Source organism: Mastigoproctus giganteus, chromosome 4 (genome assembly GCF_048544385.1).
Source record: "Mastigoproctus giganteus isolate SK-2022 chromosome 4, ASM4854438v1, whole genome shotgun sequence".
In the NCBI taxonomy this organism is placed as follows: Eukaryota; Metazoa; Arthropoda; class Arachnida; order Uropygi; family Thelyphonidae; genus Mastigoproctus; species Mastigoproctus giganteus.
The window spans coordinates 98,458,912-98,531,000 of NC_143578.1; the positions used below are offsets into that span (position 1 = coordinate 98,458,912).

Here is a 72,089-nt window from a genome sequence, read left to right on the forward strand (position 1 = left end):
TTTTCAATCCACTGCAGGATGAAGGCCCCTCCAGCAACTTTCCAGTTCCTTCTGTTTTGTGTAATGGCCATCCATTTTCTACCCACAAACTCATGAATTTCATCTGTCCATCTCCGTTGCTGTCTTCCAGGTTTTCTTCTAGCTCCTCTTGGGTACCATTCTGTTATTTTCTTAGTGTATAGATAGTCCAAATTCTGACTGCGTCTCCTGTGCATCAGGTCTTTAATGAGCGGTCTTTCGTGTATTTATATACATATGAATGCCAGATTACGAAATCTTCTTAGTATATACACAAACACAACAATAAGAAGAAAATCTTTATTGTACAGTAAAGATACAGATACAATAATGTGCCCGCCACAGCCAGGAGGCCAGGGGCTTGACAATGATATGGGGTAATATAAAAATATGTACAGTATAAAAGATAACATAACAATTAAAAACGTAGCATTAGCCATTCAATAGCTATGAGTATGTACATAGTTGTGAGGCATACAGTACACCAAGGTATGTTCACGTTCATATGTAAAAAGCACATGCCGGTATTTCAGGATATTCACACAAGTCAGAATATTTCACAGTGCCAAATTGATGTTCGGTATTGCATTTTCTTGTGAGACAGTTCGTCGATTTGCCTGCGACGTGCCGTTCTGCGCCTCATGGCAGATAACAGGTGGAGATATCGGTATGAGTCGACATCAGGGGCCAAACAAAAGGGGAACAAGTTCGGCCAACGAGCGCCTGTAATTAAGATCAGAAGCGAATTTCTGCAGGTCAACTCCGATCATTAGCAGGGCTTGTACTGTACCAAGTACTTGGCCAGGTAGGAATCTGTCACTGATCTTCAGCCTGTTCCGTTGTAGCTGAAGAAGAGGGATGGCTCGTAAGGAAGGAAGAGGAACATGCCACTGGCATATATCCCAGAAGTCAGGAGAGTTGATTTTGCCAGCCAGCATTTTGACTGTGGTTGCAGTTCTCCTCATGCGGATTATTTGAGGCAGCCGCGGGATTTGGAGTTGGTCGGCCATGCTGGTGGTCCTCTGCTGAGGGGGGAGTCGATGTTTGTGGGTTGCCCCCTTCAATATCCAGTATTCACTGGCGAAGATGGGCTTCATGAGAGAAGGTACTGCGGATGTCCATATTTCAGAGGCATACAGAAAGGTAGGATACACAACGGTTTCCAGGTATCTGATTGTGGTTCTTGCGTCTGTGTTATGAAGAAGATGTTGACGGGCAATCCAGCGCATTCGGCTGATCTTGCGTAGAACACATTCGATGTGACAGTTGAACCTAAGGTTTGGGTCGAAGGTTACACCGAGATCTTTGTGTTTAGTTACACTTGGAATAGCTGCACCCTGCAGTGAGAGTTGTATGGATGTGGGACACTTCTTCAGAGAAAAAACCATAATAACAGATTTTTGGGGGTTCAGTTTAAGACCGAAATGGTTGAGATGGCTAGAGAAAGCTGTGATCTTATTACAGATTTCCGATGTGATCACTCCCCTGTCGGCTGATGGTGGTATTTCCGTTAGGAACTTTATATCGTCGGCGTAGGTAATAACATCATCTCTGTTACAAACAAACGGAATAAGGAGGGCGGTAAAAAGTAACCCCGATAAAACGCCACCTTGCGGCACACCAGCATTGATGGATCGGGTATAGCAGAGGTTGCGATGAGTGAGATACACTGTTCTATTCCAGAAGAGAGAGTGCAGGAAAGCGAAAACGTCACCTTTGATCCGAAAGAAGTTAGTTAGGAGATTCAGAAGGGCTGAGATGTTGAGGCTATCAAAAGCAGCTTCGATATCGGCATAAACAACCGCCATTTCTGATCTGGCTTCAAATGCATTTAAAATTTCCGTTTGGACTGCCAGAAGGTTGGAGACAGTTGATCTATTAGGGAGAACATAATGGAGTTGTTTTGATGATTGTGGAAGAAGATAGCGTGTTATATGCGGAAGAAGGACTTTTTCCAGTAGCTTTAGGAGCGTGGATGCAGCGGATATCGGTCTATAGTGCTTCGGCTGGCTTGGTAGTTGAACTTTAGGTAGTGGGGCGAGAGCGTATTTGCTCCAGGATGCAGGAAACACTCTATGAGAGAGGATGGAGTTGAACAAGTAGAGCAGAGGATCAAGGATATATGGACTGAGGCACTTTACGATGAAATGCGGGACTTTATCGACGCCTGCGGTGCATGACGGACGCAGCGAGTTGATGGCTTGACGGAGCTGCTGTCGATCGATTTGAATGGAAAACAGCTCATCATCTGGACTAGAAATGGGGTCTGGTTGGTAATCATATGGTTGTGTGATGTTGTCTTGGAATCTGGCTACATAGTTGATCCATTCAACTGGATTGAAATTGGAATCTGGTTCAGAGTTACGGGTATATGGCACTTTGCCTTTGGATAAGGTCTTGTCAGTATATTCTTTAATGGCTTGCGATTTCAGTCTGTTAAACTGTGCTCTAGCTTTGGAGTACTGAGTTCGGTCATATGCTGTACCAGACTGTTTCCATTGTTTATGGAGGGTGGAGGGACTGTTTGCACTTGAAACTGTAATTTAGCTCCGAAGACCACCAAGCATTAGTTCTAGCGGAGATACTGACCTGTTTAGCTGCTGAGAACATGGTAACAGTGTGCAACCATCTAGTTAGTATGTCTAGAGCCAGTTCTGGATCTCCTGATTCGAGAACTTCCCAGGGAATTAATCTTGTTGCATAAAGGCATCTGTTCGGTTGTAGGAAGGTGGGAGAGATGATGATCTTCCTTTTGACGTAGTGGGAGACATTAAAGTTGGGCGTTGGGAGCTGCAATAGGACTACGATGGGTTCATGATCGGATTCAAAGTGAGTTTCGGGTTTAATGTCGACGCTACAGGAACCAGACGATAATATGAGATCCAGGCGATGAAGACCTCTAGTTGGGCCTTCATTTATGATCCTGAGGCCACTAGATGTAATCTTAGCCATAAGTGACTCATGAAGGTGTTGGAGATTAGGTGGTAAGTTAAAATCTCCACAGATGAGGTGGATAGCGGATGTGTGGAGCGTATTTATTAGCCAGGATGCAATATCATTGATTGTCTGAGCATCGGGGGTTGGGGGTATATATATTGCACCGAGATCTAATAAGCAGGAGTTGATCTTGACCGTTACTATCAATGCTTCGAATAGATTGGATTTGCTGGAGACTACATGTACGAACTCAAGTCTACTGGCATTTATGATAACAATAAAACTGAAAATATAGTAAGAAAAATGAGCAGGAGATCCTACAATTGTTCTTTGGTCGATACAAGACATCAGTTAAATTCTGGTGACGGTCATTAATTTTCTTTAGACCGCGTGAAGAAAATTTGTCTGTGATTATTTTACTTAACCACTCACCCGTCCACTCTCACCTTGTTCATATCCTAGAATTTACCGCTGCATTCAGGACCAACCCTCCTGGAATTCAGCGGTTGTTCAGTAATTTCCTGAAAATTACTGGTCAAGATTTAGAGATGAAAAGATTACAGATTAAAAGATTACTATAAATCTCTCGATAATTTTTAATCTTTTATTTAAAAAAAATTATTTTAAATTATTTAAAATCAGTGGACACCAGCTGAATTCCAGGAAGGTTAGTACGCAACCTAGTGATTAATTTTAGGTTATTGCCAATGTACCCGAGAATTTAAGGGATTACCCTTCGGCAGTTTAGTGATGACCATTTCTTTGCGTATATTTATCTTGCAGATTTTTCTCTCCTTATTCAGCCAATCCTGGAGTAAAAATAGAAAATGTATTTATTTATATTTTTTCTTGGAGGGAGGGGATTCCCAGATCTCTTTGTTTTTTTTTTTACACAGACCCTTACTATGGATGATTTTCGTCATCCAGCATAACCCGTCATACCTACTCCTAGAGCAAATAATATCGTGCTATTGTAAGATCTAAAGTAATCTCTGAAATTTCTATATTTGACATTGTCAGCTGTTAGGACCTTCACGCAACAAAGTTCTGGCTAATCGCTTTTTTATTTTCTTTGGGAGGAGGGGGAATATAGTAGCCAACGCTTACCCAAATGATGATTTGCCGCACAATCAGACGTATGGGGTTTCAAAACAGATCACGCAAGAGACCCCCCCTCCTCACCATTGATCCTCCTCGACGGCGAACGCTGTGATGTCAACGGCACGCTGGTTGTACACTGGAGGACCGGAAACGAGTGTGCTGATCTGATGAGTCCAAATACCTAGTGCAACAAGCCGACGGACATCTTCATGTGCGGCTCAAGCAACACGAGTCCATGGCTCCATCATGCGTGGTGCCCACTAGCAGGCAGGTAGCGGCGGTTTCTTAATGTGGGGTATGTTTTGCTGCCCAGAACTAAGACCCCTGATGCGTATGGACCAACGTTTCACTGTTGTGGTCCGCCAGCAGCTCTTAGAAGATCACGTCCGTCCTGTTATGTTGCATTTTCCCGGATAGAAACGGGATCTTCTAAGATGATAATACACCGTGTTATCGGGCCAGCACTGTGCACTAGTTGTTCGAGCAGCACAGTGAAGATACAACCTATCTTGATTCGCTTCCAAAATCGCCTGCCCTCAATCCAAACTGTGAGATGTTTAGGAACGGGAAGCGAGGCATATGGACACGCAACCGTCATCTCTTACGACACTGGAAAGTCTTGTAGGCAGCATGGCTGCAGGTCCCTACGGATGTCTTCAGACATCTTGCGAAGTCAATGCCTAGGTGAATAGCGGCTGTTATCCGTGCGAATTGTGGCCCAACACTGTATTAGGCAGGTGGTCATAATTCAGTGATCACTCAGTGTATTGAAACCGGTGTAACTGAATAAGGTTTAAATTTTAAAAAGTTTATCTGAATAAAAAAAAAGGTTATATTCAGATTATGGGTACACCTCCGGAGGAAGTGGCTTCTTTTGCTTCTTGAATATGTCCCGAAATACTGGCGGGAACTAATCTAAACTTTTTTCACTATTAAAAAATGAAAGTCTATTAAAAAGCCCACACTTCTTTTGCTTGAATCCGTCCCGAATTTAGCCATGCCCATAACGCCCTGACAATTTGTACTCATAATCTGGAGTTTAGCCAAAAAAAAAAAAAATGTATTCTGAAATGAAAAACCCTGTTAGATTTCATTGACACCTGTTTCTTAGAAATCACGCAGTTGTCTGATAAAATTTCTAATAAATGGCATTTAATTTCTTCATTTCCTTATATGAGTAACGAGAAAATCTCAGACTCATTTCCACCTGTTTGGTAACTATGGAAACTATTGGACGTCGGGCAATGACCTGTTGCTGAAAATTACAGGTTTCATTTCCCAGACAACTTTGACTTCTCAGTTTCCAATAACTTTAAAAGGTAAATGACTTATGCACGTTGCATGTAGTGGTACTTAAAGCAATTTCTCACGGCTTCAAAAAATTCGCTTGCAGAAATCGATATTTATAATTATTTTACTGAAGCGAAGAGTCAAATGAAATATAGCTATCTATTTCGTTACATATATTAGTAATAACCAAAAGTAATCCCCATATTACTCGGCCCGATGTAACTAAGTAGTTGAAGGTCTCCTTGAACCTAGGGTTGTAAAAATTAAATGGGGCCGAGAATATTACATCGACAGATCGACAAATGCAGCTTGTACTGTATGTAACGGCAGCTGTCGAGAAGTGTAATATTCTGTAATATAAACTGAACAGTGTTTTTTTAATGGCATTCATTTTAGTTTTAGATAAACGAAATAGCGTAAGAAACGCGACGTATGTCACGCGCATTTGGCCACTTGTTGGTGTGCAATTACACCCATGACACTCACAATTTAAATTTCGATAATATTTGACTCGCGCTCATATTTATACAGAGAAGATATCAATCATGTTTATACTCCTGCACAACCACATAGGTCAGAGATTTACAACTACTGTAATTAAAACATTAAAAAACTTTAATAAGGGAGATTTGATTGAACACTTTGCTATTACGGCTTGTTTATATGAAACACATTTATTATTTAAGAATTTTCATTTTCCAACGCGGACCTTTCAAACTTGGAATATTTAAAAATATATCATATAATCTACCTTTAGAAATCCGTGAGATAAAGTTGATTGTTTGAGAGTTTTCGGCGCATTAGCAACTCAGGCCATATTGCGCCTTATATATGTCTGTTAAATTGCTTGTGTTCTGCGGTCGATTTTCTGGTTGAAAAACCCGAGTTTCCTGGAGAGAAAACCATACTACCCTCGTCTGACACCAAGTAACTTAGCCGTTGTGGAAAAGGCCCATAAAAATTCCTTGCGTCATTGATGGGATTCGAACTCAGGTCTTTTCCACCCGGTGTGGCAGGGGTCTGGGAGATAACTTCATGAATTGGATTACGTGCCAGTAAACCGACAATAATACATGCAATTTACAGATACAATACTTGCCGATTCCTCATGCATGGCCTTAGTTGCATTGGAACAAAAACAACACATCAAACCCTTGTTCAAAGAGCACCAGAATTCTAAGTAGGTTTTTTGGCTTTTTGAGTAAGTGTATGCCTTCATAGGTAAAGTTATGAGATAAGTATGAGGGGTGATCAAGTTTCCCTACCCCTAATATTGAAATAATCCGTGTCACGTTCTTTTGAGATATGTTTTATGTACCACATTTTTCTGATGCACATATACGAAATTATGAATTACTCATAATAATTTTTTTTTCTTTGGTGGTGAGCAACTGACTGAAGGAATACTACTTCTGTGAGAAATGGAGAAAACTGATGTTAGAGCTGTTATTAAATATATTAAATATTTTGTGATAAGAACTGGCCTCCGACATAATCGCTGATTTCCTCCAGATTTTTCACCCAGTGACTTTCATCTACACCCATATCTAAAGAAACACCTTCGTGGTAAGAAAGAAAGAAATATGCAGATGATTCTGTTGCGATGGATGTTGTGGACGCTTTGTTGGATGAGGGATTGCCAACCATAAGATTTTTTTTTTTTTTTTTTACCATGAATTAAAACCTTCTAACATCGCTGGTAAAAGTATATTAGTGTTGCTGGAGAATATTTTGAGAAATAAAAGTATGCTTTCGTTGTTATCCTATTATTTCTGCTTGAGGAAGTGGAGTAACCGGGCTTCCGAGAGAAAAACATGCTACCCTCGCCTAAGTCCGACTAACTTAGCCACGTTGTGGGAAAAGCACATAAAAATTCCTCGCGCCGTTGATGGGATTTGAACTCATGAGCTTTCCACTCGGTGTAGGAAGGCAGCAATTGTAGCCACTAGAGTGTGTGTAATCAGAGACAGATGTGAGCTACTTTTGTATTTCACATCTCTGTATGCAGAAGGCTGCTCTTGCGAGTGACTGTAAGTGAGTCACATAAAAGAAACAGATAATTCCCTCAATTTTAAGACCTTGAAACTAGCCTGTGAACAGCAATAGAATTACGACAAGTAAGGATATTTGGATAAACGAACCCACTAGTATTGTTTAAATAACTCATTGGTAATGAATCGAAGTCGGTATTGGAGTAATGGACATTCAAAACTTTGAACTGGCACACAAATTCGACAGGACGAATCCGCATGTAGATCACGTTGAGCCTATACGTTTATAACACTGCTAAAATTATGAATGGAATCAAATAAGAAAATTTGGACAATTACTATGCAGTTAAGTTGGGCTAATCCATCTATGTCTCAGCAATTATGTGTAACATAAATTGCTTAAAAGTCAGTTGTTTTCATTTGTTTAACATTTTCAAAGAGACAATAAGAAACTAGCAGTAAAACTTTCATAATTCAAAACTAAGAAAAAAGTTCGGTTTCTTAGCAGATACTGCGAAAATTGGTGGACAGCGAACGATATTACAAGAGAATGAGACTGACTGGAAACGGGTACACTGGCCTACTGATATATAAATTACGTTTATAAAGTACAGCACTCGGCCTGCACAGATGACGTAGTATACTCTGTACTTTCTAACTCAGGGGCTAACTCTGATGATTGTTTATATCTTTGGTTTGTCCTTTCTGAGGTACGTGAGGTTGTTCCCTTCAATCAATGAGAGATAACTGCTAAGGAAATTGAAAACCATCGCCAGAAAGATAAGACAGATATTAATGTCTAGAGGAGGAGGTTGCTGGTTGTCTGCTGCCTTCAAGCAAACAAAGAAATCCTTGTTTAAATTCAGATTTCACAAAAAGATATCGGGTGCAGATAAAGAAAATTATAAAGTCCCTTAGCGCTCAGAATATGACGTATTAAACGTGACAGAATCATGAAATGAGTTAAAAGTGCACAATTAGCCGTTTACCGTAAATGATGTAAACATCAATTCTGTTATCAAAAAAGCACACAAAATTTTAAAACATTTTCCTTAAAGTAAAATAATGCTTGTTTTGATGTTTTCAAATTCCTGAGATAAAAAATAAATAAATCATGGAATAAAAATACAAATGAAATGCTAAATATATTTGTATTAAGTAAAAATTAATGCAAGAATATAAAGTAGCATCAAAAAGACAGGAAAAAGGAATGTACAAATAAATAAGCATAAACCAAGGTTCACATAAGATGTGTACCTTGGTTTATGATTATTCATTTATTTATTTATATATTCTTTCTTTCTATCTTGTAAACTCTCCATATATTATTGCAGCTGAAGCAATGGACATATTATGTCTGTTGTTATGCGATGGTTGGAGAAATGAAAGGCAATATGGTGAATGCACAGAACATAAATAAGCAGTGACATTTTTTTTTATCGGTTTACTAAATATTGTATATAAATAATGAATCTGTGATACATTATAAAACCATACCTGAATATGTTTTTTCATGATATTGACCTCGAGTTTTGCATCTAAAGATAAATCAATAATTCTGCTTGCGATGGTTCGAATGACATATCACGTCTCTAGCAGAAATCAAGTTTATGATATCAAACAGAATTAGTATTAGTACTGAAATATGATGTAAGAAAGTAAACGTATACAGCTTGAGACAAAAACAAAAAAAAAAAAAAACTTCCCATTTCACCCATCCGTTCCCTCCAATATTCTGCAACCATCCTTCCTCAATTTGGATTTATGTTCCCTCATGTGCGTAGTCTGAGGAATCCCATCAACACTGAGCGTGCTCAAATCACCTCGCAGGCGCCTAGTCTCCAGACGCTGCAATTTACAGAACTAAAGCCTTTCTTGGTAAGAGCAACCCTTTTATTCTCCTCACCAATCTCGTTGCCCTTTCTGTACCCGTTCCATCACTTCTACATCCTTCCTAAAATGAGGTCTCCAGTACTGTATGCAGTACTCAAGATGTGGAATGACCATTGTCTTGTATAATGAGATAATCATCTCCCTGTCCCTGCTAGCAAAATTCCTGTATATTATTGAGAACACCCCCATGAGCTGTCCTGTCAGTCTGTCTGCACTGATCAGAGAACTTCATATCTGACTGCACAATTACACCTGGGTATTTTTCATTTTCCACTGTCCTGAGTATAGTATCACACAAACGTTACTCTGAGTTTACTGCTACCCATATGCAATACTTTGCATTTATCAAAGTTAAACTTCAATTGCATTCCCAGCACATCTGCTTAATTTTTTTAGATCCTGTTGAAGTATCGTACCATCATTACTGTCATTAACCACTACCAACCTTTGCAGCACCTTTAAATTTGGATATTACGCTTGTTATGCCTTCATCAGTATCATTAACTAATATAGAAAACAATGAACGCTGGGAGATTCCACTAATAATATCACTGCACGCACGACGAGCAGTGTCCATTGATACCCACTCACTGTCTTCTCCGCTCATCTATCCTCTTATTCATGCAGTAATTTGGCCTTAATGCCAAGCTGCTCCAATTTGTACAGCAGTCTTCTATGTACAACAGTATCAAAAGCTTTTCTGAAATCCAAGTATATGATATCAAAATTATTTTTTGCGTCCAGTTCCTTTGTGACTGCATCGTGTTATCCAATCAAATTTGTAAGAGAAGATTTCCCTTTAACAAACTCATGCCGTCTGAAGTATAAATGCAGTCCTGTATTACTTCTTTAATCAGGGACTCCATTATTTTCCATGGAACAGAGGTTATGCTAACAGGTCTGTAATTACTCGTGTCATTCTAAGTTCAGAAAGGGGGATAACTCGTGTTATCCCCTTTCTGAACTTAGGATGTAACTCGTGTTATCCCCCTTTCTGAACTGGAGGCAACTCCAGCTGCCTCCGTTATGTTTAACTTAAACAATTTCTCTTCTGCTTTCGTCTCAGTTATTACAAAATTATTTATCTCCCTGTTAGAGTTGTCGTAAATGAATATACCTCCGGATGGACCAGTGCAACAAGTGGTGTCCCTTAGGGATGTCATTAAGGAATAAAAAAAAAGTCTGTTTTTTTTTATTCCTTAATGACATTTATGAGGAATTGCAGAAGAAGTTTTTAAATTTTGCTGATGATTAAAGGTAGGAAGGGTGGTTAACGACCAGTACTAAACCATTTTGTTTCAGAATGACTTAGATCGGTTACATAAATGGCCGAAAATGGCAAGTGAAGTTTAATGCTTCCAAATGTAAGATTTTGCACAAAAGGAACATAAATCCACCATGAGTGGAGTTAAAAGAGAGCTAGACGAAAAAGACTTAGGAGTTACAGTTTAGTCCTGCCTGAAATTTTCTACTCAGTGTATAGGCGGCCAGGAAGGTTAAGGCACATAGTGTCTCCTTTATGATGTACAGACCCTTCGCAAGAAGGGAGAAGGATGTCCTTGTCCCTTTGTATAAGACGATCGTAACACCGTATTAGAATATTGTGTTCAGATCTGGAGGCTACACTTGAAGAAAGAAATAGAACCTCTAGAAAGGGTTCAGAGAAGGACAACTAGGTTAGAGAGGGGGAGCTAAATAATGTCCATATGAAGACCCACTTAGAAACTGTGGCCAACAAAGCTTGGCAACCACATCTTAGGTGAGCCATGATAGAGGTATATAATGTCCTGAAGGGAATCGGTCAAATGAACGAAGGAGGTATATTTCACTGGCAGAAGAGAGAACCAGGAGGCACAAATACAAAATTTTGGGGCGTAACAGAAGGCTGGAACTCATGAAGTTTACTTTCGGACTTCGTGTCATAGATCGCTGAAATGAACTGCTTGCAACATTGGTCGAGGTGGATAGTCCGATAAATTTCAAGGCTTAATTGGACAGGCACTTTTTGGCGACGAGAAAGGTATAAATGATGAATTTTTTTGGCAGATGCAGAAAAATTTGCTTCGTTGCATCATTTAGGCATTGCAGTACAAACACTTAATTTTTATTAAAAACATCAGAAGAAATAACAGTATTACAGAACGTTAAATGAATATTACATTGTGAAGTATGTGCAGCAGTGAAGTGAAAACAATTAGTTTTATATATTTTTGATTAATTGGTAACAAAATAATCAGTTATTTACTTTTCGCTTCTATAAATCACAGAAAGAAAAAATTCAATTAATTTAAGAAATAAAAATGGAACATGCCTTGAAATGTGTTTAATTTCAAATAACCTAATTTGTTTAATGTGCAACGCCATTATCCAACTTGTTTATGTGTATTTAATAAGAGGCAGCATGGGATACAGTCGACTTTAATACGTTTTATTTTTCTTTTCTTCTTTTTATTCTAAAAGAATGTCGTGGGATCGTCACTTTTGAACGTTTTTGTTTTTTTACTAGTATATGTTACCACCGTGATTGTTCTCTATGTTTCTTCCACACGCAGCCATAATCGTACATCGACTTTTCCTGACATGGTTTGCTTTTCATAAAGTAAAGCATTACTAGTATGGATAATTGTCATTTTATGGTCTTAACTTCTGGCAGCGACGTGAATCAAACCCAAGGATGGTATGACAGAACAGCGACTCCATTCACTGTGTTACCAGAGAAGAAGTATATACAGAAACGGTTGCAATCAATGGTTCTGTACCGAACCCGGGTGTTACAAATTCGGGTATTGATTACATGAAAATATAGAGGACTGGAAAAAAAAAAAAAAAACACCAGATGAACTCATGCAGCATGCTATCTAATTATGCAAATATGGAACCATTCCAGTATAGGAAAATCATTTTTTGTCAACTGAAAACCTGTTTGAAAGATTACATGACAATAAATACAATCATTTGAAAATTAAATCGCCTACAGGAGAGGTCGAAATGGCTTTTCAAAACTAGGTAGACGCTTTATTTACGTAGCTCTAGGAATATAGGCCCAACTCCCATTAATATCAGTACAGGCAGTCGCGACAGCCCTGGAACCAGGGAGGATCGCGCCCACCAACGTCATTCCCCATTTCCAGCCCAGAATTTTGGAAATTGAGTGGAAAAATACATTTTCAGATATGCTTTAGTTGGTGACTTCTTTCCAAAGTTGCCTTGACAAAGCGTAGTTGTACAAATTGCTGCCCGATACGCCTCTTTGCGTTTTCATTTTGCTAAAAGGCAGTAAATGTTTATTAATAACACACTGTTTGTAAAGAGGTTAGAGAGAGAGCGAACAAGGAAACAGACTCCTACAAATCAGGGCCCTTGTCACGTGGTGAAAGCAAGACCCGATCATAAAATATTCATATTTAAAATTCAAATCGTCATGATTTTAACTCGGCATACACCGATGTATAACAATTAGACAATATTTTTAAAACACACTTTCTGTGCATATGTTTCTGATATATAGTAGAATATATTTTGTCAGTATATTCTACTCCTTTGTAAGGATTTACTAATTTGAAAAATTTAAGATTTCGAAATTCATAATTAGGCCGAAAATTTAAGCAAAAACTATTCAGCGTGTGGTGTGCAGGTTACAGTCTACAGGGTATATATTTTAGTATTATAATAACATTAAGCGTGTTTAACGATCTAAAATATATTTTTTAACCAGCAGTTAAATAGCAGAGATCGGGCGACTGTTGTTTCACATGCAGTTTTGATTATCTCACGAACGATTATTAAATCGTGATCATGCAAGTGTGTTGTAAAGAAAAGGCCCGCCGCTAGGTACAAATATGCGAATATACAAAGCTGCCCCTTTGGAGTGGTCTGAGTTTGGTTCCTGTCGACGACTGACTGGAGGAATTTCTAAAATCCTCTTCAATCGAGGTTGTATTAGCCGATCTGAGGCGGAGGGTGGGTTTTCCCAGTGAGTTATTCGGAGTTTTTCAGATCACAAAACATACAAATCGGTTCGTAACACACATTTCGACAGACGTAATGCGATTATGAGCGTATGCTTAGGGGCCCTTAATACCAATACTTATTCGTATAAAGAAAATACTAAGTTATTATGTTCTTTTTTTTATTTTAATCTGATTAAGATGTTTATAAGTGTTTTTAAAAAGTCGCTTTTAGCATTTGGACTCGTGTCCCATTCACTTTAAAGGCAATGGGACGCATGTCCTTTTAAAATTTTTGAAGGGATGGAAAACATTATGAAAAGTCTGACATGTATACATAATGTCCAATCCCCTCCAGCGCATCTTTTGAAGTAAGGCCTAAATCAGCTTGTGGTGGTTGTGATTTGTTATGAAGAAAATTTCAGATGTCGTTTTGTCAGTTGTTCTTGTCTTTTCTGTTTTATACCGAGATGCAGGCAATTCAGTGTTTTCGCATATCGTTCCGAGTTAATAGCATCAGATTCTTTAGAGTCTAAAAGTAAAGAACCCGGTAGTCAAAGAAACAGTTACTATAATATTTCGTTCATAAATCTGGGATCGACATTTTTCGCGCTCTTGGAGTGTGAGAATGCTTCCACCGCATGCTGAAAAGTTGTCAGTTTTTGAGTAGGAACGTTCAGCACATAAGTTCAACATTCTGTTATGAATTTCTTGTAGTTCTTTCCATTCAGCAGTTAAAAATAAATTACTGGTCACTGATTTGTTTTGGACTCGCAGTTTATTTCATATACCATACGAAAAATTACACACACACCCGTAAAAAAGAGCAAACCGAACGAAGCCTTTTGATTGTGAACTAGCATGTCGACATGTTCATTTAAGCGTACGCGCATGCATTCCACCCCTGAGAATTGTTACTCGTCGAGGGATGTGCAGTCATCTTTTAATTGAACATTCCTCATATATTTATTCTGTATACAGCTTATAGTTACAGATTTCTTCAGAAAAATATAACACATAAATGTCTTGCATTTAAAGACTTGTATCCAGGGGTGAGCTGGAGGAAAATCGGAGGCGGGGGGAAGAATCGTGAGAACCTATTGTTTAAGGTAAGAAACCTCAAAGAAATGAAACGTTAGAATGTGAATCCAGCAATCAAATTAATGATGGCACAAAAGAATTATTTAAAGCAGTTATTTATTTATTTTTTTTTAGATTATTGACTCTTAGCAGCCAAAAAACCGATTTGAATTGTGCGAAAATTATGTTAATATTTAACAAATTTTATACGTTAGTGATTTTAAAAATATGAATGATGCAAATCTTATTAACATTGTAAAGTTCGCGGGATTTTATAAGATGGTGAAAAATCTTAACTTTCGACGTTGGATCGTAGTTAGGTATCATATCCGCAACCCTTCTGTGCAAGAAAATTGAAGTCGTCTGAACTTTCCGAAATCCACTGTGGCAGATGGTATTCAAAGATTAAAAAAACCGTAGGTATATCTCAACAGAAAAAAAAAAAAAAAAAAAAAAAGATCTAGAGGATCCCACGAACTCATTCCATGAGTTTGTGAGGCTTTTTAGATCTTTCAATACACAATGATTCGTTCCGATGGAACTATTTTGTCGTGGATATCATCTATAGAGTGCTTTCTGTCTGAGTATTGACTGGACATTGATGGAAGTGACATGACGGTTTGTTGGGGCGGTTTGAACTGGTTCGGACTTTGTCCTTTGCTGGTAGTGCATGAAACCGCAAAGCTCATTACTTACTGAGACGTTTCGGACTGTTCTGTTAGCAGTACGAAACGGGTCCTGTCATTATCAGAATGAAGACACTCATGTCATGCGGCAAGAGTTATACAGGACTGGTTTGTGGTCAATGACGTCAAAAAGTTGGACTAACCATCTCAGAACTGAACCTAATTCCTTTGAACAGCTGTGAGACGAAATGGAGAGTAGCATTAGGCTGCGACCAAAAACGCCCTTTTTCCAAACTGACTCTGACAGCTGTTTTCAAGAGGAATGGGAGCGAATTTCTACAGGAGTTTGTCCAGGAGGGTTGAGGTTAACGCAGATGCAAAATGTAGCCCTACTATGCATTTGGTTTCTGGATTAAAAGCCCTTTCTGCAGCTATCTGTGAGTCTGAATTCATTTAGTCGTACAGTGGTAGCCATATTTATTTGGTTACCATATATACATACAGTATATGATGTTAATAATGATGTTAAAAACACCTATTGAAGTTTTCAACATTATGTTATTATTAGTATTAGTAATGGACATATGGTCCTTGAGATTTTCACAGACATTCTCTCAAATATGCCAGACAAGCTGTACTTGCTACCTGGGAGTTTAAAACGCTGATGGATGTGATATTCGAGTGACACTCAAGTCAAGTGGACCTAATTTCGGCGAAGTCCGGACGGTCTATGATAGCCAAATTCTCTGCTTGCACCTTCATGATGGTAGGACTGCTAGTAATCCTGGGTATAACCTTCATGCACAAGAACATTGTCGGTGACCACCCAGGTGTGAACCAACGTAAGCAGGTGTCGAGGTGTGGTGTCCACACCAGATGGAGGAATACCGCTCCTCTATGTTACCAGGCAGTACTAGGTGGTAGATGACTCTCATCAATAGGTGCAATACCATCACTTTGCTTATTGGAGGCTTGAAGTGGTGAAACCCATGTTTAGTCTCTACAGCTAAGTTCCGGTCAACACTTCCCTATCTCTTCCATCATGCAGTATGATTGATGCTTTGGGGTTATGATGAACATCGTGGCAAGATCCATGATTCCTTACATTTCGAGGATACAGCTCTAAAACTGTGTTCGCAGACTAACCGCTAGTTAGTACACCGGACCGAACCTTTTGGTAACTCTCGAGGAGGCTTCCGGATCAGCTAGTGTATAATCTTGCTACCTCAACTCTGCCAGACAGTGACTGGAGGGAGTTCGAGTAGTGTGTATGCGGGGGTCATTGTTAAGGACACGTTATATGTACGCCATATCCAAAAATTTCATTACTTCATACAGCATGTCCCACCCAATTTTTCTTACTATTGAATACACCATGAATTCTCCAACGAATAAAGCAAACTTATCTGTGAAAGGATCTAAACCTCCCAAACACTTCCTAATTCATTTCACAAATATACGTGGTCTCAATTCTAATCTCAACGATGTCCATTTCCACTTTCAGTCTGCCAAACCCCATGTACTTTTTCTGACAGAATCTCAGTTATCGGTTGATTCAACTACTGGTCATCTCAGATGCCCAAATTATTCACTGTATGATTCCTTTCGCCTCAAAGGTGGGTTTTTTTTTTTTTTGTTAGTTATTGGCGCAACAGCTTCTGTGGCCATAATGCGCCTTCCAAGGTTTTTGCAGTACTCTCATCCAAGCCTGAGGCGGGATTCGAACCGCGACCTTTGGGTTGCCATGCAGGCACTTTACCCACCCGGCTAGCCCGCTAGGCTCAAAGGTGGTACTTGTGCATATTTCCGTTCTGATATTCCCTGTCATAGACTTGTAATTTGCAATCTCCTCTCTTCGATCTTCTCTGGCTTAAAATCTCTCTATCTCATTGTGTCAGATTCATTTGTTGTCTCTACCGTTTTCCCAACTCCACTAATCACTTGGAGCTCTTTCACTTCCTCTCTTTGCAACTTGATTTTCTCCAGTCCAACTTTCCTAACAGAGAGGTAATTTTCCTTGGTGATTTTAATGTTCACAACTCCAGCTGGCTTCCGTTTTCTAGTCACACGGACCCAGCAGGTCGAGATGCTGAGGCTTTTGCAATTACCAATGACCTTGCACAGATTGTTCATTTACCCTCAAGAATACCGGACAATCCTAATCATACAGCCAACACGCTTGATCTTTTTCTCACAAACAACCCTTCTAAGTACACGGTCGAAGTGAGAGTCCTTTAGGCACTTCAGATCATAATTTGGTGATTATCTCTTGTCCAATGGAGCGTTTATCTCATGGCTATTCCCAACCTCGTGTTGTTTGGCATTACAAGAATGAAAAATGGGATTACCTGCGAGATTTCTTTTCTTCTTTTCCTTGGTCGGATTACTGTTTCAAAACTTCTGATGTCAATTTGCTCAGATCGTGTCAACGAAATTATTCTTGCAGGAATGGAATCCTTTATCCCACACTCCACTTTAAAATCTCGTCCTTTATCTAAACCTTGGTTTTCCAATAAATGTGCTAAGGCTGTTCAAGAGAAGAATGTTGCCTATCGTAATTGGCTTGTTTCTAATTCTTCCGTTTCATTTTCTGCCTACACCAAAGCTTGCAACAATTGTAAAGTAGTTATTAATCAGTCCAAACTAGAGTTCGAACAGGCTAAGAGTAGAAAACTTGCTTCTTGTACTAATACTAGCCGAGCATTCTGGTCTCTTGCAAAAGCTATTGGCTGCAACATTTGGCCACCTCTGTCCAAACCAGATGGTTCTGTTGTCACTTCATCCAAGGATAAAGCTGACCTGCTAGCATCCCATTTTTCTCTCAACTCATGTATTAATGATCTTGGTAAAACACCTCCCACCATTCCCAACACGCTCCATTCAATGCCTCCTGTGGTCTTCCGTCAAAAGGATGTCAGAAGGATTTTTAACGAATCTTGATGTTAAAAAAGCTCCAGGTCCCGATGGTATTTCTCCACGTGTTCTCAAAACCTGTGCTACTGAACTTACTCCAATTCTTTGCCGCCTTTTTCCACTTTCTTATTCTAAAGGTGTTTTTTCCTTCTGCTTGGAAATTTGTTCATATCCAGCCAGTTCCTAAAAAGGGTGACAAATCCCTCCCATCCAATTATCGTCCCATTGCAATTACCTCTACTCTTTCTAAAGTAATGGAGAAATCAATTAATCGCCAAGTCTTAAACTACCTAGAAACCTTCCGTCAGATCAACGATCGCCAGTATGGATTCCGTCAGTGTTGATCCCCTGGTGATATTCTGGCTTATGTTACCCATTTATGGACTAACTCAATGGAAAGGTTCGGTGAAACGCAAGTAGTTGCTCTTGACAGCTCAAATGCTTTCAATCGTGTTTGGCATAAAGGTCTTCTAAACAAGCTTCCATCTTATGGTTTGCCAACTCTTTTTAGTAATTAGTTATCCAGTTTTCTCTCTGATCGCTCACTGAGGGTGATGGTAGATGGTTCTATATCTTCTAACTTCTCCACTATTGCCGGTGTCCCCCAAGGTTCAGTTCTTTCCCCCACTCTTTTCCTCTTGTGTATTAATGACCTTCTTCCATTGACTGGAAATCCTATCCATTGTTTTGCCGATGAAAGCACATTGCATTCCACTTTCCATTTTGAGAAACCTTGCCCTGCTCAATCAGCTACCAATTCCTTAAATGCGGATCTTCAGGTAATTCTGCAGTGGGGCAAAGACAACTTAGTTGATTTCAATCCTTCTAAAACTCGGTCTTGTCTTATATCTCGTAAAAAGGATTCTTCTGCTCCTATGCTTATCTTTGGTGACACTCCGATTTCTAGGCAAAATGATATATCTCTTTTGGGGATTACCCTCACTTCTAATCTCTCTTTGCACAAGCACATTACAAATATTGCTTGCTCTGCATCTAAAAAACTTGGTTTTCTCTTTCGCTCTCGGCGTTAGTTTTCTTCCAAACAGCTGCTCACTCTGTATAAATCGCAAATCCGCCCTGCCATGGAATATTGTTCCCACAACTGGGGTGGTGCCCCCAAAACCTCTCTCAGGCTTCTTGGTTCCATTTAGAAGAGGGCAGTTAGGTTAATTAATGATTAATCTCTAACAGAGTCTCTCCACTCGCTGTCTCATAGATGTACTGTTTCTACTGCATGCCTCTTGTACAGATACTTCCATGGGCACTGTTCTTCGGAACTGGCTTCTCTAATTCCCGCTCTCTCTTTCAAAACAGTCTGAACACGTGCAGCCACCAGCCAACATCCATATACTGTCCAATTTCAAACTCGCAGAACCAACTTTTCATCTTCCTCGTTTATTCATTCATCTGCCGTTTTCTGGAACAACCTTCCTTCATATGTATTTCCTGAAAATTACAGTCTACAGAAGTTCAAGTCAGTATCAACAAATATCTTCTTTCGTCTTCTCAATCTCCAACCCAAGCACGGTCTAATACCTCTCGTGTTTGGGGTTTGCATAAAAAAAAAAAAAAATGTTGCAAGGAAGCCTGAGGCTTATGCTGCAACAGGCAAAAAAAAAAAAAAAAAAAAAACCAGTAAAATAATAACAATAATAATAATAATTAAATAAAATAAATAATTAATAAAAGCAAAAGAAATAGACAACCTATGCGTTTCCCACCTCCCGTAGGTTACTATTCAGCTGACCTTTGAAAATTTCCAAACTGTCAGCCTCTACCACCCATGTAGGTAACTTATTCCAGTAATTTATAACTCGCTGGTTAAAATAAAACCTGCAATCCAGTCTAAACAGCTCCCCCATAACTTGAATTTGTGGCCCTAGTTCTAGAATCATATACATATAACCTTGAAAATGTCGTCTTCATTCATTTTACTTTTGCCTCACAGAGCCTTAAACACCTCAATCAAGTCGCCTCTAAGGTGCCTAGTTTCCAAGCTGTGCAACCCACATATTCGAAGTCTTTCCTCATATGGACGCCCTTTTGCCGATCTCGCCATTAAGATGCTCGTTGTCTTTTTTTAGGTGCGGTGTCCATACTTGAACACAGTATTCCAAGCTTGGTCTAACAATAGCATCGTTTAATAGGATTGGATTATGACATCCTTATCTACACTAACAAATATTCAATAAATCATCGATAGGATACCATGGGCCTTCCTTGCAACCTGTCTACAATTCTCGGAGAACTTTATGTCTGAGCGAACAGTAACTCCCAAGTCCCTTTCTTCCACTGCTGCCTTTAGTTCAACTCCACCAAGCGTATAAGTTATTTGTGCTTACTGTTCCCCAGGGGGTGTTGTCTTTGTATTAATTGTTGCTTCAGATGAATAAAGTTCTTGAGAGTTAAAACTGATTGAAAATCATGTAGTTTTTGGACAATCTGTCATTAATAGTTGATGAACCTGTCAATGCAGCCTATAGAAAATGAATTGTGAAAAGAAACAGATTTCTCAAATATCATCGAAATTTTCGCGTGAATAAAGAAAGTTATAAGTTACTTAATAACTTTTTTTTTGTATTCGTATTTAAGATCTTGTAGTTGCATAAATAATTTCCAAAAATTTTGGAGCTCTTGAAAATAAAAATTTGTTTAGTTTTAATATACTATATTTTAAAACAAATAGGGACGCCTTGAATTATTTTTGTCTGGGGCATACAAAATCTTCCAGGAGGCCCTGCCTGCGTATTTTCATCGAAGAGGACTCAGTTCAGTAACTGGCAACTCTAGATCAATTGTCGAAAATAATTTTTACCAACGTATTTTTACCGAATACCGAAAAATAGCTTCATAAACTTGTAAAAGTCCATAAAGTTTAACTACAAAAATATTACCAAAATAAAAATAAAATGATAATGTGATATTAAAGCCGTATTGATAGTTAATGCTGTTCACAATTTTGGTCGAGGCTCACTATTATAGTCGGGCTCGAAAGAAAACAAAAGTAATTATCTTTGGATCTGTGACTAAATGTACAGCGTTTTCGAAATTCACCTACCTAGTTGCCGCTAGAGAGCAGCACATGACATGTACCTTTCTTTGACTGTTTTTTTTTTTTTTTTTTTTTTTTTTTCTGTACAAACCAAAACACTCTATAGTTCTTACTCGATAATAGAGTTTAATCGAAATATTTTTTGAGCTAAAGCATAGTTTGAAGGTTGCATTCGTAAAGGCAAATTTCGTTTGGCCTTCGGGTAGTTATTAAATTTATGTATTAAAATGAAATTTGAAATAACTGAAAACTTCCTTACACTACTACTAATTCATATTTATATTCATTCATACTAATTCATACCTTGGTTTAGTTAATTGTTGTTCCGGTGTGTTAGTTAGGTACAGTGAAATTGTAAGTTCACGTGGTTGTACTGACTGCATCGAATGGAAATTAATTAAACTTCTTAGAAATTATCCAAAACAGCACTAAACCGTTATTTCGCTAACACTGTGACACATTTCCACATACTACCGGTAGAGGGCTCGCCTTCAGGGAAAACATGTCAACTTTTCTCGTTAATGAACAGAGGAAAGACACGTAGAAGTCACGTGCAGGTGTTGTGGCCTCGAGGATACAACCCAAATTGCTGGTTAAATGTTCGTGTCTGTGAGATTTCTTTGACGCTGATTGTTTCTTCGTTTGTGCTACATTTTAAAGACAGGTAGATTTTTCTGCATCATCCTCTGGAATTTCTTTAAATAGGTAAATTTGAAATGCTAATTTATTTTCATCTACTAAAATGTATTAGATGCGTTGTTGTGTATCTAATTGTCTATATAATATCGGTGTAGATATACCATAGTTTACCCATAAATTTGAACTACGTATGTAGTGTAAATGCATTGTTTTAATTGTATTTCATATTGTGGCTGCCTTCACAACGAGATACCAGGTATTGCACTACTTTGAATAAATAACGCTTCTCTAGTAGAGAAGACTACTGTTATTTATTCTCAGTGGATAGCACCACCCAGACGGCACCGTTTCAAAGCTGTTGGCCTATCGTTGGTGGGTTGGCAGATACCACCCACCGAGGATAGGCCAACAGCTTTAAATACATTATCTGTTCGCCATTTGGCATCTCTCATATTGTGAAATCACTTCGCAACTGATGACATGTTGCATTACCAAGGTACCTGCTAGGGCTTGCATAAAAGCGAGAAATTTCAAAACCGAGTTTAACCGAAGTTTACTCTTAAAACCGGTTTTCTCAGATTTATGGAAAATAATTAAAAGCTTATAACACAGGTATCTTGGGTAGATTGTACAAATCGTAATCAAATCTTTTAAACAAAATCTATCACCTCTTATAGTAAAAAAAATTAAAAAATTAAAATGCTCCAAAAAAGTAACCAGCTTGAGATTATACAAAATTACAAATTGTATTCAAATCCTTTGAATAAAAACTATCTTCTCGTATAGTAAACAAAAAAATAATAAGCCTTATAATAATAATAATAATATAATAAAATAAAAATAATGTGAAAAAAAAACAGCTTGGGGAAATTACTTTACTATTTATTGCTCAGCTTTTTTCTGAAAACGATCCTTTAAAAAACACAGTATATTAAGCATTTTTCCTGATAGACTTGACCTTATTTTTGTGTTAAAGAGACCAGTGATCGAAAACACTCTCTCAGATTAGACACTTGTTGGTTTAATGGTCAGCAGTGCTCTATAAACTTTCTCCAGCTTTTCACTTCTACTGCTAGTTGCCTCCAAAATTTTAAATTCTTTGCCGATTTCCAATTCATTCGGATATTTTGAAGACTCTTCAGTTAATCTCTTTATTACACTATCATACTCTCGCATGAGTGTATCTCCAACATCGGAACTAGACGAGTCTTTGTTTTCTTCTAAAAGAACAGTTCGTTTATTTTCAGTTTCTTCATTCAACGCTAAGACTCCTTCGGAATGTTTTGCAAATAATCTCTGATAAATCTCTTCAGCATTCTTTTTCAAAACTTGCTTACTTGGGAAACAAAAGTTCTTGAACCTGAATCTTCTTTCCTAAACTTTTTGGGGTTGTGTAGATAGCTCAGCAAAGCCACAGTTTGACAATTTCGTCTTGCATTGTAACGCTGCAAAAGGCTTTGGTGAAACTTTAAAACAAATGGGTTTTCTGCTGTATCAAGCTTAGCAAGCATAAATTCTAATGAAGACTCTGCTTTAAGTAAGTCTGTATCTTCTGAGGTTATAGCCTTCAGAATCATTTCAACTGGTCGCAGAGTTTCACATAGCAATTCAAGTGTTTTCCAGTCATCGTCAGACACAGCTTCAGTTGACAGTACTGCACATAGAGCATTTGGAATGCAATTTTTCAATTTCAAAAATCTCTCAATCATATAGAATGTGCTATCCCATCTAGTCTTGCAATCTAATATAAGTTTATATTCTTTCCCATTAAATTTTGCTTTAACAAAATTTTGTAATATGTCATTTTTGGTAGGCGATTTTCGAAAAAGCTTGCAAATTTTTCTGACTTTGTTAATAGTTTGTGCAATATTGGCCATTGGATTGAAGAAATAAATGAGCTCATCGGTAAAGTCGGTTTGATAAAGCATGCCTTGCTGTCTTTCTTCAACATCACTACTTTCTTCATTATTTTCATTTTCTTCATTGTCTTTGGGAGACTCAGAGACTGTGGCACCATAATTGATTGCTTTTTCATAAAGTACTGTACATTTATAACTGACAGATGTATACAATGGGCTATACATTGTTGATGATTAGGCGTAATTTGCTTGCCAAACTTAATCATCATTGCTGCTCCATCGGTAGTGCAGGCAACAATATTCTCATCCAAGTTCAAACCAAATTCCTTTAAGTATCCATTCACAGTTTGCTCAGTTCTTCTGCTATCAAGTGAACCATTAATCTCAATAAGACCTAACGACCAATGATTGTCTTTTGAATGCACATTTATATTCATATACCTTTTATTTTGTATAGACGTATATTCGTCTGGAATCAATGAATACCGTGCACCTAAAACCAATGAATTTTTGAAATGCTGAATGAGTTCTTCTTTCTTAATTTTATAATAATTCAGAACCATATTTTTAATTCCATTCACTGATGCTGCTGGTAATTTATCGTATTTATTTCTCTGAAGGTGACAGCTTGATTGTATAAACTCACTCTTGGCAATTGAATTAAAAGAAAATCCATCTAAAGCGGCTAATTTTGAAATCTCTTCTTCCATAGATTTTTTAGCGATAAAGTTTTCTAATGTTCTTACCATTTTTACGGGAGATTCATTGTTATCTTGTTTAATGTCAATCTGATGCATTTTCTTTAAATGCAACATCAAATATGATGTAGATCCTCCAGACTTCATTATTTTCTGACATTTCGAACATTGTGCTTCATCTTTGCTTTTTCGAGCAAAATAATTCCATACATTTGATTTCATCTTAGACATATTAAGAGTAATAAATATTAATTAGTAGGAATTTATATCACCGATAATTTTAAATAAAAATATTGAAGGTAACAAAGGCACAATACTATGCGTCACTCCTGCAAGCACTGAATGAAGAATCTAAACGAGGCAAGTTTCAAAATTTTCACGAAAGAAATTTTTAATTTTTTTATCTTGCAATTTTTTTTCCCCAATTAAATCTATTGTATTTTCAAAATTACATAAATTTGGTGAAGCTGCTTTTTGGAGAACATTTGATCGCAAATTTAATAGGAATAAAGCAAAAAACTTTCTACGATTGAAATTTGATGGAATATTCAGCGAATCTGTTCTGGTGGGTAACCATCAATAAGGCGGGTTCCATAACTTATCTGGCGAACAAGATAGATGGAACGGAGAAATGTTGAGCATTTTCTTTTACGCTATCGCTCCGACTCACTCAGTCGTAAATGAGTACACCTGCATCGTGCCATGATACAGGTGGGAAGATAAAAGGTACCCCCTCCTAGATTTGGGCCACTTGCCCATGAGATTCGTACCTAAACATAAAATCAAATAAAATAAAATAAAAAATGTTTAAAACATAAAGCAGTTGAACGATCCAGACAAACGAACAAACAAAAGAAAATGTGCGTAACAAAAAACTATATTCGAGGGCTAACTAAGAAAATATTCGAATCCGGTTTTAGAAGCTCGGTTTCGGTTTTAACAACTCAATATGAAAACCGATTTAACAGGTTTTATAAAACCGGTTTGCAAGCCCTAGTACCTGCCCACTCAGCGATGATAGGCCAACAGCTTTGAAACGGTGCTGTCTGGATGGTGGTATCTACTAAGAATAAATAACAGTAGTCTTCTCTACTAGAAAAGTGTTACTTATTCGAAGTAGTGCAATACCAGCTATCCCGTTGTGAAGGCAGTCACAATATGAGATACAATTAAAACGATGCATTTACATTGCATGCGTAGTTTAAATTTATGGGTGAACTATGGTGTATCTACATCGATATTATATAGTTAATTACTTAAAACCCATATATAATTATGCCTTGTGCGTTTCATCTTTAAATATCTAATTGTACAGGATATACAGAACGATAAGATAAACTTTCATTTGAGTAGAATTAGAATTTGTGCTTTTCTTATTGTTGTTTAAGGAGTTCATTGGGCAGAGAGAATATATGAACTCCTGCGTTGCGCTTTTCCAAAAATTCCATTTTCATCGCTGGTGACGAGTACTGAGTGAGTCAAGACACCACAAACAAAAATATAGTTTCGTATGAAGCTAATTTAGCTGCTACTAAATAGTTGCATGAATATTTGTCTTGCATTTTCCCACTCCAAATTCTCAATTGAACTGAGTGAATCTGCCTCACCGCGGGGCGGGATAGTTCTACACCGGGTTATTTGAAATCAATACTATTACTACAGTGATTCCTAAACTTATATACGTTGTGCCACTTAAGATATTTCATAAATTAATATATACTTCAGTACATTTAATCTCAATGAATGAAAAAAAGAAAAAATGCACTTCATACCTCGCCTAGTGGGATGGTTTTTCCATTGTTCGCTAAGAAAGTGCATCATGCAAGTTTTTCCCCAGGGGAAATGCCCGTTTGAAAACCTGCAATCTTTCTCCGATTTACAGCATGGGGCATTCTTGGGAAATAGTTCGTTAACTGTTAAATTAAAAGGTTTTAAAATTAAAACTTAGATCCATTTATTTTCACAAGAAAAAAAATTGTGCATTGGGCTGATCTTCATGAGAGACTGTGATTCTTTCACAAATAAGGTACACAATGATAAGCTTATCTGTCATTTAGTAAATATGTTACGCAGTGAAAGGACCGGTGACTCTAACTACAGGCGGTTGTAAAGTGACAAACTTTGTTATTACGAAAAATTTGCATCTCGTGAAGTACCATATGTCAAACGGCCGAATCTGATGCTTGCCATGTCATTATAAAATTAAATAAAATGAAATAAGAAAATGTTATTATGATATTTATTTTAAAGTCTTATTAATTTGATACCAACAAACAATCTGGACAGCGATGAGTTGTATTTTTCTTAATACGGATCCCGAAGATTGTGATATCTGAAATAGTGCTTTCCACCCTAGAAACCATTATTGTGCAATCGTAATTATTGCTTATATACAGGATGTTCGCTTGCCACTCATGTGTTCCAGGAACTGTGTAATTTTTCACCCAATGGTACACCTTGGAAATGGTTGGTCATTTCACTCTTGTTGGTGTTAAATCGTGATTTTGCGTTGTGTGATGTCGAACGGCTGCAGTGGGTTAACGCCTCCTGGAATTACAGCGAACCCACGTGTATTTCGCTCTGTTACGTGAAATCTAAAATGATCCTCACACAATAAAAGAGCTGGCTTTTTTTAGAAAGTCACATGGATGTTTTGACAATACGCTCTGTCTCATGGACGTTGTGGTTCTGCTGCATGCCTTTTCTATTTATACTAAACTAAACTTCATGAGATTCAGCCTTCTGTTATTACTCCCCAGAATTTTGTATTCGTGCCTCTTGGTTCTGTTTAATAAAGCCGGTATTTAAAAGAAGCTAATCCTAAAGGCATCGATCGTGAAAAAAAAATTAAGGAAGCTAATGCTAGGCATAAGAGACAGAGAGAGCACGAAATAATTCTTCAATATGAACCTATTTTGGTTTTTGTTTTTTCATTCCACTTGGATGAAATTGTCTTACATAGTCGTAGATTTTATCTGGTATGTTTGGTTAAGTGGAGAGAGAGAGAGAGATATCCTGAATAGCTGCAATAAGGTGCTACCTACATAATTCTCATTAAAAAACATGTATCAATTCCTGATTATAATTATTAAAACCTGTTTTTTTTTTTTTTTCTAGGGCAAGATATTTGATAATGACTGAAGTACAAACCAAACCTCGGTACCAGGATGTTGATGGTTTTCGCATACCGCCAATATTTTTACCAGATGTTTTTCGGTCAGCGCTGAAGTATAAACCTAGAGCAAATGATATTTTTATTGCTAGTTATCCGAAATGTGGAACAACATGGGTATCAAACATATTAAGCCTAATTTTTCGGAAAGGGGAGGTTCTTAAAGATGCAGCTGAGATGTTTCAAACGATTCCATTTTTAAAAATGACCGGACCTGAAGCTGTCGAGAACATGACCAGACCTGGGGCTATTAAAACCCAGTTACCCTTCCACTTAGCACCTTATTCAAAAGAAGCAAAATATATCTATGTAGCTAGAAATCCCAAGGATTGTTGCGTTTCTTTTTACCACTACACAAAGTCAATTCCTGCTTATGGATTCACCAATGGAAAATTTGATGATTATTTTGAACTCTTTATTAATGGAGATGTAGATTATGGGGATTATTTTGACAATCTCTTATCGTGGTATCCGCATAAAAATGATCCTAATGTATTGTTTATCACATATGAGCAATTGAAATTAGATGCTAGAAGCGTGATACTAAAAATTGCTCAATTTTTAGGGCAAGAATATGCCAGTTATCTTGAAAAGAACCCCAAGGCTTTGGATAATATAATGCATTATAGCAGCATGGAATATATGAAAGATGTTGTCAATAAACAGCTGGAAGACATGTTGTCCATGTCAAAAGAGGAAATTCTCGCCCATCCAAAACTTCCAAAATTTATGAAAGAAATGCTGATAAAGTCAACGGGTAAAGTTGGTGAAAGTGATGCTGATAAAACCAAACAGCCAAAGTCAGTAAATTTTATCCGAAAAGGCATTATTGGAGATTGGAAAAATTATTTCTCTGTAGAGCAGTCTCAACGGATGGACGCAAAATTTGCTGAGAAGACAAAAGGGACTGATATTCCAGAACTATGGAAGGATTGCATGACTCTGTGATGGAGTGCAACTTAGATGGGAAAACAAAAACTTCACAGGAGTGAAATAATCTCAGTTCTTCCTATCTCGTATCATTTCGAATCAACTGGATTTTCGGGATCACTAGTCCTAGTTCTCTAAGACTCTAAATTTTAGTTACATAGAGTTATATAACTCTAAGAATAGATTATTTTATATAATACAGTTATTATTTCATATAACAACTCGAAATATAAATTTTATATAATAACTATATTTTTTATAACGTTATATAAAATTTTATCTTAGAGTTATGTCGAGATTCACCTTGTATTAATTTGCCTTGTCATCAGCTCGGATAAATTGGCACATCTTTTTTGGATATTGTTCGAAAATAAGCAGTAATTTAGGAATCTTAATCTATAAATGTTATCCGTAATCGTTATTGATGTTTTAACACACAGATGTCACTCATTTTTAACACCATTTTTATATAATGTGCAGTATCTGTTTAAAAAAATGGTATTATTATGCCTTTATTTTGTTATTGAGCAATAAAATTTTATCATTCTGTGACTCATGTGGCGTCTAACGGACTCGTGTTTTTTGTTTTGTTATTTCTCAGCATTTTGAAGTGAGACATATTGTTCCATATTTTATTTTTCCAATAAACGTTCTCTAAGCAGCAGCCATTATCAATCCACTGCAGGATGGAAGTCTCTTCAACAATTGATGTTAAGGGAAATGGACCATAATCTGCCAAGCTGGTCCAGTGTGGGTTGACAAGTCGATCGTATTTAGCAGTCAGGGGCTTGAACTCCGATCTAATCAAAGAGAATGTACTACCGCACTTCCGCTCCTGACCATTCGGCTACGAAGGCCTTTAAAATGTTCCCACTTGGGAGTAACTACAGACGTGAACAACTTTTATTAAATGAAACTCTTCAAATCAGAAACAAAATGTGAAGAAAATAAGACATAACCTCCAAAATAACTTATGAATAACCCAATATTTCAGCAAGCATTGATACTCTTGCGAAAATTATTCAAGTCCAAAATGTGATCATTTTACTTTATGATATTTTGCATACGAAATTCTATTTTAGATTTATTATGTAAAAATTTAATTTTTCAATTATATATATTTGTTTCAGCTGTAATATGCCTAATAAAATGTTTTAGTACTTTCTGTTGTTCTTTTAAAATAAATCAAACCGAATATATTTATGGATATGTACATACACGGTATTCCAAAAATGTGGGAGAATATTTGTTAGAGAATTAATACGTTTAAAAGTATGGATTTTTTTTCATGGAATCAAAACTTTTAGTTCCAAATATCGTCACTGAGTTCTAAATATGTCACTGATGTGCTTTTTAATTTAAAGAGCATGTCAGTCACTCGTTGTCCATTAATCACCATGTCATCTTTTCCTGACCAAGCTCTACTGTTTTAAATTATACTGCAAGAATTCAGTCGCTATAAAGACGGTAACTTTACAGAAGTAGTGTAATGATTTCAGCTGGTGAGCCAAAATAATGTATCAGTTGTGTTAATTTGCAAACTCTTCTGTCTTCAGTCGTCTGAAAAAGAAACAGAAATTTATTATTTCATAGAATTTATTATTTTTTACCTGCTGATCCCTTTAAAATATGCATTCTTCATCAACCTCCACATCCAAATAATACACTTAATTTTCATGGATAGATTACAAGAAAAGGAACAATATTTTTATACAGTTTTTCCGTCGACTCCCATTTGCCCCCTTGGAATGTAGCCACTCCTCTTTCAAGACGCTTGACCCCCAGCGGGTAAATATCGACCCCGTTTCGGAATCTCTGACTTAATTGAATCACATTTTCTGAGTTTTATACAAAGGCATATGGGGTGGATACATTTGCCCCATTTCTCGCTGTTAACGAATCAGGATGTAAGATATGAAAGGAAAGGCCCCGATTCTTTTTCAAGGGAATTATGTGCTTACATTTTAAATAGTTCAACTTTTTTATCATGGTTAACCGACTAAGTATATGTATGATGGGGATTGCCGGTGCTTTGTACAGTATATGCACTGAAAGGACAGAATTCTTGGGATACCTGGTCCCTGAGCAACGCGACACTGTCACCCCTCTTGCTAGTGGATGAACCCACCGTTTGGAAAGTATATAGGTTCACTGCATTCAAGTAGACGATAATTCGATGTCAGTATGGATAAACGTCGCGAGTTAACCGACTTTGAAAGGAGAGGGATGATAGTGGGTGCCCGACGCATGGATCACTCTATCGCGGATGTGGTACACAAATTGCACTATCCTTGTTCGACAGTATCAAGAGTGTATCGAGAATACGCCATTTCCGGAATAACATCTCATCTTGGACAGCGCTGTGGGTGGAGAAAGGTGGTGGATGAACGTGGCCGTCGATATCTGTCTGACATTGTTTCAGCCAACCGGAGAAAGTATAAAGTGTGTTAGCTGTCTGATGGCACCAAGGGTTTTCTACATCTCCGCGTTGTGTACTCTGTTTATGTATCAGAGTACTCTGTGGAGGCCAGAGATTTACAAGTGTGTGGTGGAGTGAAATGTCGTGTAGTGTTATGTTCTGTTATTCTTCTGACCATTTAGCCGTTGGGCCCCTAGTGGGACCCACCGTTGCCCACACTTTTCCACGAGGAGGCAGGTCAGGCACCGAGGAGATTTTTAAGTACTCTAGCATGCCCTGCCACCTAGTTTCTGAAGATTTCAGTAGCAAACGTACTATATATATATATATATATATATATATACAGTAAAAAAAAAAAAAAAAAAAATGGAGCATTGTGGTGAATTTACAGCCGAATTGGGGTATAGGTTAAAGTGAGTGGGGTTAAATTTTGCGCTTGTTCAATTAAGTTACTTTATGGGTATACTCAGTAAGTTAAGTTTCAGTGGGAGGCTCGAGGGAACAGATAGAGATAAGGGGCGATAGATAGGGAAGGCGACTCCGTTAAGATCAGTGGGGACAGATCCCACCAGGAGAAGAGGGGGAAGGCAGGGGGAGGGAGGAGATGGTAATCCATTTGGGGGGCACCATTCTTTACTTAGGTACCTTGTTGCTCTTTTCTTGTTCGTTTGGTGCGGGACAACGTCTGCTTTGTTATGCAGTGCGATCAATGTCCTCCTCCTTGCGAAAAGATCCAGCGCGAACTTACTGACGCTTTGTATTCTTCTTCGGTGTCCAGTAAAATTTGTTCCTCATTACGGGGATTACACGTAGTCTTGATTATAAGGATGCTTCGGAGATCCTCGTAGTATTCACATTTATACATTATGTGTTGCCGAGTCTGCAATCTGTGGATGCAAAGAGTCAAGAGACAAGAGACTCGTCTATTGTCTAAATAATATATAAATAATAGACTCGTCTAAATAATATATAAATAATAGACTCGTCTAAATAATATAGTATGAATCAGAGCTGTATTACTCAATATGTTCTACGTTGGTAATAATATAGTAAATTGATAAGAGGAGTTTACCTCAATATAGTACGTGGAACACTTCCGTATGATACCCTCCAGAAATTAAAACGGAAAAAACGAAAAAATCGACAACTTACCGGTACATTAAAGTAAAATATAAATAATTAAAGTGAAATATAGTCTAAATAATATATAAATAATAGACTCGTCTAAATAATATGTACATTGTAGACAGGCTCGTCTACAACGTACATATTATTTAGCTTGACATTTATGGCACCGTGGCCCATTAATAGGTATGTAGTGTTTAATCCTGGGAAGAACCAATGTGGAGTCCTTGAGTAGACTCTGCTGACTTGGGGAATATGAATTTTCTTGATTTCTCCTTTAGAGGAGTTGGACCAGCTCCATTGCCATGCCTGCCTAGGTTTAGCACTAGCAAGATTTTTATCTCTTTCCGATTATTCTCCGGATCTGTGTGTACCCTACGAACGTCGTTTGGATTAATCTAGACTCGCAGCGGTTCAAAACCTTTTTTGACTCGCGAATCCCTTTCAACATAATATTTTTAATGCGAAACACTAAGCCTATATTCTCTAAAATTGTATAAATTTTTATTATAAAATATTTCCAAACTACGTTTTTTATAAGCGACATTGCATAATAATAAAAATTATTAAGTATTATTTATGCTTTGTAAAGCAGTTATTAATAAATCCAAATTAGATTTTGAACGGGCTAGTAGAAAACTAGCTTTTAGTCCAAATGGTAGCTGAGCGTTCTGGTCTCTTGCCAAAGCTATTGGCCGCAATTTTTTGCCCATCTCTATTCCCACCTCTGACAAATTCAGATGGTTCTGTTGCCACATCAGCCAAAGATAAAGCTGACCTGCTAGCATCCCATTTTTATTCCAACTCATGTATTGATGATTTTGGTAAATCACCTGAAATCATTCCCAGAACACTCCATTCAATGCCTCCTGTGGGCTTCCATCAAAAGGATGTCAGAAGGATTTTGATGAATCTGATGCTAAGAAAACTACAGGTCCTGATGGTATTTCTCCACTTCTTCTCTAAACCTGCCCTCCTGAGCTTACTTCTGTTTTGTGTCGTCTTTTTTCCCTTTCTTATTCCAAAGGTGTTTTTTTTTTCTGCTTGGAAATTTGCTCGTATCCAGCCAGTTCCTAAAAAGGGTGACAAGTCCCTCCCATCCAATTATCGTCCCATTGCAATTACTTCTACTCTTTCTAAAGTAATAAAGAATTAATTAACCTCCAACTCTCAAAACTATCTGGAAATCTTTCATCTGATCAATGATCGCCAGCATGAATGCCGTCAGTGTCGTTCCACTGGTTCCACCCATCTATACACAAATTCAAAGGAAAAGTTTGAAACTCAAGCCATTTCTCTTAACATTTCAAAGGCTTTTGGTCGTATTTGGCATAAAGGTCTTCTAAATAAGCTTCCGTCCTATGATTTTCCAGCTGTTCTTTGTAACGGAGTATCCAGTTTCTCTCTAACCGCTCACTGCAGGTGATGGTAGACGGCTCTCTGTCTTCTAACTCGTCCACTAACGTTGGTGTTCCACAAGGTTCAGTTCTTTCTCTCATTCTTTTCCTCTTGTATATTAATGACCTTCTTCCATTGATCGGAAATCCTATCCATAGTTTTGCTGACGATAGCACATTGCATTCCACCTTCCAGTTTGAGAAACCTTGCCCTACTCAAACAGCTTCAACTTCTCGATTATTCACTGCCAAATCCTTAAATGCTGATCTCCAGATAATTCTTTAGTGGGGCAAAGATAACTTAATTTTAATCCTTCTAAAACTCAGTCCTGTCTTATATCTCGCAAAAAGGATTCTTCTGCTCCTGTGCTTATCTTCGATGACGCTCCGATTTCTAGGCAAGATCTTGGGGATTACCTTGACTAATAATCTCTCTTGGCATAAAGCACATTACAAATATTGCATCCTTTGCATCAGATAAACTGGGTTTTCTCTTTCCCTCCCGGCGTTACTTTTCTTCCAAACAGTTGTTGACTCTGTAGAAATCGCAAATGCGCCCTACCAGGGAATATTGTTGCCACATCTGAGGTGGTGCCCCCAAAACATCTCTCAGGCTTCTAGATGCCATTCAAAAAGAGGGCAGTTAGGCTAATTGATGTCTCATCTCTAACAGAGTCTCTCCACTCTCTGTCTCATAGACTTTCTGTTTCTGTTGCATGCCTTTTCTATAGATACTTGCATGGCACTGTTCTGAATTGGCTTCTATAATTCCTGTTCTCTCTTTCAAAGCAGTCCGAACACGTGCCGCAATCAGTCAACAACATTTTCAAACAACGTTCATCATGTCCAAGTTCAAACTCACAGAACTTTTCTTCTTCCTCAATTATTCATTCAACTAGTTTTCTGAAACCACTTACGTATTTTCCGAAAACTACAATTTACAGAAATCCAAGTTTAATATAAACAAGTATTTTCTTTTAACTTTTCAACCCATTCATGATACTAAGTACTATACGTTCTAAAAGAGTACCTATACATAACAATGAACCTTGAGAATGAAAAAAAATATATATATATATAGTTTCTTTTATATATATATAAAAGAAACTATATATAGTTTCTTTTATATATATATAAAAGAAAAAACATTGAATACAATGTTTTTTCTTTTAGACTAGTAAGATAGTAAACTAATTATTATGGGAGATGTGGTTTCTTTATTTGGCAATTTTTACTTTTTATTTAATTTTATTTTACTTTATTGTTTATTATTAGTTATATTTTGTAGTTTACAATAATATACCTTTGTAAATCTAAGCAGACGCCATTACAGAATTTTTATTGCGAACCCCCTGGAACACTTTCTTGACCCACCGGTTGGAACCGCTGCAGTCTAGAGCAGCGTTATTCAACCGGGAGTACGCGAAAGGAATAAAAATATTTTGGAACAATTGAAATGTATTTTTTACTTAACCGTATTCTGTAGTAATTACACTATTGCAAAATAATGAATGGCAAAGATCTAACGAAGTTACATTTGTTACTCCTTCATCTAAACCGAGTGGTGTTGACAATGTCGTTGGAAAATCTACTGAAACTAAATATAATACCGCAAAATCTTTGAAAGCTGAGACTAAACCCAAATATTGTTATTATGACGAAAGTTATGTTAATTATGGTTTCATTTCAAGTGTAGAGGTTTACTTGTAGTAAAATATAGTAAACATACATATATGGGGTACAAAAATAAGAACGTGGTTCTTTGGGGGACGTGAACAAAAAAGGTTGAGAAATACTGCTCTAGAGAGCATGTACATTAGCCCAATATGCACCACCTCTTGATCAAGGGGAAGCACGTCCGCAAGGGTCTGTAGGGCATGGATGCTCACCGTGCAGCAGGTACGAGTTATAGTTAGTAGAATATTTCTCTGGATGGTGTCAAGAATTCTTTTTTTTAACGGCTATAACTGCCTTGGTAAACCATACCGGCGACCAGTAGGTTATTGCCAGGATAAAAATCACTTTGGAGTAGGGTGCCAGGGTTCTTCGTTTAGTCCCCAGTCTTTACTAGTGTTTTCTGAGTCTTTAGTCCCCAGTCTTTTCTGAGTTTCTCCTTTCGGTAGAGGATATGTTGCTTGAAAGATAACTTTGAGTCTAAAATGATTCCAAGAAACTTTTGTCGCGTGCTAAGCTTGATGGTTGCACCTTCAATTTTAATCTGTGGAGCCGACGAGTCTTAAGTGTCCCTTTTAATAGGATTGAGCCCGTCTTTGTCGGTGAAATTGTTAGTTCGTGCAGCTTCGTCCATTACAGTAGCTTTTCCAGCGCCTTGTTTGCCTGGATTTCCAAGCCGGCCCTTGAGTTCGCCTCCACAGTGAGGATGAGATCGTCTGTAAACGCTTGACTGTTAACCTCTCCTAGGTCCATCGAAAGAAAATCGTCTAGAACTACATTCCACAGGAGCAGCCCCAGCACCGAACCCTGTGCATGGGTCTGGTTATTTTCGGATACGGTGTGATAACTTCCACTTTTCTGTCCTGTAGATGTGATCTTATGGCGTTGTATAGATTCATCGGTAGACCTGCCTCCATAAGTCTCCCGAAGACGCTCGGCCACCAAAGGGAATCGAATGCCCCAGCAGTGTCAATGAAAAGGACCAGGAAGTATTTCTCGGAACACTGTTTTGCTGCTTGAATAAGATTTTGGAGTGCATCTACTGTTGATGAGCCTGGTTTGAAACAATATTGTCTGCTAGAGGCGAGGATTGCTGAGTGGTAATTCTCATATGTAGGAGTCTCTCGAACAGTTTGCTCACCGTGGAGAGCTGAGCAATTGCCTACAGGAGTCCAGCATATCTGGTTTCTTGGTTGTATTTTTTAAATTAAACCTTAAGTTTGCAGTTTTTCAGCTAGTTGGAAATTTTCCTGCCGTGAGGCAGCGGTTGAATTGTTGGAGTAAGAGGTTTGGGGCTACTTTTACCACTTTCTTGATAATCTCGGGCTTAAATAACTTGAATTTATGGCCCCAGTTCTAGAATCATATATAACCGTGAAAATTTCGTTCTCATTCGTTTTACTTTTGCCTCTCAGAGCCTTAAACACCTCAATCAAGTCACCTCTAAGGTTTCCAAGCTATGCAACCCAATATTCGAAGTCTTTCCTCATATGGACGCCCTTTTCCGAACTCACCATCAAGATGCTCGATGTCTTTCTTTAGGTGCGGTCTCCACACTTGAACAGAGTATTCCAAGTATGGTCTAACAATAGCCTTTTATAATGGGATTATGACGTCCATATCTCTACTAGCAAATGTTCGATAAATCATCGATAAGACACCATGGGCCTTCCTTGCAACCTGTCTACAATGCTCGGAGAACTTCATGTCTGACCGTATCGTAACTCCCAAGTCCCTTTCTTCCACTGCTGATTTTAGTTCAACTATACCAAGTGTATAAGTTACTTTGGGGTTACCATTCCCCAGGTGTTGTTGTAATTGTATTAATTATTGCTTCAGCTGAGTGAAGTTTCTCAGAGTTAAAACTGATTTAAATCATTTGGTTTTTGTACAATGTGCCATGAATAGTTGATGAACCTATCAATGCTGCCTATAGAAAATGAATTGTGGAAATAAACTGATTTCTCAGATGTCATCGAAACTTTCGGCGAAGAAAGAAAGTTATACAAGTTACTTAATAACTTTTTTTTGTATTCATATTAAAGATGTTGTAGTCGCATAAATATTTTCAAATTTTTAGAGCTCTTGAAAATAAAAATTTGTTCAGTTGTAATATACTATATTTTAAAACAAATAGGGACACCTTGAAATATTTTTGTCTGGCTGTGCAAAATATTCCAGTCGGCCCTGCCTGCATATTTTCACCGAAGAGGACTCAGTTCAGCAATTGGCAACTGTAGATCAATCATCGAAATAAATTTTTACGTATATTAAGAAAAATTTGCGGACAACCATGCTTTCTTTACCAACATATTTTTACTGAATATCGAGATGGCTTAAAAGTTCATAAACTTGTAAAAGTCCATAAAGTTTAACTACAAAAATTACCAAATTAAAAAAAAAAAAAAGGTAATGTGATAACAAAGCAGTATTGATAGTTTATGGTGTTCAGAATTTTCAGGAAGTAGCGCATACTAATATGGTTGGGCTTGAAAGAAAATAAAGTATGTATTTTTGTTTGGATCTGTACAGCGTTTTCGAAAATGATCTATCTAGTTGCCGCTAGAGAGCAGCACATGATATGTATCTTTCATTGACTGATATCTTTTCCTGTACAAACGACAACAAGCCATAATTCTCACTCGATAATAGAGTGTAATCGAAATATTTTAGGTGCTAAGCCATAGTTTGAAGGTTGCATTCGTAAAGGCAAATTTCATTTGACATTCAGGTAATTAAATTTATGTATTAAAATGAAATTTGAAATAACTGAAACCCTCGTTACACTGCTACTAATTCATAACTTGGTTTAATTATTGTTGCTCTGGTGTGTTGGTCAGGTACAGTGAAATTGTAAGTTCATGTGGTTGTACTGACTGTATCGAATGGAAATTTATAAAATTCCCTAGACATTATCGGCTGAACGCGTATCCAAAACAGCACTAAACTGTTATTTCGCTTCACTATGATACATTTCCCCCGATTACCGGTAGAGGGCTAGTCTTCATTTAAAATAGTGTCAACTTTTTCCGGTTAATGAATAGAGGAAAGATACGTTGAGGTTACATGCAGGTGTTGTGACCTTAGGAATATACCGCAAATTGCTAGTTAAGTGTTCGTTGTCTGTAAGATTTCTTTTATGCTGATTATTTCTTCGTTTGTGCTACCTTTTAAAGACAAGTAGTTTTTTCTGCATCATCCACTAGAATTTCTTTAAATAGGTAAATTTGAAATGATAATTTATTTTCATCTACTAAAATGTATTAGACGTGTTGTGTATATATAATATACTAATACGATATATCTAATTGTATACGATATACAGAATGATAAGATAAACTTTCATTTTAGTATAATTAAAACTTGTGCTTTTCTTATTGTTGTTTAAGGAGTTCATTGGGCAAAGAGAGAGAATATATGAACTTCTGCGTTGCGCTTTTCCAAAAATTCCATTTTCACTGCTGGTGATGAGTACAGAGTGAGTCAAAACACCACAAAGCAATAATTGAATATCTTATGAAGATAATTTATTTTTGCATGAATAATTGTCTTGCATTTTCCCACTCGAAATTCTTCAGTGAACGTGCCTCACCGTGGGGAGGGATTGTTGTACATCGGGTTACTTGAAACCAATACTATTACTACAGTGATTCCCAAACTTATATACTTTGTGTCATTAAAATATTTCATAAATTAAAATGTAGCTGTGAACGTCATAATTTATAAATTAATATATGCTTCAGGACATTTAATCTCAATGAATGAAAAAAATAAATAAATAAATACACTTCATACTTCGCTTAGTGAGATGATTTTTCCATATTTCACTAAGAAAGTGAATCACGCAAGTTTTTTCTCAGGGGGCGTGACCCGTTTGAAAACTTGCAGTATTCCTCTGATTTACAGCATGGCACGTTCTTGGGAAATAGTTCGTTAACTGTTAAATTAAAAGGATGTAAAATTAAAACTTAGATCCATTTAATTTCACAGTGAATGATAAGCATAAAAAATGTGCATTAGACTGCCCTTCACGAGAGACTGTGATTCTTTCACATATAAGTTACACAATGATACGCTTATCTAGCATTGAGTAAATAGGTTAGGGCGCGACAAGGAAGACCTACATCCATTAGGTAAAGTGACAAACCTTGTTATTACGAAAACTTTGCATCTCGTGAAGTACCATATGTTCAACGGCCGAATCTGATGCTTGCCATGTCATTATAAAACTAAAGTGATATAAAATGAAATAAGAAAATGTTATTATGATATTTATTTTAACTGTCCATATTACTAGCAAGTAATATGGACAGCGAGGAGTTGCGTTCTTCCTAATACGGATCCCGAAGAAAACTAATTTGTGATATCTGAAATAGTGCTTTCCATTCTAGAAGCCATTATTGTGCAATTGTAATGTTTGCTTGTATACAGGATGTTCGCTTGCCACTCGTGTTCCAGGAACTGTGTAAACTGGGGAAGAGATCCATACCTCATCTAAGTCGCGCTCGAGTTGAGACATGTGTGTGGTGTAATCTGTTTACATGTTAAAACTAGTAAATGGGGTTAGAGATGCAGTGGAACTTATTATTTATTCAGTTTAACCAAATTCGAGTCGCCTTGGAATAGCAGAGAATGTTGGAAGGGTTTATTATAAGTTAGTAAACAATATTATCGCTACAATACAGTACAGCAATAACACACCATATGATTAGAAAATGATTAACAACAAATGATTAGAAAAATAAAGTTAACAATACAGTATATAAAGAACAAAACAGGAACTGTTATGCCGAACTTCCTCTCCAGTTCCTATGATGCGTAAGGATGAGAATTACCGTATTTTCGGAAAGATAATACGTACCTACGTTTTAGAAAGCAGATTTTCCAAAAAATATATTTTATTATATGTATTTAAAATGCAGATTCACAGCTGTTTACTAAACAAATGTAAGTGTGGAATGAAGCGTTATTCGTTGTATAACTCTAAAAACTCGTTCGCATTCTTCAAAGAGTGTAAAAATCTTCGGCGCCATCAAGAGCATTGCTGAGCCACATTTCTTGAAAGACCTGGAAACTGTTCGTGTTTCACAAACTCCCACTAAATCTTCACACATAAATTGTTGGTCATTTCACTCTTGTTGATGTTAAATCGTGAATTTGCGTTAATTGTGATGTCGAACTGCTGCAATTGGCTAACGCCTCCTGGAATTACAGCGAACTCAGTAATTCAGCAACCGCCTTCCTTCATATCTATTTCTCTCGGTTACATGAGATCTAAAATAATCCTCACACTATAAAAGAGCTGGCTTTTTTAGAAGGTCACATGGACGTTTTGACAATACTGTCACATATAGATGTCTTCACAATACAGTACTCTGTTTCATGGACGTTGTGGTTCTGCTGCATGCCTTTTCTAAGTATACTGAACTTCATGAGATCCAGTTTTCTGTTTTTACTCTCCAGAATTTTGTATTTGTGCCTCTTGGTTATGCCGGTATTTAAAAGAAGCTAATCCTAAAGGTATCGATCGTGAAAAAAAAATATAAGAGAGAGGTGGAAATAATTCTTCAATATGAACCCATTTTGTTTTTCCATTCCATTTGGATGAAAGTGTCTTATATATTCATAGATTTTATCTGGTATGGTTGGTTGAGTGGGAGAGAGAGAGAGAGAGAGAGAGAGAGAGAGAGAGAGAGAGAGAGAGAGAGAGAGAGAGAGAGAGAGAGAGAGAGAGAGAGAGACTAGTTAAGGTAGAAATGTATTGAAATTAATCTCTACATAATTCTCATTAAAAACATGTATCAATTCCTGATTATAATTATTAAAACCTTTTTTTTTTTTTTTTTTTCTAGGCAAAGATATTTGATAATGACTGAAGTACAAACCAAACCTCTGTACCAGGATGTTGATGGTTTTCGCATATCAGCAGCATTTTTAGCAGATGTTTTTCGTTCAGCGCTGAAGTATAAACCTAGAGCCGATGATATTTTTATTGCTACTTATCCGAAATGTGGAACAACATGGGTATCAAACATATTAAGCTTAATTTTTCGGAAAGGGGAGGTTCTTAAAGATGCAGCTGAGATGTTTCAAACGATTCCATTTTTAGAAATGACCGGACCTGAAGCTGTCGAGAACATGCCCAGACCTGGGGCTATTAAAATCCACTTACCCTTCCACTTAGCACCTTATTCAAAAGAAGCAAAATATATATATGTAGCTAGAAATCCCAAGGATTGTTGCGTTTCTTTTTACCACCACACAAAGTCAATTCCTGCTTATGGATTCACCAATGGAAAATTTGATGATTATTTTGAACTCTTTATTAATGGAGATGTAGATTATGGGGATTATTTTGACAATCTCTTATCGTGGTATCCGCATAAAAATGATCCTAATGTATTGTTTATCACATATGAGCAATTGAAATTAGACGCTAGAAGCGTGATACTAAAAATTGCTCAATTTTTAGGGCAAGAATATGCCAGTTATCTTGAAAAGAACCCCAAGGCTTTGGATAATATAATGCATTATAGCAGCATGGAATATATGAAAGATGTTGTCAATAAACAGCTAGAAGACATGTTGTCCATGTCAAAAGAGGAAATTCTCGCCAATCCAAAACTTCCAAAATTTATGAAAGAAATGCTGATAAAGTCAACGGGTAAAGTTGGTGAAAGTGATGCTGATAAAACCAAGCAGCCAAAGACAGTAAATTTTATCCGAAAAGGTATTATTGGAGATTGGAAAAATTATTTCTCTGTAGAGCAGTCTCAACGGATGGACGCAAAATTTGCTGAGAAGACAAAAGGGACTGATATTCCAGAACTATGGAAGGATTGCATGACTCTGTGATGGAGTGCAACTTAGGTGGGAAAACAAAAACTTCACAGGTGTGAAATAATCTCAGTTCTTCCTATCTCGTATCATTTCGAATCAACTGGATTTTCGGGATCACTAGTCCTAGTTAAGACTAAATTTTAGTTACATAGAGTTATGTAACTCTAAGAATAGATTATTTTATATAATAGAGTTATTATTTCATATAACAACTCGAAATATAAATTTTATATAATAACTATTTTTATAACGTTATATAAAATTTTATCTTAGAGTTATGTCGAGATTCACCTTGTATTAATTACTGGTTTGCCTTGTCATCAGCTCGGATACTGTTCGAAAATAAGCAGTAATTTAGGAATCTTAATCTATAAATGTTATCCGTAATACGGAATCGTTATTGACGTTTTAACATAATTGTCGTTTGAGTGCAGATGGCACTCAAACGACAGCTGAAAGTCTAGTTTCTTTGAGAATTAATTGATGGATATTTCTAGATTTACTTAAGCTAAAAACGTTCCTACATTTCTAATACATCCTGAGAATATGTTAATTTGTACATCTTCATAATTTGTCTAATGTATTACACAACCTGCGGGGATTGGATTGGACAACGTACGGGGTGAGTCACACCATTTTTATATAATGTGCAGTAATCTGTTAAAAATAAAATGGTATTATGCTTTTATTTTATTATTGAGCAATAAAATTTTATCATTCTGTGACTCATGTGGCGTCTAACGGACTCGTGTTTTGTTATTTCAAAGCATTTTGAAGTGAGACCATATTGTTCCATATTTTATTTTTCCAGTAAACGTTCTCTAAGCAGCAGCCATTATCAATCCACTGCAGGATGGGAGCGTCTTCAACAATCGATATTAAGGGAAATGGACCATAATCTGCCACGATGGTCCAGTGTGGGTTGACAAGTTGACCGTATTTAGCAGTCAGGGGCTGGAACTCCGATCTAATCAAAGAGAATGTGCTCCCGCACCTGACCATTCGGCTACGAAGGCCTTTAAAATGTTCCCACTTGGGAGTAACTGCAGACGTGAACAACTTTTACTAAATGACTCTTCAAATCAGAAACAAAATGTGAAGCTAATAGGACATAACCTCCAAAATAACTTATGAATAACCCAGTATTTCAGCAAGCATTGATACTCTTGCGAAAATGATTCAAGTCCAAAAATGTGATCATTTTATTTTATGATATTTTGCATACGAAAGTTTTAGATATATTGTTATTATATAAAAATTTCATTTTTATATATTTGTTTCAATTGCAATGTACTTAATAAAAAGTTTTAGTACTTTCTGTTGTACTTTTAAAATAAGTTATATCCTTGCAAAACAAATATATTTATGGATATGTACATATAGGGTATTCCAAAAATGTGGAACAATATTTGTTAGAAAGTTAATGCGTTTACAAGTAAGAGTTTTTCATGGAATCGAAACTTTTAGTTTCAAATATCGTCAGAAGGGGCGCTTTTGCACAAAATGACATAAACAGAGTGTGCAGATTAATTTAAAGAGCATATCAGTTACTCGCTGTCCATTAATCACCATGTCATTAATCACCTTTTCCTGACCCAAGCCTTGCTGATTATACTACAAGAATTCAGTTTGCTGTAAAGACGGTTACTTTACAGAAGTAGTGTAATGATTTCAGTTGATGAGCCAAAATAATGCAGCAGTCATGATAAATTTGTAAAGTCTGGTCTCAGTCGCCTTCAGAAATTTATTATTTTTTAGACTTTATTATTCGGTCAGTACCATGGCTCAATGACATTTTATAGTCATTATATTCCAGACGCTTTACAGAAAAACAGATGGTAACCAAAACAGAAACAATATCTTCTGGACTACCCCAACTAGTTAAGAGGTTCTAGAAAACTCGATGCCTGACAGCTTTTCCATGAAATGGAAGATTATCAACATTTACAGTGACTACCTGCAATTGAAACACATTACGAATTGGCAGCTTCATCGATGGATGGAACAGTCAGTGCTCATGCAGTTTCACGTCTGTAAGGAGTTGCAAATAGGGTGATGTAGGAATCACCAAGAATACATTAAACCGGTATCTTTATAAAATCCAGCATGCTCAACAGTTCTTACCATAAGGTTTTAACAAAGTGAGAACATTTGCTATCCAAACATTGAGCATGGTGAGAAGTAGTTGTCCATTGTATTTCAGACGACAGAGCCCATATTTTGTTAACGGGGGGAGTGCAGACATGCCTATTCGAATATGATGTGCAGGCACCAAAATTAAAAAAACAAAAAAAAAAAAAAAAACTTAAATTGCGAGTTACCAATACTAAGTGGTACTTCACACACCAAAGTATATTTTGTCGGTAAATTGCGCGTGACCTCTGGTCAGTTTGCCTGTTTAGTTGGTTGAAAAAAAAACAATTTCTAGAACAAGAAACTTTGTTTTCACTCAAACCAGCTAACATGGTAACAGTGTGAAAAATTCATGAAAGCGTCTCGTTATTGAAAGGATTCGAAAAGTCTAGAAAGACGGTGAGTATAATAACTGTATTGGCAGCCAAAGCAACCGTGGTTTTACCACATCATTCTTCACTAGGACATTTTGATCATAGGACCTACCTTAAGTCTGGTGCGTACAGAGGAAGAATCATCGTTGGAAGATTCCGTATGCTGACAAGATGGGTCAGTTACAACAGATATGTTATTTGCGCCGTTAGTCGGGTAATGCCGCATCTGCACTGAGAGCAAGAATTTGGCAGTGGACATTGAGCAGTCGCTATAAATTCGTTATGAATCATATGTACAGTAATTGACGACACTTTATGCATCAGCACTCCTTCCAGTAATATGTGGCATTAAAAGTTTTGATTCCAAAAAATAAACCATAGACTATAGAATTTTTTAGTTGAACTGCAGAGGAACATGATTTTACAATGGCACTAGCAGCAATCCTGTAATCGAATTTTAATTTTTTTTACCAGCATTTTGGGATAGTTCGCAAATATACAGACGGCAGTGGTAGTTTATGAAATTGCCATTTGTCCCTCAGATGAACAAAAGTTAACCCCTGGTTTAAGAGGATCTTCAATTATACTTTTTACACAGTCTTTCCACGAGTGAAAATGAGGATTTTGAGATTTTATATCCGTAATGAACAGTGGGAGTCGGTATAGGGGTTCGTAGTCTCTTGTTCAAATCTTTGAATAAATAAAATTGTTATAAAGTTCCTCCTTTACCATGTTTATGTTTTGCAGGCTAGAACTAACTTTTTGGGGACAAACCCACTTTTTAACTAGAATCCCCAAGAGAATATTTTTTCTCCCCCCCCCCCTATTTTTAGCTGTTTTATTTGCGGTTTTCATGTTCTATCAAGAAACAAAGATAGGCACAACTCTTCCTATTGTGTGATAGTGATATGAAGAGAAAACTTCAGCTTTCTTAAAGAATTATATATTTTGCATGAAGAATTCAGATATAAACACAGTATATACAAATTAGTAGTTTCTTTGTTAGCATTTTCTTTGGAAAATGCTAACTAGATAAATTAATAATGAACTTTACATGGCTCTTCACTAGCGTTTCATATATTTGTTACATTCTAATTTGAATCTTTATAAGTTTCTTAAATTACTGAACATATTCTTGGAGCATATCAATTATGTATTAGGAAAAAACTGTTTAATTACATAATATAATGTAATTCTTTTGATTGGAAGTGAATTGATTTTTCGGCAACTGTATGCTTCCATAAAATATTTTAATTCTGTGGTAACTAAATTAAGTCGAGATTTTTGTAATAAACTAAGAGAGTTCCTCCTACCTTATTTTTATAATCAAATGAGCACCTTTTCATCTTACAAATAAATAGGATAGAAATTTATACAAAGTATAATATGATTGTGTGCGTTAGCTCCTTCTTAAATATAAGAATAACTCGGAATTGTTTAACGGAAGAACGACATTTAAATATCCAGGTTAATTCCTTTTAATTTCCAGCCTTTGTGGCCTTTTTAATTACAGAAAGTATGGCTTACTTGCTGTATTTGGGGTACATCACTATGCCTTACGTCAAGCTTGTGGATATAGTAACTTCAGATATGAGCTTACTGCATGACATATGCGTATGTAATGGGGAGACAGCAATTGTGAATCGTAGTTTCCAATTTTTATACAGTGGCGTAGAGAGGAATACTCTTTCATCCTTTTACCCTTCAAATAAAATCAGAAAGGGATATACAAAAATATGTGATAGATCATTTGAATGGAGATATGGCAATTTAAATGACTCACAGATGTGTGCGTGTCTTTGTCTAATGGAGATAATTGTGAATTGCAATCGTAGTTTCTGATTCTTAAACAAGGGCATCGGGGGGAGGGGGAAACGACAGTTTCTCTTTTACCCTTGGATTAAAATCGGAAAGGGATTAAAAAGGATGCGATCGATCATTTGAATGGCGATACTAAACGTAAGTGAATAAATTTAATTTTTATCCAACGGCATATAGAGAAATACTTCATCCCCGTTTTGCCCTTGGATTAAAATCGAAAAGGGATATAAAAAGGCTGTGATGAATCATTCGAATGTACAGTGGCGGACAAAAAAACTGCATCACCTTAAAAAAAATTCACATTTGTAGTGAAACGTATAACATATTGTTTGATTACAATCATTTTTTTTGTAAAAGCAAAGCGTCACATAACGCTTCTCTTGCATCAGACAATTATTGCAAGGTATAGCATCAGCCCCTTTTATAAATACGGCGTTGGAAGGGTATACGCGCTCAAAGCTTTTGGCCGCAACTTTGGCCGATCTCTACTCTCACCTCTCTTAACACCCAATGATTTTAGCTAAAGATAAAGCCAAATTACTAGCATCCTACTTTTCTTATAACTCTTGTATTCTACGTAAAGTAAACTTATAGGTAAACAACCTTCCACCATTCCCAGTCACTCCACTCAGTGCCTCGTGGGTTTCCGTCAAAAGGATGTCAGAAGAGTATTAGTAGCGACAAATGATTTAGGAAAGAAAACTTATAAAGCATCAGCCAAAAAAAAAAAAAAAAAACACACTTATCTGTCCATTCTCTCCAATAACTTTTCCAGTTTTTCCTTGAATTTATTTCAACTATCCTCTTCCACAACAACAGATGGAAGTTTGTTCCAACAATCTGCAACTCGCTGGCTGAAAGCAGCAAACTTCTGCACATCAACTTGCAACCATCCTTCTCAATTTGAATTTATGCCCGTTCATGTGTGTAGTCTGAGCAAGAGGAAGCATGCTATCAGCATTGAGCTTGTTTAATCCATTCAAAGCCATAAACACCTCATTGCCTTGTCTCCAGACACTGCAATCAATTTACCGAACTGAAACCTTTAAATAAATAAATTTAATAAATTTTCTGTTTATATTCCGGGACGACCAAACAGTCAGAGGAGTTCACAAGATAGACAGAATACAAGAAATAGCACCATATTTAGCAGTCACAGACTCTAACTCCTGTCACTCAAGACACGTGTACTTGTGCACCCGCGCGAATGACCACTCGGCTACAGTAGCCGCCTTTCTTGGTAAGGCCACCATTTTTTTTTTTTTTTTTTTACCTTCACCAATCCCGTTGCCCTTCTCTGCACCCGTTCCAGCACACCTACATCCTTCCTAAAACAAATCCTCCAGACCTGTATACAGTACTGAATATGCAGCCTAACCATTGGGACAACTACTTTTTATACTGCTAGTCAAGTTCCTGTATAGTTCACTGCTTAGAGAACTTTATCTGTGATTGCACAACTACCCCCAGGTCTTTTTATTTTCCACTATCCTGAGTGTAGTACCACACAATTAAGTTAATTTGGTATTACTGGTTACCCATATGCAGTACCATGCCTTTGTCCATGTTAACCTTTAACTACCATTTCTTAATCCACTGCCTAACTTTTTTTAGTTCTTGTTGCAGTAGCTTACCCTGATTACTATCATTAACTACCCTGCTAACCATTGTGTCATCTACAGACTTAGACATTAAGCCTGATATACCTTCATCAATATCATTAATAAATATAAATTATTTTAAGCAATCTTGATGCTAAGAAAGCTGCAGGTTCCGATGTTTTTTCTTTATTTGTTCTCAAAACCTGAGCTTATTTCTGTTCTGTGTCGCCTTTTTACACTTTCTTATTCCACCGGTATTTTTCCTTCTGCTTGGAAATTTGTTCATATTCAGACAGTTCCTAACAAGGGTAACAAATTCCTACTGAGGTTATCATAAAATAAATATATTCACACTGTACGATATTTCAAATTATCAACTTTGCATCAGTATATATATAAATAAAACTATTTTATTAGACTAATACGCAGATCAAATTATATGATTAAAATATTTTTAGATGGATTCTAATACTGTAACGCTATTTTCTTTCCCCCATAATAATCACACTGATTACTATGGGGGAAATAATTTGCAATAATCAGTGTGAAACAGTTAACTCGAATCTAGTGAATGTATTTGAAGGGACTCCACCAACTAGATTGACATTACAACAAGGTGCATTGATTCACCGCAGTTAGCAAGTATGTTGAAAACAGTTTAGAATTCCTCTCGTAATAGAGAATAACTTTTAGTCTGTCAGTTGTATCCAAAATCAGATTTTTATCTGTAACTTGGTTCTGGTGTGCTGATTGATTCAACTTCATTGAGCGAAAGGTTTAGCACGTAGGGCAATTCCAGTGCTGATTTTAGTGTTAAGAACTAGACTCTTGAACACCCGGATGAAATAACAAAAATATTTCATGGAACAGTCTAGCCCAGATCCCCCAACGGGATCAATATTGACCCCCTGGGCGTCAGTCGTCTTGAAAGAGAGGTCAATACAGGCCAAGGGATTGAATGAGGGTAGGGGGGTGGATTAATAAAAAAAAAAGAAAAAAGTGATGACCAATTTGACCATAACCTTTCTTGCAGAAGCCACAACTTTTGCTTTCGTAAAAATTAAATAGGAAAAAAATTATATTAAAAGGAAGGTTGTGGGCGTGGCTCATCTACCTCCACTGTTCTGACATCAGCGGTTAGACTGATCCAACTGTGTTCACAATCGTTAGGCTGTGTTCGTGTTAAATGTATTAGACAGATGTATTGTAGTTTCAGAGGGTTGCCATTACTGTTTCTAGATTTCCGATAGCATGACAGAGGATGAATTAGTATTTCCCATATTTCGTTGCTTAGAAATCGAAACTGTGAACAGACTAGTTCACGCAATCAATTGTTTTGCAAAACTTGTATGAACACATTTTTTTCCTCTAAGTAACACAATATCGTTCAAACAAGAATATAATTACTTATATAATAATCAGAACTATCATTTATTGACAATTCTTAGGAAAGAATAAAGTTGTCAGTTCGTGCCTGCATACATCAGTTTCAGTAGTGTATGCTGAAGTGAACACTGCCATTGTGATTTTCGTATGTGCCACTGTCTGAATAACAGAGGAGATGAACTACGCCTACGACAACTATGCTGAGAAATAACTTAAGCAGCTTTCGCGAAACTGCTTATTAGGTTATTGTAGTGTTTTTTTTTCACGATGTACAAAACTTAAGGAAGTTACATGACTTTTTGCTCTTTAAGATAAAAATATAATAGTGGGAAAAAAAACATGCCCTATATACTGAAATTTTATATGTTCTTTGTATAAAATTAATAAAATAAAGTTAATGTAATAAAATTCGCATAAAAGGCCCACAACATTCAGACTTCTAATAGTTCTAGAAATGGGATTAAATCGTAGTTTTTACTTTCGTGATAGTAGAATATGACATCGTACTGCGTACAATCCCCTCCAACGGCTAAACATGCCTCACAGTGCTCGATATATGGGTGTCTACAAGATTCTGTGGCAACAAATCCCATTCTACCATCAGTGCAGACCTTTGCTCACCAAATGACCGAGGAGATGGCTGTCGTCGTGCAATGCGACTCCCAAGGGCATCCCAAACATGTTCGATCGGATTTAAGAATGTGATCTGGTGCTGGCCACGGCTGTCGTTGGATGTCTTTTATTTCAAGATATTCCTCCACCACGTGAGCGCTATGTGCAGTGGCGTTGTGTTGCATGAAACGGGCCAATCGCACCCCTAAAAAAGTCGCACATAAGGTTCTAGGATCTGTTCTCGGTACCTCTGCGCAATTACGGTACACATATCAAAGACATGAACGGTGCGATCGTCGATCATTATTCCGCCACACACGAGAACACTACCTCCACCGTAAGTATACATTTCTCTGATGTTAGAGGATGGTACCGCATTCTTCGTAGTCTCCAGATTTACGTCTAGAAAATGTTTGTAGGCTAAAACGGGACTCATCAGAGAACAGATTTTGTCAGGACTTCAAGTCACGTGTTCATGGCACCAATTTCAACGAGCTCTGCGGTGGTTTGGGGTTAATAGGACACAGATCACTGTCTTCCTTGCGTAGAGTCCACTTGAATAGAACCTTCTTAATACAGTCCGATTGGAAATGTTTTCAATTGGCCGCAGCAACCTCAAGAGACAGTTGATGACAGGACATCGTAGGGTTTCGTCTTCCTGTTATAGCCAAATATCGGTTTGTTCTGGTTGACGTAGAAACCTTGGCCAGCTCTTCTCGTAATGGTTCCTGTCTTCTGAAACTGCTTCTATAGCCCGAGACGACACTGTGTGACACATTAAGCCGACTTACCACCTCCGCCTCCTACAATTGATTGTCGCATAATGGCCATTAGCTGCCGTTGCGCCGTAAAACCTCCAACTACAACAACAACAATCACCTTCGCCGGCGACTGCCCCGCTTCAAGTCGTCCAACCGCCCGCCATCCCAATGAATCATCTAGAGCAGTGTTTCCCAAACTTTTTGCTCGCGGACCCCTTTTGACTTCGAAAAATAACAACGGATCCTCACATCCTAGCTCACTTAAATATGGGTTATCCAAAATTAAAATAGCTATCCAAATATTAGGTATAAATTAAAATTAAAACATCCACTTATCCAGGAGGTGACATAGAAGCTGTTCTTGGAATCTACCGAATTGCTGGTTTGTCGATCTCTGTGTGTGCCGTTTATTTCCCTCCACCGATTTCTGAGGATTCTGTTCTTAATCTGACAGCATGTCTGTCATCCACAATCAATCATTGGCAAAAGCTCATCATCCTCGGAGACTTTAACCTTCCACTGCCAGCCACAAAGAAGCTCCTAGATACACTGTCATTGAACATGTCAGAAATGGGCATTGGTGTTATTCATGTTCCTCCCTCATATGGTGATGGCACCCTGCAGCGCATCTTCTCAAACTGTTTAGTAAAAGAAACCCTGACCATAATTGAGAACTTCCTCCCGTCCGATCACGTTCCGATTGCTGCTATGATATCTCTGCAGGCACCTAAGGATGAATGTACACAAGTACAAACTACAAACACTGTCAGGAGAGTATACAATCCAAAATACATCAACATTGGAAAAGTTACTACCCATGGAACATACTGGCTGAGCTTAACATAAATGAGGCTGCCTACTGGCTTTCGAGATGGATGGAATTCATTGCAAGGTCTGCAATGTCCAAAACTTGCATCCTTAGTCCCCACTCAAAGCCATGGTGGAATGACCTCCTGACTAAGGCCTTTAGGGAAAAACTGGCAGCCCATGCCTCCTACAAGAAGTCGCCTTCACGAGATTCATATGCCAAATTTTCCAAAGCAAGGATGGATTTCCAGAAGAGTAAACAATTTGCTATTGACAATTTCATTAACGGCCGGCTATCCAGGGGAAAACGTGTGTGGTCCACAAGTCATACTTGCACCCCTCTATCTTTAGATGTTCAGGAATGGATCACCATTCCTGAACATCTAAAGATAAAGGGGTGCGAATGGTGAGAATGGTTATTTCATCTTTACGTAAAGATGAGATAGTTTGACTAGATGAGAAATAGAGAAGAAGTCTGCTGACTTCTTCTCTCTTTCCGGAATTGGCAGGAAATGTTCTGATTCCCACAGACAGTGTCAATGTCCTAGGATTAATCCTTGATATCAACCTCACCTATAAAAAAACAAATCCAAGCTCAGTATTCCAAAGCCCTGAGAGCGTTCCGGGGAATGAAAATTGATCTGTGCAAAACGCACAATAAGCAAATAATCAAGAAATACCTTGCAACTTATTCTGTAGTGTGCTTTCCTATGCCGTGGAAGTTTGGTCGGCGGCACCACCCACCAGCCTCAGGAAACTGTGGGGCCTCGAATTCTGGGTGCTGAAGTGGGCCAACTTGTGGTCGGACCAGATCTACACAACATCTAAATCTACTCTCTGCTGCAACCTGCAATATACGCCCATAGTCCACAGAACCCATGTACTAAAAATAAAGTCATTCCTTCATCTGTTCTCAGCTAAGCAGGATCACATCATCTGAAAACGGCCAGTTGGCGTTTGCCAGGCAGACATATCCGTAGTACCCCCTCCTTGTTCTCAAGGCTCCAGCGGTTACAGAATTTCAAGAGACACTCTCAACTCGCTCAACATCGACATCGACTTGTGGACTATAGACAAGGCATATCGAGATGGCATCTTGTCCCATCTTGCTGTTTGTAAAGGACATTTATGTGTGCCGATCTTAGTTAGCCGATGTCATTTCGTGTTCTGCTCAACTTGTAGTTCTTTTTCGTTGTAATTACTACTTCATTTTTACATTTTGATTATCATCTTAGTTTTTATCTATTAATTATTATTTTATTTCATTTTTTTCTATTATAAAACAAAATCACTTGTATAAACAACGAATTGTAAGATTCCTTTGGCTTTCTGTGTAAGGAATCACTATTGTATACAATTTGTTAATAAAGAATCTTATTATTATTATTAAATAGGCACCAAAAATTAAAAATTTACATCTCAGAACTGATTTATTATATGTTTACAATCTACCTCTTTCAGAGTGACACAAAAAATAACTGAATAATAAACTGGCTATTTAATTATGCAATCAATCGTACCTCATAGGATACTAGTGTGAAAAATGGTGTTGTTTTTCCGTCTCACAGTCCTTTAAAGTTGGGAGTGATTGTAGACAACTGAATTGTCATGTAGGGCGCAACATCCAGTCTGTAAAGATATTTAGATTTTGTTTAAAAAAATAAGTAAAAAATTCAAAGTAGCCATTACAGAAATTATCCAGGGATCCTCTGGTAATGTTCGCAGATCGCTTGGGATCGGCGGATCACAGTTTGGGAACCACTGATCTAGACGACGATGACTTGCCATCCAGAGTTCTAGAGATGTGGCTATCCCACTGTCAAACAAAAAACAGAAATGAAGGTCGCAACCCGTGTTTTTATAGGCATGAATAATTTGTATAATGTGCGGCTTTGTAAGGTGGTAGATCGCTTTCTATTGGATATTTGGAATTTGCATACCAAGATGCCTATTGTATGAAAGATTCGCTTTTGTCGACACGTTCACAATAAAATATTCATGAAAAACATTGTGTTGTGTTAATTTTGTCTAGCAGTGTCTCGCACTCCGTATTAGATAATATCATGGGGTCCGTTGCCATAAGTATCACGTTACACACCTTTGACTAATGTATTAGATAAATGAGTAACTCTGTAAAAGGGGAGGATTCCAAGCAAAGCAAAACAAGTGTATATTTTACTTCGTAAATATCAGTCTTCATATCGTTCGTTCTCCTGATTCGTTACGCTGCCACTGTTCTTAAGTAAGTTCTTAATGTTTTTATGCCCGTTTCATACGAAGTTTTCCAGTGACAAAACACTACTCACCAGTCACCAAACTCGTCGGTCAACAACATTTTTATGAGAGGAAATCCTTCTTGCTTGCTGAAGAAGAGATTTATACGGTAAATATTTGTAAAATATTTTTAACTGTTATCGAATGCTATTCCTATTTGGTAATACTTAGTATATGCAAAAATCTTGCAGTACTCATCAAGAAACCAATCCATGTATGCAGTTCCGGATTAAGGTATGGGCTAGCAGGGCCCTTGCTTAGGGCGCCATGTTTAAGGGGTGCCAAAAACAGAAGAACAATGAGGCTATTAATATTATTATTTTTATAAGATCAGCTCGTGCATTCTGCCCTGGGTGCTGAAATACCTTGGTCCGTCCCTGCATGTATGCAAAGTTAAAAATGTTAGACAGTGTATCTTCATTAATATGTTGGCTTCTAAAAAAATTAAAAGCTAGAGAATTACTTAACCATTCAAAAATTGAGAGTCAAGATGATTCAAATAGTACGTTGATAATAGTTTATTACTTTGTGGCTGCAAACTTTCTTTTTTTAAGGAATACATTTATGTTTTAAATTGTTGCAAAAAGTGCTGCGAAAACTTTCTTAACTATTCCATATATTTCTCCCATAACTTATACAGTTCTGTTCCGCCTAGCTTTTCCTTGCATCTTTCATCAAGTCGTTGGCTCTGTTCCTGAGAAAAGTGATTTTTCCAGTCCCCCACGATCCCTTTCCGGATGAAGTTCATTTTCTTTGACTCTGGTGTTACAGGTAGGGTTGTTACAGCTATTTTGACTGCCTCTGGAAGCTTTTCATTCTTAAGAATAACCTCTTTAGGAGAAGTCACCAGGTCCTTGTAAAACTGACCTGTGGTTGCTTTCATTTGCTTCAGATCGCTGTAATATAGAACTTTTTCTATGAGTTCAGGATCCTTCTCTAAAAGATCCGAATATTGCGGGCCCGCAAATTTAGCAAATTTCATGACTGCACCTCTGGAGTCTTCTTTCATCTCTTCGTAGGTAGTGAACAGTATATTTGGATCGCCTCTGTGTTCGTACCAGGAGAGTATGTGATCAAAAAAATCTCCGAAATCTGTCTCGCCATTGATAAAAAGTTCAAAATAATCGTCAAATTTTCCATCGCCGTAATCATAGAAAGGCAAAGATTTTGTATGATGGAAGAAAGACACGCAGCAATCTTTTGGATTTCTGGCAATGTAAATATATTTCGCTTCTGGATTGTAAGGTGTAAGATGGAATGGCAGGTGAATTTTGATCACTCCTGGTCTCGGCATTTTTTCAGCAGCTTCGGCTCCCGTCAACTCCAGAAAAGGAGATCCTCCAAAGAATTGATGCATTTCAGTGAACGGCGCACCTTTGTTAAAAATCAAAGCCATGATTTGTTGGGCCCAAGTTGTTCCGCATTTAGGAAAGGTGGAAATGAAGATGTCGTCGTCTCTTGGTTTATACTTCAATGCAGATCTATATGCATCGCTTTTAAACGTTCCTGGAAGGCGAAAGCCATCCACATCTTTGTAATTTGGTTTTTTGGTTACTTTGGCCATTACAAGAGCAGGAAGAAGCCTATAAGAGAGAGATCAGCAATTAGTAAGGTCAGTATATGCAAACTTCCTTCTTTAAAATAATTTATATTAAGGATGAAACAGACATTTTAGATTATTCGAAAAAGTTGGGATATGCATGAAACGAATAGTTGGATATTCAATTAGGTACTCACCAACATAAATTAAGTATAAGTTACCTGAACTTAATGCGCCCTTTAGGATTGCGTATAAATATGGCCATCGGACACCTAATTTGAGGCAAGAATAGTTGCTGTAGTTTCCTGCTCTGAACAACGTAGACACATCCAAATGTGGCCAGCCTGCGGCGATGGTATTCTTTGTATATGGAATATGTGGTACATTTATCACAAGGAGGAGGATAAACAGGCCTCCGAGTGGTCAAGCGCGAAGGTACAAAAGGTGCATGCATTTTGAGTGACCGTGGTTCAAGTTCGCGTGGTTATTAAATACGGTATAACATTCTTGTGAACTTCTCTGACCTTATATGGTTGACCCGGAATACAAACAGAAAATTTAATTAATTTATTTATTCCCTGCATCGAATCGTCACAGTGGATGAATCCTGGTGCCACCAACATAACTAGAAGTTAAAAAGATTGAGCCAGCCAGTAATGGAAGCATCCCAGTTCCTTCCCTTTCCACCAAAACAGGGCTTGCGATTTTAATATTAAGTTTTGATTGATCCGAACGAGCACTGAGTCTGGTTGCCGGTGCCAGCCAGCTTTGTCGATTACCCGATGCCTCTCCGAAGTCTGGGTTTTCTGTTGAATTTTAAATCCAGTTTCTTAATTAGTGTGGTTACATTGTATATCTGACTAAAGCATAAAGAGACTCGAAAGTAGTATTCACATTAGGTGTAAAAGAGTATTTTAAAAGCAATTCTGGTGGGTAATGTTCGCCTTTTACAAATAAATAAAATAAGTCCGAACCTTGCCTAGGACATCAAAAAACCTTTGGGTTAACTTGTGGTCGTCCCATGGTGCTGCAGCTCTCGCCAGTAGCACATAGCACAGTGGATACAGTCACCGTCCTCCCACGCCAGTGGAAAGGCCTGAATTCGAATCCCATCAGTGACACAAGGAATTTTTTATGGGCTTTTATTTTTTCACAGTGAAGCTGGGAAGATTAAAGCGTGGTATAGGATTGCTCCACGACAACGTGAAATCTCACACAGTCCTTGACATTAAAGTTCAGTTGTGGCTTGACTCTGATCCCAGTTTTCTGTTGTCGGGTTTGGATTCAGACTATCACTTGTTAAAATATAAAATACTGCTTGATTATTGTTAAGTTAAATTTTAAGTTGTCTATTTGGACTTGCTCTCTGATTGTGTCTTGGGTTTTGGAAGTGGTATTAGATTAATTACCTTGTTATGTGTTGTTATCTTGCATTAATCGTGTTGTTGGGGGTTTTGCTGATTGATTTGCTGTTTTAGTTGTAAGTTTTTCAAAGTTTTGTAATCTTATTGATTGGTAGTTTTTCGATTGCTTATTTATATGATTCTTGCCTTGTTATTTTTGGAGTTTTAAATATGATTTTAAGTTATCTGCCCTAATGGTTGATATTATGACTGGGTTTATTATGATTATTGGGTAAAATTGATTGTATGTATATATGCATAGCTGTTGATAATTAGTTTTTAATTACATGTTCCTTGTAGTCTTCTTACTTTTCTCTTTTATATTCTTCTGCTTATATTTCTAGAGGAAATCTGTATTCCTCTTCTCTTCTGCTTCTTTATCCTCTCTCCCCCTTTCCCTTCTTCCTTTCTAAATTATTTTGTGGTTCTCCTTGTGACAACCTCGGTACGTGTCTCTTGATAGTAGAACCTGGCAGCCTCCTCGTGGCTTGGGATGGGAGTCGGGGAGTCTTTGTTCTCCTGACTGCTAAATGCCAGGTGCCGGCTTACAACATACAACAAAATACACACATAAAGATACAAACATTTCATTAGATTTTTTTTTTTTTTTTAAATGCCAGCCTTGGCACTTTGCCGTCAGATGACTCGGCGGCGTATAGGGGAAACCCTGGTTACCACCTTTACATACAAGAATACTTTGAATACCCTGTACGACTTACAGCTGCAACGACTTACAGTTGCAACTTGCTTCTGGAATTGAGGTAATGAATACTGCAGATCATGCTCCTATTTATTCGGTGGTACATGGTCAGTCCCACATAGATGTTACAATTGCAACTCAGGCGATCAGGAATAAGATTAAGAATTGGAGAGTGATTGAGAATTATACAACAAGTGACCACAACAGTATCTCCTTCAGTATAGTGCCCAAAGATGAAATTATAGTAATATATGATACTAACAGAGATTTAACTAAAAGTGCAGATTGGATAAAGTTTGGAACTGTGTATTTAAATGCTGTTAATAGTGTAAACTGGGAAAGTTTGACAGCGGAACAGTTTGCTAGTGAATTGACTACAATAATTATAAAATCTTGCGATAAAAGTATGAAGAAAAAGTGTTTAGTAAACAAGCCAGTTTTCTGGTGAACTTCAGAACTTACAGAGTTAAGAAAATAAACTTTTGAATTAAGGAGAAAGTTTCAGCGTCAGAGAAGGTATGGAAATTTAGATCTGATATCTGTGTATAAAAAGTTGTATAAAGAAAAGAGGCGTCTGTATGTTAGAGCAGTCAATAGCACTAAGATTAACACGTGGAAGAAGTTTGTGGAGGAACAGGGTTCTCGAGATCCATGGAACCCCTTTTTTTAAAATTATAACTAACAAGCATAATTTAACAGATATAACTTGCACTATTGGTGCTGGTATTAGCCAGACGCTTACTTGGACTGAGTCTGTGAGTAAAATCTTGGATGATCTCTTTCCAGTTGGAATAGATCCATGTACAGAACATCAGATGTAGATGATATTGGAGAATGCCCAGTATTATTCAGAAGAGCTGGAGGAAAAAATTACCATGGCCATGGACCGTGCGAAGGAGGGTAAGTCGCCGGGTCATGACAAAGTGGAAGTTATTGTTATGAAAAAGTATTTTCAGTTAAAACCTGAACTGTATGTAGAATTGTATAATAAATGTATGGAGGAGGGTGCCTTCCCATCGTGCTGGAAAGAAGCTCAAATTAAATTGATTATTAAAAGTTTAGATCGAATGTTAAATGAAACTAGAGCGTATCGGCCAACTGTTCTGCTCCCAGTCTTAGGAAAGGTATATGAACGGTTATGTGAAAACCGATTAATGAATATATATATGAAATCAAACAGATATCCTCAGTAAATCAATATGCGTTTAAACAAGACTATTCAACTGAGGATGCGATATATAAGTGGAGCGGAGTAGTTGTCGATATGCTCCTATGCTTATCTTTGGTGGCACTCCGATTTCTAGGCAAAATGATATATCTCTTTTGGGGATTACCCTGACTTCTAATCTCTCTTGGCACAAGCACATTACAAATATTGCTTCCTCTGCATCTAAAAAATTTGGTTTTCTCTTTCGCTCTCGGCGTTACTTTTCTTCCAAACAGCTGCTCACTCTGTATAAATCGCAAATCCGCCCTGCTATGGAATATTGTTCCCACATCTGGGGTGGTGCCCCCAAAACCTCTCTGAGGCTTCTTGATTCCATTCAGAAGAGAGCAGTTAGGTTAATTAATGATTCATCTCTAACAGAGTCTCTCCACTCGCTTTCTCATAGACGTACTGTTTCTGCTGCATGCCTCTTCTACAGATACTTCCATGGACACTGTTCTTCTAAATTGGCTTCTATAATTCCCGCTCTCTCTCTTTCAAAACAGTCCGAACACGTGCCGCCACCAGCCAACATCCATTTACTGTCCAGCTTCAAACCCACAGAACCAACTTTTCATCTTCCTCATTTATTCATTCAACTGCCGTTTTCTGGAACACCCTTCCTTCATACGTATTTCCTGAAAATTACAATCTACAGAAGTTCAAGTCCAATGTCAACAAATATCTTCTTTCGTCTTCTCAACCTCCGAACCGAGCACGGTACTAAGTACTATAGGTTCTAATACCTCTCGTGTTTGGGGTTTACATTAAAAAAAAAAAAAATATATATATATATATAGTATATAAGAAATAAAAAAAAATAAACAAAAAAAAAATATATAAATAAAATAAAATCTCCCCCCCCTCCAAAATAAAAAATATATATACAGTTAAATTATATAGCATCAGTAGCATCAACTCCTCTTACTAAAGACCCTTCTACAATATTCTTGAAAAACAATGAAATATTCCTCAGAGGACAGCCAAACATACTCAGAGCCCCTACTGTCTTCCAACTGCAGATTTATCAGTACCCCCCCCCCCACTGGAATTCATCATATAACGGGCAATCATATAAAATAAGATCCCAAGTTTCACACCTACCGCAAACACAAAATGGATGATCCTCTAGGCCAAACTGGAACAGCTTACTTCTTAGAGACCCATGCCCAGTAATCAAGTACGAGGCCTCCATAGAAAGATAGACCCATTTATTTTATTTATTATTGCAATTAAAACCCACATTCGGAATAAATAGATAAGTTGTTCTCCCAGTCAGACTGCAGTCTCATCTAATTTGCCAAACTTCATTCAATTTCTGAGTAATAATTTTTTCTCCTGTTTAATTCCAACATTCAGGTCATTTGTAATGCCTATAAAAGATATCCGCTTTCCTTTAAGCAAAACATAACTGAAAGCGCTGTATAACACCACCAAATTCAACGAAAGAGCTCCTGCAATTACTTGCAGAGCATTTGACACTGTTTTACATACCTTCAATATTGTCAGTAACATGATTCTGAACATTAAAGAGAGAGTGTAGAGTGGAGTGTGTTTGGTGTCAAACGGCACCAGGGGTTCCCCCCATCTCTGTGTGCTATACATTGTGGGTGTGAAACAGAACACTGTCAATGCCAGAGGTTTAAAAGTGTAAGGATTTTGTACATGTGTAGTGTACCGTTGTTCCTCTGGTCATTTAGCCGCTGGGCCCCTAATGGGACCCAACGTTGTCCACACTCTGCCTAGTGGAGGCAGACCAGGTACACCAGTATTAGAGTTATTTACTCTGGCAGGTCCAATTTCCTGAGATTTCAGTGGCTAGGACCTTAAAAAAAAATAAATAATAATTATAAATAAAAAAAAATAAAAATAAAATAAATAAAAAAAAAATAAAAAAAAACCCATTATAGTTATGGGTCAGCCAAAAAGAAGTACTATTTATGCAAATAAATGTTATTAAGTTTTTGGGTGTAGGGCTCAAGCAATTTAACTATGGTTCAGACACTAGTAATTATAATTAAAAGAGAAAGAGAGGGCTGGGGGAGACTAAAGGCTGGGGGGAAAAGACAGAAATAAGGGGTCCATAGAGAAGATGACCCCCAAATCAGTGGGGCAGGCCCATACCCCACCAGAGGGAAGAGAGGGGCAGCGAGGAGCCCAGAATCCCCCTCCCGCCCGCCCGGGGAGTGCATAGTGTTAGGGTCGGGCGCCACCTGTGGTTTCCCACATCTGCGCCATATGTACACTGTGAAGGAATACAGGACACTGTAAATGCCAGAAAAAGTGTAGTGTGTTGAATGTGTAGTGTTGTGTTGGGTTCTGTTGTGTGTCCTGGCATTTGGCCGCAGGATCCCTGATGGGACCCCACGTTGCCCGCACACACCACTAGGAGGTAGCCAGCTGCCCATTATTCTCTGGCAGGTCTCCGTCAGGGTCGCCTGAGCTTCCTGAATGGAGACCAATTAAAAAAAAATGAAAATAAAAAATAATAAATAAAATAATAATGAAAAAAAAATAATATTAATAATAAAAATAATAAATAAAATAATAATAATAATAATAAATTAAAATGTATTAAATAATAAAAAATAAAAAAATAATCGCCTGGGGAGTGGGGTATCGATAAAGAAAGTACTGAACTTCATTTAATTATCAAGCTTACACTTCTGTTTTCTTTTCTGTAAATAAAAGTTCTTCGCCAAAAGACCTTTCCATTCTCTTTTCTGAAATAATAATAAAAAAGAGCAATATTTATGAAAACGTTAATTACCCTTCATCCCTCATAATCTCCTAAGTCTTAGTCGAACTGGTATTCCGTTCATAGACTGTTGCAACTGCTTCTCTTTTCAGCCATTCATCACATTTTCAACGATTTGATTGGAGTAATCGTGCAGGTCCTAGTGACGACCTGAACCGATATGTGTCATTGAGCATTAATGATCTCTGCTGTGATTCGTGTCATATTTGAACCACTGAATTATTATTTTTTTTAATTTGAACAAAAATAAATCTGTCTTTGTAGGTCTCGTATTTAGCTACTTACATAGGTAAGCGAAGTGTCACTTATGCGCCTAAAGCATGAAGAAAGCTTTCGTTCAGATAACAGAATAAATATTTGAATTACCTAGTAAAAGGGGGAAGGAAGCACGATGTTAGATGTTTTTAATTAATGAAAACATCTACAGAAACAAATTAATTTCTTATTGTTATTCTAAAAACTTCCATGATTTATTTATTACTAGTATAGCGAATAAAGGAAGAATTATAATTAACAAGCTTTTATAATTCTTTCGTTTTCAAAAGTTAAAAAAGAAAAAAAAATGTGATGAATACCAACATGTCCCTTTTTATTATCCGCTGTTATGTGCAGTGTATAAACAGATTTATTCATCATCGCTTGTTGTCATTAAATAAAATTCTAAACATTATAAAAATTCTAAACATCACACAATTAGTGACCACTGAATTATGACCACCCCATTCATAATGGACTATGCCGCATAGCTCACAGTATAAAAAGCCGAACAGCTTCGTACAATCATAGCAGTGGCAATTTGCATCTGATCGCTCAAATCAAAGTGATAAAATAGCAATTATGGGACGTAATAAAGATATCAAGGAGTTTCAAAAGGGCCTGATTGTGGGATCTAGTGCTTGCATGTCGGAAACGGCACGTCTTGTCCGTTTCTCACGGTCCGCTGTGGTTAAAATGCATAACGAATGGTGCCGAAGGTCAAACCACCTCCTGCCAACAGAACTGTAAAGTTTTACGCAAGGTGGACGTTCGTAGTAAGCGAAGGGCGCAGCGCATTGTACGGGCTCAACGGCAGACCACAGTGTATCAGTTGACATCGCAATGCAATATGGGGAATGTAAGGACAATGCACCAAAAGATGATGTGCCGCCCACTAAAAGTATGAGGTTCCACAACAGACGACCCAAGAGACACCCTCTCCACACTGCTGATCATCATCAACGAAAAATGCTCTAGTGTCAACAAGCTGGTTGGACACTGGATACCTGGTGCAACACGCCGATGGACGCTTTCATGTGTCGCACAAGCAACAGGAGTCCATGGAACCATCGTGCATGGTGCCAACTATCCAGGTAGGTGGCGATGGTTGCTTAATAGGGGACATGTTTTTCTGGCAAGGACTAGGACCCTTGCTGCGTATGGACCAACGTTTCACTGGTAAGGTGTATCAGCAGCTCTTAGGAGCACTCTGCCATGTTGCAATATTTAGTATTAGTAATGGCCATTTGGTGCAAGGAAGCCTAAGGCTTACTTGCACCCTTTCAATAAGCTCGATGTCTTTTTTTAGGTGCAGTCTCCACACTTGGCCTCCGTAGCCGAGTGGGCAGGAGCGGGAGTGCAGTAGCACACGCTCTTTGAGTAGACCGGGGTTCAAGCCCCTGACTGCTGAATACGGTCGATCTGCCAACCCGCACTGGACCAGCGTGGCAGATTATGGTCCATTTCCCTCAGCATGAATTGTTGAGGAGGCTTCCACCCTGCAGTGGGTTGATAATGGCTGCACTTTACTTTTTTTTACTCCACACTTGAACAGAGTATTCAAAGTGTGGTCTAATAATAGCCTTATATAATGGGATTATGACGTCCTTATCTCTACTAGCAATTGTTCGATAAATGATCGATAGGACACCATGGGTCTTCCTTGCAACCTGTTTACAATGCTCAGAGAATTTCATGTCTGACCGTATCGTAACACCCAAGTCCCTTTCTTCCACTACTGGCTTTATTTCAACTTCATCAAGTGTTTAACTTATTTTGGGGGTTGCTGTTTCTCCAAGCGTAAGACCTTACATCTCGTATTCTATGCTGTTTCATGCTAACTTTCTACATCATTCACTACTGGCTTTATTTCAACTTCATCAAGTGTTTAATTTATTTTGGGGGTTGCTGTTTCTCCAAGCGTAAGACCTTGCATCTCGTATTCTATGCTGTTTCATGCTAACTTTCTACATCATTCACTAATTTGTATATCCAGATTGCGTACGATTTGCATATCCATAAACTACCCAGTTTAAATGGCTTGTGTATTTGCGAAACATATCTTTCTTTTCCAATGTCCATTGTGAATTCTTTCCCCTTTCCTGCCCATTTTAATCGTTCAAACCTACCCGTTCTGCGGTAAGTAAGTTTACGAAATGTACGTATTCATCTCTATATGATCATAACATTAAAAGAGAAATGTTACATAAAATTTGCAACATGCCTCTAAATGGTTAATAGAGGACAAGAGTTTTAACAAAAAGATGAAAAGGAACAGGAAATGACGCTTTGTTATAAATACATTTTTGCATTACTTAAATAATATGAATATTTGATTATAATTCATCCTAATGATCTTACTTTTTGCTGTAACAAGGATAACAAATGCATTAAAAATGACCTTCTATAAAAGTTACGACTTGCCTGTTGGAATCAGCAGTGATTGCCTTGCTCTGTCTTTATGTTCTTGGAAATGAAAAACCAAGAATTGCTGCAACCCCCTTTTGGATAACCGTTGCTGTACGTTTTGAATGCAATTTATATTTTTATCTTTATAAGATGAAGAAAGACTCCATACTATTACTCAAACTGCTAACCGAGAGAAAACAGGAATTATATATGTGATTCCAACTGTGAGTTGCAGTTTTTTACTTCGCTGTCATATCCGGAAACTTCAAAAATAATGGCGTGATGTGATACATGTGTTGTTTTTGACGTTTCAAAAGTTAGAAGTTCTTCCTTTTAAGTTATCAAGCGGACGGTTAAGCGGTTCCATCCCCCCCTCACTTTTACGAAATATTTTTTTGTGATTTGTTCCTGAATAGCGGGCACAAGGTCACTAGAAACTTCTGAATCGGATAGAAGAGAAGGCTTGCGTAGGTATGCAGATGTTCAGATTATAATTTAGAAAATTATATTGCTGCCAAATTTTAACTTTCGAAAAGCTGCAGATAAGATATTTGTAAGCAGGAGAAAAACAGGAGACCTTGACCAAAGAAATTAAATTTCAATGACAAAATACGCACGTTATATTACGAGGTAAAATACAGTGCGCTTTTAAATATTAGCTCATCTAACTTTTTTTGTGGGTGGATATTTGTTTGGATTGTCTGCTGGACATCAACTGTTCATGATTGCTTCAAGAAAGATACTGTTGCGGGCTTTGTACATCTTCAGAAATGCTGAGTCAGAGTTTTGTTTATAACACCTTCAGAATGAGGTGCTAATGATTTCCAAAACTGAGCATTTCTTTTATTAGCGATATTGTTTCTTTTTGAATTGAGGAGAGTGTCATCCCTGGGAAGTAACGCATGCTGTCAAATGTAAAATCTTACAAATAAAAATATGTTTTGCTAGAAGTAATGTTAAAGTTTAAAGAACGCTAGATTTAGTAATGGATAGTTTAAGGAAGAACAATAGGACGTGAAACGGGATTATACAAAGCGCCTCCTTTGATCTATGACACCGTTAGAACCAAAACGGGAAATGAGTGGACGTCCAGTGTTCGAGTCAAAATAAAACGGCGTCAGGCTGACTGATACGTGGGTGTTCCGATAGATTTAGAGAGAAAGGTGTGAAACGAGTGTTTTTGGAGGTTGTCGGTGGACATGAAAGGGTCATGCTGCCTGTGAGAAAAAAATAAAGTTCGAGAAAGGGGTTGGTTTGCGCGCTAGGGAGACAGCTTGGGAGAATTGTGTTAGCAAATAGGAAGGAACGGAAATTTAAACAGAAAAAGATCGGTTGGAGTCCTTGGGGAGGCGTGCCAAACTTGAAGGGAAGTGTGAAGTTCGGGGAGAGAAAAATTGAGAGAGAAGTGCATTCGGTGTCTGACTTCTGTGTGGTGTGGTCTAAGGGATGAAGGTCGTGAGTTGCGGGCTGAAATAGAGTTAGACGAGGTTGGTAATGTAGGTCCCTTGTAAAGAGAATGAGCCAGGTATGTACACCTGTGAATATATCGCCTACACAAAAAGGCGTGTCATGTCAAGAGTGCCCAAGCCTGTCAGCCTCGAAAGAAAACCGGAGTGCCCCCAGCAGTGAACGCATGTCTGTCAACCTCGAAGGAAAACCGGAGAGCCCAGAACTGGGGTAAGCTTGTCAGCCACGTAGGAAGCCTGAACTCAAGGAAATTGGAAGTAGCGGAGATGTCGGAATGTAAGTCTGTTCCCTGTTTCTTTATTGAATCCTGAACTCAAGGACTCATAACCTAGCTCTGTAAGCAGTTGAGTGATAGATAGTTCTTGTAAAAGAAAGGAATATTCCTGTTGTTAATTGATTATGAATGTAAGGGTGGTTCAGGAGTAGTAAAATCAAAGTAATAATATAAAGGAATTAGCAAAGAAATTATATTTATAAGAGTAGTACTGTAAGGACAGGTTAACAGGCTAATTTAATAACCGATGTCATTAAATTAGGCCAAGTGCCAAACAAGGTAACATATCAGATGAGGTGCAAAGAGAGAGAGAGAGAGAGAGAGAGAGAGAGAGAGAGAGAGAGAGAGAGAGAGAGAGAGAGAGAGAGAGAGAAGTTTTATTAATAGAAAAACCCCATGAGTAAAGAGGGATGACTAAGGTCATAACTAGGGTGTCTGAGATATTAATTAATTAAGGCAGAATGGGTGACTTATAAGGAATGTTATTGAGATTAGAGGATACCACATGTAATACGTTTTATGTGTAAGAGGCTAGAACAAATATTCTAAAGGAGTAATAAGAGCTGAAGTAAACATTATTGATGTAAGAAAAACAAATTGGTAAAGTAAGAGAATGATTGAGTAATCATTGTGGAGTCAATTTTATGTACGATACAAACTGATGTTAATAATTCGTATATCGAGAATAATTGAGGAGAGAGAGAGTGTAGTGTATTGTAGTATGGTTTACATATGTATATGGGAATTGCGATGTTTGTATGTAATTATTTGTTTCTTTTATGTAAATGTTGTATGCTCATTAAAAGAGTGTTGTAAACAAAAAAAAAAAAACTTTAATGTTCTGCTAACAACCGCTTTATACACCCTAGAAATTGGAATTTTCTGAAAATTGTAGTCAGATTTGCGTATGTGGGGGTGATAAACACGTCAATAGGGTGTTCAGCGAATTTCAAATTTTTAAGTAAATAATAATAAGAAAATAATATAAACTTTCATCCATTCTCCTCCCCCCCCCACACACAATGCGTTATAGCAGAAATGAAAACGGGCAGAATAAAACTTCCTTTTATTTTATTTATTTTTTTTAATGCTAATTCAAGTTACGTGAAAACTCTTCTCGGGTATTTATCGCGACCGTATTCTTTAAAGAAATTTAAGAAAAAAATTCACTGAATTTTTAAAAAATTCCGATTTCGATTATTTTATTTTTTGGGAAAAGAATGAAGCAGTATTTTTGCAAAAATACGAAAGAAACTCTATGGTACTAACTGTGGAGTGCGCGGGTGACACCGAGAAGGGGATCAGGTCGAGTCAAAAAGACGGATTCTTTCATCGTAAAGACGGAGAATTGGCAGCTATGCAAATTATATCAAAAAAAGGAGGAAACTTTCCTTCTAGAAAAGCAAAAATTGTTTTTTCTGTCTGTGAGAAGGGGATGAGCCTATCCTTTTATTAAAGTCCAGATTTAGCGGGACTAGCAACTTGGTTTTGCACAGCAATGATCTCACTTATGATTCATGAAAATATCCCATTTCTTTCAAGCTCAATTATATTGAGAATTCTCAATGTAACTGAGAATTCAATCGAAATGTAATTGACTCACTGCCTTTTCAGACTTACCGTATTTGAGTCTGATGACTGTCTATCCAAAACAAAAAGGAAAAGGTCAGGTTAATTATTATTCCCTCCCAACTCTCTCTCTCCCCATTTCCTGTCACATAATGTTCATTTCTGCTGCATGCCTTTTTTCCTACGGATATTTTCATGGGCTCTATTCTTCTTTATGATCATCTGTAGCTATATTAAAGCGTTCCGTGGTTAGCTCGGGAGTGTGTAGCTTTCAGTTGACCGTGGTTCGTACTCACGTGATTGCTAAATACTGTTAATAATTGTATTCTTTGTAAAAATTAAAATTCTTAGTTGTATATATGAGCAAAGATTTCGAATATGTGGGTTCAGAGTTTGATAATTAGTCATCCAGAGAAGACTTCATTGAAGTGTAAAAGGCCGTGAGGGGAGGAAATAAAATGAATGAAGGCGGAATTTTCACTCTTATAAGTGATTCCAAAAATAGCGGCCACAACAAATGATACAACATGATTAAAGAGGCCTGTGCGCTCTGGATTCATTGATATAAATGATACAACGCAACCATATTATTTCTGTGGCGGTCGTAATCTGACTGGCCTCTGATTTTTTACTGCACAAAGTAGTTAGTAAGAGATGAATTAACTTCTTCAGTGAGTCAATAAATAGATATATTTTCAGCTCTGTCTAGTCCAACTCATTAATTATTATTTTCCTGGTCTCTCATCTTAAACTTCGTCCTGCAAATATTACTTCATATTCTTCGAATTATAGATACGGGTCGAAATAGAAAATTTTATGAAATGGAATGTGCATGACTTTACCTATGCATGTGACGAACTGGAACGGCATTCCAATGCGATCCGGTCTACTCAGGGCTCCGATTATAGACCAAGGAAGATTTTTGTGTCTTATCTAGTAACTATATTCTTCACTGCAGTGAAGAATATAGTTACTAGATAGAACGTATAGAACAGGGAATTTTTTATTATAATATTAACCAATCGGATTAATGCCATCAGCGATAGAACATTACCTCTGTCGTTAAATATATGCAGTAATTAAATAATGTTAAAATGTAGAGGCCGTCCTGTAGTTTGAAATTGATGCAATCCATGAACCAACCGGACCCTAGGCAACAATGGTTAAACATAATTATAAATTCAATAAAAATATACATAATACGCCGTCCATGGGAAAAGATAATTTGCAAGGGACTTTGTTGAGGGCTAAACCCCTACAAAATACCAGTCCCATGGCTGGCTGAGCTATCAGTTTCTGTTGTCATCTGCCTGTATAACTAGGACCAAATGAAGTCCATAATGACCCGTAGGATAGGTAATAAATTAAAATAAAAGCAATTTTTATTTTTTTTAATAGAAATAGCTTAACTGTAATTTTGCAGAATACAGGCTGGGTGACATTTAGCCCGACCGATAGCTGAAACAATATAGTAAATAAGCATAGCTGAGAACAAAATGATCTGCTAAACATAATAAGCTAAAATAACTAACGAGAGGAGAACGGAGGGAAGACTAATTAAAGTAATAGTACCTCAATCCCCCTCGAATTACTCTAATAGTTCATGAGGTACGAAAAAAGGAATAAGATAGTTAAAAGTAAACAGCGAAGGAAAAACGATAATACATCGGATATTACCGGGAGCGTAACTTCCCGATCCTATATATATATATATAATATGTATACTGGGGGGCTTCACCCCCCCCTGCTCCCTTTGCTCGCCAACATCCGCGCACACTTTTCTACGTAAAATGTAGAGGTATGACGGAGTAAGTCAAATCTTTTCTACGTAAAAGATACACCTGTTGAAACGCGCTGATGTTCTTTCTCCCATTTTTACTACCATCATTCAGCTATCTCCCTCACTCATACTTTTTTTTTTTTATTTTTATATTTTTTTTTTCCTGTCAGGAAGCTCAGGCGACTCCTGATGGAGAGCAGCCAGAGTACTGTGGACAGCCTGGCTCACCTCCCAGTGTTGTTGGTGGGCAACATTGAGTCGCACTAGGCCCTGCGGCCAAGAAGCCAGCACAAACAAGAGAAGCCAACACTAAACTGCACATGTAACACACTTTTCTGGCTTTTACAGAGGTTCTGTATTCATCACAAGAGTACTGATGGTGTGGGAAACCACAGGTGGCACCTTACCCAGACACTATGATCGATATCTAATCAGGAAATGACCTATGTAATTATTTACCTGTGCATTTGTAGTGACGTAATTGCCACGCCCACCTGTACCACGTGACCGAATCCCTCTTCTCCAATTGGCTACCCCACCACGCGGCATTCCCAAGGTGGAATAAATATCACTATGTAATTATTTACCTGCTTTTACATAGGTCACTTAGGAAAAGGCCTTCTGCCTCGGTTTCCATAATGCATGGGGAATATTGTTGCATCCGAAAGAGCAGGACTAAAATATTTTTATAAACTATACAAATATTTATAAAATACTGAACTATTTACGAATATACAATCCATATTGGGTCCCTTTATCAGCTGACGTTACAATGGAACATCAAATGACGCCGTGCGTGGTCATGTATTACAGAATGAAGAACGTGCACGAGTTGGTGAACATTATGGAGGCAATTGTCTTTCAATGGAAGACAACAATGTAATTATTTACCTGCGAATTTGTAGTGACATAATTGCCCCGCCCTCTTCTCCCATTGACTCGAATAAATATCACAGAGGAAAACTTTTTTTAATGTATAGAGATATATAAATTGAGTGTGTTCTATGGAGTGCTGAGTGAAAAACCATGCTATCCTCGTCTGAGACGAACTAAATCAGCCACGTTATGAAGAATGCCTATAAAAATTCCCAATTCATCGAAAGGATTCGAACTCGTGTCTTTTCTATCGAGTATTGGGAGGGAGAACGGCGATTCTATCAACTGCGCTACCGCGAAGGACATACTTTAAAGTGCAGCTGCCATAACTATAATCATAATTAACTGGAAGATATTAATTCTTCCTCACAATAATCATACAATCTAATTAACAAGTTAATTCTAATTATCCAACCCTGGGCCTCGGGAAATTCAAATTATATTCCGCATTCTTTTATGTTGTATGTTTGTTATTAAGTTTAAACCAACAGAAGATGTGGTCTGTAGGGCTTAGGAACTACACTCTGCGGGGAAATTTTATTGAAGTGCTGCTCTGAGGAGGGCGAGATTAGTAAAATAAATGAAGGATATTCTGTGGTGAATGAAGCAAGAACCGGAGGACAGAACTATAAAATCTTAAGGAAAGAACAGTGGACTGGACTTTGCGACGGTCAACTTTTTTACGTTGAAATAAGTTGTCAGCGATGGTGGCCGGGGAGGAGAGTTTGGAAAATTTAAGAAGGAATTGGACACGCTTTGACTACAAAAAAAAAATAAATACTGGTTACGAGGTGTACGTTACATTCAAAACAGCATAAGAGTGCCGTGACTGCAAGGTACTGTAAGATCTCGGTAAATACAATATTATAAGGTAATTAAAATAAAAAGCAGTAAATGCTCTTTATTTTAATTATATTAAGACTGTCCGGGGTGAATCTGAATACCTTCTAAGCGTTGGGCTGCAAGAAAATTTGGCCACCACTACAAAAAAAGGTATAAGTTAGAGCTCATAGCTTTTGTTACCGATAATGGCAACTTCAGATTGTGCATTCCCCTCCATTTAGGTACTATTTGGAAAGGTTTCGGTTTAAATCTCGTCGTTGACGCGTGAAACAACCTATTGAACCTTTTCAAGTAACCCTCCAGCGTAGAGAAATGGATGCGTGACTTCCCTGCCGTTAGACGAGATGTTGGCTCGATTTTTACGCAATGATGCCAGAAATTTCAAAGAGGAACTTTAATCAGTAGTTGAGTTATTCTGTCTCAGGTAGAACACGAGCAGCCGTAACGAAACTAAATTTCTTCCATACGTTATAGAACAGCAGCGGTCGTACTGAGTTATCCGCGAGGGCTGCAACCAACCAACCATACAATGTACGCAATTAGATATGATATACCTACTGATTCCTTGGTTACCTAGGAGAAAATTCAAAAATTCAACTTTAATAGTAATGGTCATTATAAAGGATGTTTCAAAATTATGATATGCAAAAAATTCTGGGATGTATTCTAGAGTCAAAATAATATTAGGTCCGCCGTAGCCGAGTGGTCATCGCGAGGGCGCACAAGAGTACACGCCCTTTGAGTAGCCGTGGTTCAAGCCCGCGTGACTGCTAAATACAGTGCTGCTGTTTCTTGTATTCTCTCCCTGTCTTGTGAAGTCCTCTGCTCGTGTGGTCGTCCCGGACTATAATAATAAGAGTATATTTTATTTATTTACAGTACATAACCAGGTGTACGATTCAGAACTATTTGCAGTGCTTTGAATTAGTGATGGGCATAATCGAATGATTAGTAATCAAGAGATTTCAATAATTGAAAAAAAAATAAATAATAATAATAATCTAATGATTTTCCATAATGGAATGAATCATATGAGTATAACTGATATAATCGAATGATTTACTAAAATCGATTTTGACCTCTCGATTATGCTCATGATATTTAAAAAAGGCTATGGATTTATTATTAAACACTCATAGCCATTTTTAATTAATAAAAAAAAAATAAAGAGTTCCGTAACCGTTCAGAATCGGACACATGTTCATATGATTTTTTATTTATTTATTTTTTTTTTCTGCCTTTATTTTGGACTTCAGAATCTCAGTTTTTGAATATACCTAGTGGCCTAACTATGGTGAGGCACGTGTCCTGGCACAAAATTTGGAGGGCGCCATTTTTATGGTTAAAAATTAGCATTTTCCAAGGGTCGCCATTTTTTTTTATTTGCCCTGGGCGCCATCAACCCTAGTTACGCCACTGCACATACCAGTACCTTTGAAGCACCTTGTATACAATATATCTAACCGAGAAACTTTGCCCAATTCCCGTTAATCTTTCAAAACCTTCACGTTTCATGCGCCACATGAAACGAATGATTACCGCACCCTGATGATCATAATCCAACTGGGAACATTGATATAAAGAAAGTCATCTTCCGGGTTTGTATGCGAGACAAACAAGTTTCATAAGGATCCCGGA

The 72,089-nt window shown here is 37.5% G+C and overlaps 3 protein-coding genes across 5 annotated transcripts in view; 2 read left to right on the top strand and 1 right to left on the bottom strand.

Moving 5' to 3' along the window:
• The first annotated feature begins 21,407 nt into the window (after positions 1-21,407).
• Positions 21,408-28,294, top strand: LOC150086940 (sulfotransferase ssu-1-like). The gene is made up of 2 exons (XM_090371698.1): positions 21,408-21,553; positions 27,162-28,294. The coding sequence occupies exon 2, from the start codon at positions 27,178-27,180 to the stop codon at positions 28,162-28,164; it is 987 nt and encodes a 328-aa protein (XP_090227824.1). The 5' UTR covers positions 21,408-21,553; positions 27,162-27,177; the 3' UTR covers positions 28,165-28,294.
• Positions 28,295-37,378: 9,084 nt separating this feature from the next.
• Positions 37,379-41,721, top strand: LOC150086941 (sulfotransferase 1C2-like). 2 transcript variants are annotated; one of them, XM_090371700.1, is made up of 2 exons: positions 37,379-37,492; positions 40,614-41,721. In XM_090371700.1, the coding sequence occupies exon 2, from the start codon at positions 40,630-40,632 to the stop codon at positions 41,614-41,616; it is 987 nt and encodes a 328-aa protein (XP_090227826.1). In that variant the 5' UTR covers positions 37,379-37,492; positions 40,614-40,629; the 3' UTR covers positions 41,617-41,721. The 2 variants fall into 2 exon arrangements, with proteins under 2 accessions (XP_090227826.1, XP_090227825.1); XM_090371699.1 differs by lacking the exon at positions 37,379-37,492 and adding an exon at positions 37,829-37,982.
• A 12,233-nt stretch (positions 41,722-53,954) lies between these two features.
• The window catches only part of LOC150086942 (sulfotransferase ssu-1-like), an 18,642-nt gene continuing 507 nt past the window's right edge, over positions 53,955-72,089 (bottom strand). The window contains exons 1-2 of one of the 2 annotated variants that reach the window (XM_090371702.1): positions 63,658-63,761; positions 53,955-54,953 (exon numbers count right to left, since the gene is read on the bottom strand). In XM_090371702.1, coding sequence (XP_090227828.1) covers positions 53,978-54,934 — 957 coding nt within the window. In that variant the 5' untranslated portion in view covers positions 54,935-54,953; positions 63,658-63,761 and the 3' untranslated portion in view covers positions 53,955-53,977. Of the gene's footprint in view, positions 54,954-63,657; positions 63,762-72,089 lie in introns of those variants that run through there. The other variant, XM_090371701.1, reaches the window with a different exon arrangement.

Coding starts and splice junctions, on each gene's coding strand:
- LOC150086940 (XM_090371698.1), top strand. CDS start 27,178: ATGACTGAAGTACAAACCAAACCTCGGTACCAGGATGTTGATGGTTTT.
- LOC150086941 (XM_090371700.1), top strand. CDS start 40,630: ATGACTGAAGTACAAACCAAACCTCTGTACCAGGATGTTGATGGTTTT.